General features: G+C 46.0%; 1 protein-coding gene and 1 non-coding gene across 2 annotated transcripts; both read right to left on the reverse strand.

Moving 5' to 3' along the window:
- Nucleotides 1-32,557: 32,557 nt before the first annotated feature.
- Nucleotides 32,558-38,352, reverse strand: UBC (ubiquitin C). The gene is made up of 2 exons (XM_040347363.1): nt 38,247-38,352; nt 32,558-34,711 (listed from the first exon to the last, which is right to left on the reverse strand). Exon 2 carries the CDS (start codon nt 34,706-34,708, stop codon nt 32,651-32,653), a length of 2,058 nt encoding a protein of 685 aa, XP_040203297.1. The 5' UTR covers nt 34,709-34,711; nt 38,247-38,352; the 3' UTR covers nt 32,558-32,650.
- Nucleotides 38,353-50,849: 12,497 nt separating this feature from the next.
- Nucleotides 50,850-50,921, reverse strand: TRNAD-GUC. The gene has a single exon. It is a non-coding gene; the product is annotated as a tRNA-Asp (tRNA).
- Between the last annotated feature and the right edge of the window lie 13,136 nt (nt 50,922-64,057).

The raw sequence follows: 64,057 nt of genomic DNA on the forward strand, positions 1-64,057 counted from the left end.
CAGGCCTTGCCTTTCTGGACACAGCCCGTGGTGTTAACCCTATAGTGCAGAAGCTACCTTACAGCCTTCAAGAAGCCTGGATTACACGAGGCTCCAACTACAAGCAAAGGCACAACGTTCCCTTCCCACCATTCTCTTATTTTGTGGACTTTATTCGCCATCAAGCAAAGGTTAAAAATGATCCTAGTTTTGACATCTCATCATCTGACTCTGCTCTCCCTAGGCCAAGTAAGCCTGCTCTAACCCGCAACTTCAAAGTCACACCTGTTGCAGTACGCAAAACAAGTGTATCTCCAGCTGAGAATCCAAGCAGAGAGTGCCCTCTTCACAAGAAGCCTCATTCATTGTCAAAGTGCAGAGGTTTTAGAGAAAAGACTCTCCAAGATCGCAGAACCTTCCTCAAAGAAAACAGAATTTGTTACAGGTGCTGCGCATCAACTTCTCACATCGGTAAAGACTGTAAGGTGAGCATCAACTGCTCCGAGTGTAACAGCACAGAACACAACACAGCTCTACATCCAGGGCCAGCGCCATGGACTCTTACCCCCTCACTCCAGGTGGAAGAGCACGGCGAGGAGCAACAAGACATAGTACCTCCTGTAGTTACACCCCAGTGCACCCAAGTATGTGGAGAAGGTTCGTCTAACAAATCCTGCTCCAAGATTTGTCTTGTTACAGTTTACCCCACAGGCCACAGAGAAAAAGCAGTGAAGCTATACGTGATCCTGGACGATCAAAGCAACAGATCACTCGCCAGCTCAACCTTCTTTGACACCTTCAAAATCAAGGAAGCAAACTCTCCATACTTACTCAAGACTTGTACAGGGGTAAGTGAAGAAACTGGGAGAAGAGCCATCGGTTACCAAATCGAATCCTTTGATGGTCAGACAACCCTGCCTCTGCCAACTCTAATCGAGTGCAATCAGTTCCCAACTGAAAGAGAGGAGATCCCTACACCAGAGGTGACACTTCATCACAGACATCTGAAGGGCATAGCACACCTCATCCCTGAACTGGATCCCCAGGCTGAGATAGCACTTCTCCTTGGGAGGGACATCATCAGAGTTCACAAGGTAAGAAAACAAATCAATGGTCCCCACAACTCCCCCTATGCTCAGAAGCTGGATCTCGGATGGGTCATCATAGGCAACGTATGCCTAGGGAGTGTTCACAAACCAACCAGCGTGAACTCTCTCTTTACAAAGACACTAGAGGGTGGGCGTCCATCCTTATTTCAGCCTTGCGCCAACAGATTCCTCGTAAGAGAGAAGCCTGCCAGTGTAATTCATTCCAACCCTTACACCGCTAATCTTCTTTGTGATGAAGACAGAGATCGTTTAGGATGCTCAGTTTTCCAAGGGACTAAAGAAGATCACAAACTTGCCCCATCAATTGAAGATCATATCTTCTTGGAAATAATGAGACAGGGATTCCACAAAAACAATGAAAACAGCTGGGTTGCACCCCTGCCTTTCAAAGCACAGAGACCCTGCCTTGCTAACAACAGAGAACAAGCTTTAAAGCGCTTTTCTTCCCTTAAACGCAATCTTCAAAGAAAGCCAGAAATGAAAGGGCATTTCTTCTCATTCATGAGTAAGATGTTTGAGGATGACCATGCTGAGATAGCCCCACCTTTAAAAGACAAAGAAGAGTGCTGGTACCTACCAATCTTCGGTGTCTACCACCCCAAGAAGCCAGGTAAAATCCGGGTAGTGTTTGACTCCAGCTCTCAGCACGAAGGGGTCTCACTAAATGATGTCCTCCTAAAGGGACCAGATCTCAACAACACACTTCTTGGTGTTCTCATCAGGTTCCGCAAGGAAGCAGTTGCCATAGTTGCAGACATACAGCAAATGTTTCACAGCTTCCAAGTCAAGGAAGAACACAGGAACTTCTTGAGATTCCTATGGTTCAAAGACAATGACCCTACTAAAGACATTACAGAATACCGCATGAAAGTGCACGTTTTTGGTAACCGTCCATCCCCTGCTGTTGCCATCTACGGACTTAAGCTATCTGCTCAAGAAGGTGAGAAAGACGTTACACAGTTTATTGAAAGAGACTTTTATGTAGATGATGGTCTGAAATCACTTTCTTCACCTGAAGCTGCAATAAGTCTACTCAAGAGGACTCAAAGCACACTTGCCTCTTCAAATCTTAGACTGCATAAGATAGCATCAAACAGCAAGGTCGTCATGGAGGCCTTCCCTTCTCAAGATTATGCCAGTGACTTCAAAGATCTGGACTTAGCTACAGACTCCCTTCCTATGCAACGCAGCCTAGGACTCAACTGGGACCTCAAGACTGACACCCTTACCTTTCAGGTCGACCAAGAGCCAAAACCCTTCACTCGGCGAGGTGTCCTATCCACCATCAACAGCCTGTATGATCCACTCGGGTTCGCAGCACCGGTGACCGTCCAAGGTAAGATTATGCTTAGAGAGCTTACTGCAGACACATGTGATTGGGATTCTCCACTACCTTCTGAGAAAGAGACATTATGGGTAACATGGAGAGACTCTTTAAAGACTTTATCTAACCTACACATACATAGACCATACTCCCACTTTCCTCCTGAAAGGGTTCAGTCTAGAAAGTTATGTGTATTCTGCGATGCTTCAGTCAAAGCAATAGGAGCAGTAACCTACCTCAAGTCAGTAGACATCGAGGGCCAAATTCATATTGGGTTCGTTATGGGCAAGGCCAAGCTAGCACCATGTCCTGAAACCACCATTCCAAGATTGGAACTGTGTGCTGCTGTATTAGCAGTAGAACTAGCAGAACTCATTACAACTGAGATGGATATAGAACTCGAGGATACAGAGTTTTACACAGACAGCAAGGTAGTGTTGGGCTACATTTACAACGAAAGTAGGAGATTCTATGTCTATGTGCACAACAGAGTCCTAAGGATCAGGAAGTCTACACAGCCCACCCAGTGGCGTTATGTCTCAACTGATCATAACCCAGCAGATCATGCCACAAGGTCTGTGTCAGCATCCCGTCTCAAAGACACTACATGGCTCACAGGACCACCCTTCCTGTACAAGTCAGTGCCTACCACTCCACAAAGGGAGACTTATGAACTGTTAGAACCTGAATCTGACTCAGACATCCGTCCTCAGGTTTCCACACTACATACAACAATTTCTAACCAACTGTTGAGATCCAAGCGCTTCGATAAGTTCTCCACTTGGAAATCCTTACAAAGAGCTACAGCTTGCCTGGTTCACATAGCCAGATCCTTTAAAGGCACCCCTACAAGACCAAGTTGTTGCAAAGGTTGGCATTATTGCCACGAGCCATATACAGTAGACGAGCTCACAGAAGCAAAAAATGTAATCATCCGCTGTATCCAACAAGAGACTTATGCACTAACACTAGAATGCCTTCAATATAACAAGAGCATTCCAAAGAACTGTCCTCTAAGGAAACTCAACCCCTTTATAGACAATGAAGGACTGTTAAGAGTTGGAGGGCGCATCTCAAATGCAGGACTTGATAGTGGTGAAAGCAATCCTGTCATAATACCAAATAACCATGTTGCTTCTTTACTTGTGGAACACTACCACACACAGACAAAACATCAAGGACGTTTGTTCACGGAAGGAGCTTTGCGTGTGGCTGGACTCTGGATAGTGGGAGCCAAGAGACTTGTGAGTAAAACCATTTTCAAATGTATCACCTGTCGTAAGCTTCGTGGTATTTTCCAAACCCAGAAAATGGCCAACCTTCCTGCAGACCGTCTCAGTACAGAACCCCCTTTCACAAACGTCGGTCTTGATGTGTTTGGGCCTTGGGCTGTCATCACACGTCAAACCAGAGGAGGCAGTGCCAACAGCAAACGCTGGGCTGTCATGTTTACTTGCATGTGCATCAGAGCTGTACACATAGAAGTAATTGAGTCCTTAGACACATCCAGCTTCATCAATGCCCTGAGACGTTTCATCTCTATTAGAGGCCCTGTCAAGCACATACGCTCTGATAGAGGAACCAACTTTGTTGGAGCTTGCAAAGAATTGAATATCACTTCAAACCTCGACACAGAACATGTTGAGAGATACCTTTCAGAACAGGGTTGTACATGGACATTTAACCCCCCACACTCTTCTCACATGGGAGGTGCCTGGGAGCGTATGATTGGTATAGCTCGAAGGATCCTAGATTCAATGTTTCTACAATTGGGAACTTCAAAACTCACACATGAGACTCTGACAACCTTCATGGCTGAAGTATCAGCTATAATGAATGCTAGACCCTTGACATCTATACCCAATGATCCTGAAGATCCTTTCTTGCTTACACCTTCCACTTTGCTCACTCAGAAAGTCGAGGTGATCACAGCTCCTTCTGTCAATCTCGACCCAAAGGACTTATACAGATGTCAATGGAAAAGAGTACAAGTGTTAGCCGACACCTTTTGGAACAAGTGGAAGAAACAATACTTGTCTAATCTACAGACCAGGAACAAATGGCAAGACAGCAAGCCCAACTTAGAGCCTGGTGCCATTGTGCTCATGAAAGACTCTCAATCAAGGAGAAACGAGTGGCCTTTGGGTCTGATAACCCAAGTGTTTCCCAGTGAAGATGGACACGTCAGGAAAGTTGAACTCAAAGTCATTAGGCAAGGCCAGCCTAAACTTTTCCTCAGACCTGTTTCCGAACTTGTTTTGTTACTCTCCTCCGGAGTGCCATGATGTGTGGTATCCGTGGGAAACCAGGCGAGGAGTGTCATGCCTTCATTCATAAGGCTCATCGTCTTCATAGTTTTGACTTTAGTTTGAATTAAATCAATGCTGCCATCTAGTGGACTTTCTGTTTAATTGCACCTGTTCTATGTTAATATAGTCAGCTAGAATAGTTCATTAATTTGGTCCATGCAAGCTTCCGTATTTCTATCCCATGAGGCTTTGCAGCACCTCCACAGCCTTCTTTTCCATTTTTCCTTCCAAGCAAGCACATGTCTGCTGAGTTCTTTCTCACGTCAGCCATATCGATGCATCTACGGTACGTGCAACTTTGTCTCTCTAGATAGATAGATAGGGAGGCTCTAATTGTATTATTGTTTATTAATTGTAATCTGTTTGTATCTATTACAGTTTTACTCTGTCTTGTGCTAATAAAAGTTCATAAGGATTCTGCGCCTACTGGAATGCATTAGTATGAGAAGAGTTATCAGTGTGCCCGAATACACATCAGTCACGTGTAGTGAGGGGCATAACACTTTTATTTGGATCATATTTAATTTTACTGTGTTTTGTTGAGCACTTTAATTTGGTGTGCATTCTCTATATCAATATTTTATGCCAGTGAATTTCATAATTGATTGGTTGTCACCACCCAAGCGGATCATTATCACCTGTTGGTATACTGACTATTTGGGTTATTGAGCGCCGTATTCTGTTGTTTTTATTTTGTCGTTATTACTTTGGTATCTTGAGTATTAATACTGGCAGCTCTGTATATATTAAACGTGTATATATATGTTTATTTAATTCACTTATTGTATTAGCGCAGTGTTTTCTTTCTTTTCCTCTTGTTGGAAAGAAAAACACTTTTTTCCACTTCTATATGTTATGTGAGAATTCAGTATTGGACCCCAGACGTCACTCCAATCAGAGAACAGGAGTATGGGGGTTCTCTACATCATCTCTCTCTCACATAAACCCCATTCTAGGGGTGGACGTATTACAACATGAGTCCAACGCCTAGCGTTTTAAAAGGTTACAATAAAGATCAACGAGCACAACTGCATTAAAGATTCCAATGCACATCTGTATGCAAGTGATTATCAGTATGGGACCCCAGACGTCACTCCAATCAGAGAACAGGAGTATGGGGGTTCTCTACATCATCTCTCTCTCACATAAACCCCATTCTAGGGGTGGACGTATTACAACATGAGTCCAACGCCTAGCGTTTTAAAAGGTTACAATAAAGATCAACGAGCACAACTGCATTAAAGATTCCAATGCACATCTGTATGCAAGTGATTATCAGTATGGGACCCCAGGCGTCACTCCAATCAGAGAACATGAGTTTGGGGGTTCTCTACATCATATCACTTTAATATAAAGGAATGCATTGGGCTACTAAGGGAGCAGGTATGAAATGCCTTCAAGCCTTAGCATGAAAAAGTTAGAGCGAACATGTTCAGCATTTTAGGGCAGAAGCCCGTATACAAGTAACAACGAATGTCAAGCACGTAGCATATGAAAATACTGTATGCAAGTAGCATTAACTTGTGAGAGGCAATTGCAGTTTAAATGCCTTTAAAGTGTATGTCCCTTTAAGATATTGCAGAGTTACCAGCTGAAGGCATACTAAGTAAACTTAAACGGCAGCATACTATTAAATACAGCAGTCCAATTACAGCACATTATAAAGGGTATAGTAATTTGAGTGATACTAGAGCAGTAGTAGTACTTATCCGGTTTGTAGGGATGAATGTCTGCAGTAGGTTAGCAGCAGCCCTGGGATTCCGTAGTGCAGGGTATTTAGTAGGAAGATCTATTACAATGTCCCAGCAATGGCAGTCTGTATTAGCTTCTTCTAGGCAAGAATCCAGGGTGGCATGGTTTGCAGGCTTAAGGGTTGATGGTAGCCATAGTGCTTTTGTAGCCAAGCCGGCTATGGCCGACAATAATACTGTAGAACAGTGTGCAGTCTGCACACTGTTCTCTTTATAGGCAGCTAACAGGTGTCTTTCAATCAGCGGTGATCCGCAGCGCACTTCCGCGTTCCACAGTGGAACGCAAGCGGCACCAGGCGATGACGTCATCGCACGGTCGCTGTATGCGTTCCAGCGTGGAACGCATTACGGCAAAAGGCAGATCGCCTGTTACAACTGCTCACTTCCACCATCACAGGAGTGAGCTCTTAAAGTGGATCTCCGCCAAAAAAAAAAAAATATTAAAAGCCAACAGCTACAAATACTGCAGCTGCTGACTTTTATTATTAGGACACGTACCTGTCCTGGAGTCCAGCGTCGTTGGCAGCAGTGAGGACTCCCAGAAGTGGGTGCAAATACCTGTCTTTGAATCAGAGAAAGAGCTCACTCCTGTGGTGGAGGAGGTGAGAAGTGATGACTAGGCCTGACTTGGCAACGTCCTGGGAGTATTCCAGTCAGGCTTCTGGAGGTATGTAAATGGCCTACACATATAGCAAGGGTATTATTCATCTTTAGTCAGAGCTGCAGTTTGTTTTAATCTACAAACATCCTTTAACTGCACAGGCAGTTTTTTTTGTAAAGGTGAACTATACTTTTAAGGCCCCTTTCACACTGGGGCGTTATTCGAGTGTTTTTCGAGCATTATTCGAGATAAGCCTCATCTGCAATGTGCTGGTAAAGCACCGCTAAGACCCTAACTATTTAGGGTGTTTTTGCAGTGCCTCAGTGTGAAAGGGTAAGGCGTTTTTACAGCGCTTTCAACTCATTTCAATGGAGATGGGCGTTTTTGGAGCGTTTTAATAGCGCTCTTTTTAACGCTAAAATGCTGTAAAAACGCTTCAGTGTGAAAGGGGTCTAAAGGATGAGCGTTCCTGGATGGATAGATACTGGAGTATGCCTAGGGACACACAAGCGGGCGTGCTGAGGTCACATGGCCCCACCTGCTGATGCGTTTCGTCACATGATTGTGCACTGGATGTTACTAGTGCACTATACTTGTGAGTAATTTTATCCTCTTTTAACAACTTAAGGACGGCTGCACGACTATATATGTCGACAGAATGGCACGGCTGGGTACATGGACGTGTATATATACATCCTCTTTAAGAGCCCAACCAGTTCCGAAGCTTCGTGACGGGACCTGCGGACCCGATCGCTGCCGGTGTCCCGTGATCGGGTCACAGGAGCTGAAGAACCGGGAGAGGTGAGTGTAAACAAACCTTCCCCGTTCTCTGTGGCAGTGTCAGTGATCGTCTGTTCCCTGATATAGGGAACAACGATCAGTGATGTCACACGTCCAGCCCCGCCCCCCTACAGTAAGAAACACACATGAGGTCACACTTAACCCCTATAGCGCCCCCTAGTGGTTAACCCCTTCACTGCCATTGTCATTTTTCACAGTAATCAGTGTATTTTTATAGCACTTTTCGCTGTGAAAATGACAATGGTCCCAAAAATGTGTCAAAAGTGTCCGATGTGTCCGCCATAATGTCACAGTCACGAAAAAAATCGCTGATCGCAAATTTTGTTTGGGAGCCACGTCGCACGACCGCGCAATTGTCAGTTAAAGCGACGCAGTACCGAATTACAAAAAGGGGCAAGGTCCTTAACCTCCATAATGGTCCGGGTCTTAACCGGATTAATAAAATAAGTTATCTGAGATACTGCACTATTATGGTCTTCCCATACTTTTTATGCATTTGTGTTGATGGGAGTCCCTCTATTTAAAAAGAGCATATACAGTACACCACATTAGTGGGGCTGAAGATATTTGTGAATTGACACCCACTATTAGAATAAGTGTTTTTTAGACCTTACCATTGTGTAGGTCTAAATGTAAGGTAAGGGGCTAGAGCAGGGGTAGGCAAACTTGGCCCTCCAGCGGTGGTTAAACTACAAATCCCATCATACCTCTGCCTCTAGGAGTCATGCCTGTGATTGTTAGGGTCTTTTAATGTCTCATGGGACTTGTAGTTTCAAAACAAAGGCTCTTATGCCGTCGTATCTTAGGCTGCATTCTGACGCTGGCCGCTAGGTGGCGTTCCCGTAGTTGTCAGCGTAGAGTATGCAAATTGCATACTCACGCCAATTCACAAACGTACGCGCACCCGGCAGTCGTGTTTTATGTTGTTTGCGTTCGTCGCTTTCGTAGTAAGGCTGCTCCTGCTATTAGGAGGCACAGCCAATGGTAAGTATAGACGTCGTTCCCGCGTCGCGATTTTCGAAATTTACGTTGTTTGCGTAAGTGGATCGTGAATGGCGCTGGACGCCATTTACATTCACGTCGAAGCAAATGACGTCCTTGCGACGTCATTTACCGCAATGTACGTCGGGAAATTTTCCCGACGTAGCATGCGCAGTACGTTCGGCACGGGAACGCGCCTAATTTAAATGATCCACGCCCCCTACCTTTTACGAAACGCCGCCGCAAATTACGGAGCAAATGCTTCGTGAACGAAGCGTAGCTCTAGTAATTTACGGAGGCGTAGCGTAAAAACGGTACGATGCGCCGCCGTAGCAGTGCACGCCCCTACCTGAATCTACCCCAGTGTGCATGAGGCCAAAAAGCAAAAAGTGGAAATTTGTGCATTGCAGATGTTTTTAGTTTGAAGAGTATGGATACATCCACCAAAACAACAGGGATGTGTGTACATTGTGCTATGAAAGTGTCATTTATAAAACATTTGATGCATGAATGTCGGAAGCATTTATGCAAGTATAATATTCCCCACTAAAAGAGCAGAGTGTAAACAAAAAAAAGTGCTAGAATAAATATATATTTTTTTTAAACAGCGTGTTTATTTATTGGTCATTTAAGGCTTGTACACACTATAAAAAAAATCAGGTGAACATTTTCGTCTGAGGAACTTTCGTACGATTTTGGTATAGTGTGTACACAACTTTCTACAGCCAATTCTAACCTTCTGAATGAAAATTTCCAAAGGGACAAGCACCAAAATGTTTCTCATACGGTAACAGAACAAACGATTTTTGTTTAATGTGTACCATTTTCTAACTAAAGACCGCGCATGATCAGAAACAATAAACAACAAAATAAAACGTTTTTGTCGTACAAGAATTTTTGTATGAATTTTTCTTCATCGGTTTTGATTTGCTGTGAAACAACTTCACATCTTTTTGTGAATATTCTTTTGTTTAATTTGCTTGTTTCATTCATTTCTGTATGCACTCATTACCATCGGTACTGTCCATGGCTACCAACACTAATGCTGCGTACACACGATCGGAGTATCCGATGGTCTAAAATCCAATGGATTTCTTAATCGGATCTCCATTCAAGCGGTCTTGCATACACACTGTCAGACTAAATTCCGATTGTCCAAAACGCGGTGACGTATAACACTACGTCGACCCGAGAAAAATAAAGTTCAATGCTTCCGAGCATGCGTCGACTTGCTTGATTCTGAGCATGTGTAGCGCTACCCCCGCAGGAGCCGCTGGTTGTTTTGGGATCGGTGTATTAAGTTACCTCTTACCGTTGTCTAGGGGTGAAGTTGATGAGTAGATTAGTAAGCGAATGTCCAGTTTTCAAAAAAAGGTTTTCTGAATGCTTTATTTTCGGCCCAACATGACCAACATCGACATGAGGTAGAGAGAAAAGGTTGATGAAGCAAGAGAACTTTGCAGTATCAGGCCTGGATATGAAAAAAAAAAAAACAATCCTGCTCTCAGTAGTAGTAGATACAGTTCGTCGCCACTCTAGCCAGAGTGGGTGAAGTGCCCCCGGACAGACTCCTGCCACGAGCCTGGCAGCCAAAGTGTCACTTTAGGTTGCTGGGAGGAACAGGTCTCTACCACAGACCTGGCTCTAGGGACCTCTGCCACAGGCCTAGTACTTGGATGAGCTGAATGGATTGAGCGAATCCTCCCAGTGGATTAAGTCAGGGTCACCGGTTGACAGTGGAAGTGTATCTGTCAATGTCCCGGTCACCAGATCCCCGATGGTTTGCTCAAGCCCTCTTGGACAACCTGCCTCCGGGTTCTCCTCAAGCCGATCCCCCACCGAACTGCATACAGCCTGGGATCTCCTCAGTAGACGGGGGACCCAGTAAGTCACTGGGGCCCCTTGGTAGCATCAGTCACTCCAGGCCAGGAGGGCCCAGAGTCTGGAACTCCACGTAGCGCGCGACCCCAGGCCAGGTAGGCCATAGTGGTGGGGCCCGCGATGTGCACACACCCTGAAGGTGGGTGCCGCACCTGGAACCCTCGAAGAAAAACAAATATGGTGTCTGCCACAGATATACTCTCCCCCAGCATGCTCCGCGAGGGAAAACTCCTCTAATTGGCTGCTGGGGAAAAGTGGCTCTGCCAGAACCCCTCTAGCACCAACTGTCGCCCAGGGATGGGATCGCATCCCTGGAGCGCAGACTAACCTACAGGACAGTTCAGGAATGACAACAGCCCAAAATTTAACAAATTATGAATGGGAGCAAAATAACTCTCCCATTCCCCCATTAACTTTAGCGTAGTGCCCATACTGAAAGTAAGGGGGCGCTACACATGCGTGGATTTTTCTCAGATGGAATTCCACACAGACGATCGGAATCTCCCATCGGATTTTTTTCCATCGGAAGAATTTAAAACATGTTCTATTTTTTTACTCCGATGGAGAAAAGTCAGATGGGGCCCACACACGATCGGAATTTCCGATGAAATAAGTCCGTCGGAAAATCCGATCGTGTGTACGTGGCATTAGCATGCTTTCCAGAAGTTAATGTGAGTGGGACTAAAGTCTTTTAGTATATGATTCTGTGCAATTTCCTTTTTTTTTAATCTTTGGGACAACTGAGGAACTGCAAGGTAAAAAATATATATTTTGCACGATCATAGGCTCAAGGATTAGATGTTTCCAAAACGATTACAACACTCGATTACCATCAGCAAGATGATTTTAAAGGCCATCTCTGGGCAAAATGCGTCATGATGAGAAAACGTGTACAGCAATATAATTCCGAACGCCAAAGCTGCATGTATGTTTCAGCTCAGTGACAACAAATACTGACTTCAGTTTCAGGAGGACAGCAACCTATGTATTACTGTCATGACAGCTTTTCTTAAATTTCAGAGTGGATTTACATATTGTTGTCTGGAAATGTAACAGTCACATCGGAAAGGTCAAAACAAGTGAAAACTTTCCATCCACCAAGGTTTTACTCACATTTATCATACTCATATCTTTGGTGGGGCCCATGACTTACAGTTTTCTGCTACAGCTGAAGGTCCACTGCATCACCCCATGCATGCTTTGTGTGTCACAGATAACATTGGTTTTGTCCTATTGCCTATCTTCATGGTCACAATTGTCCTTTACAAATAGTTGCTCTTACATCACGATAAAGCTATATTAGCTTTATACTATGTTTAATGTCATCATATAAATTGAGTTCCGTGTGTAAATATCAAATTGTTCCATTACCTAAGGCCCATTTCACACTGGGGCGCAGACAGCAGTGGCAGCAGTAAAGTGCCGCTATTTTTAGCGGCGCTTTACCGTAATTTTTGCGGGGGTATTCAGCCGATAGCGGGGTGCTTTTAACCCCCGCTAGCGTCCGAAAAAGGGTTAAAAACCCCCGCAAAGCACCACTTTGGCGGCGGTACGACCGTGCTGCCCATTCAGTTCAATGGTATACACACGGCTCCTTCACCGCTCCAAAGATGCTGCTTGCAGGACATTTTTTAACGTCCTGACAACGCACCGTTTGGAGTGAATAGAGCAGCTCTTTCAGGGCGCTTTGCAGGCGCTATTTTTAGCGTTATAGCGCATGCAAAGCGCCTCAGTGTGAAAAGGGTCTTAAGGGTAGGTATAAGATGGAAGTTGGAATACATAAATGACTGTTCTATGAAATTATCATGACCTAAACATGTACTGAGGGGTTGTCAAATTCAATTTCATCACAGGCTGCATCAGCATTATGTTTGCCTCCAAAGTCAGTGGGCCGGATTAAGATCCATTGGCGCATATTTATGCCGGCGTAGCGTATCTTATTTACACTACGCCGGGCCAGCGCTAAGAGGCATGTACTGTATTCAGAAAGATACTACTCACCAAGATGCGCCAGCGTAACGTAATTTCGACGGCTTAAGGCGGTGTAAGGCAGTGTAAGTGTAAGTGGGCGTCACCCCATGCAAATGATGGTCCGACCGTGTTGCACAGAGTTACGTTGGGCGTATCTTAAACGGCGCATGCGCTGTGACGTGGACGGATTGTCTGCACCCATCTGCGCATGCTCACAACTACGCCCGGCGTAACCCCTAAGACACGCTGACCCAACGCCTACGCCCAGTGCATAAATACGCCCATAGATGCGCCCGTCAAGTGCAAAAGTACCCAAGCATTTTTTAGTACTGCTAGGACTTTTGCATTTTGTTGGAGGCATGTCTGCACCAGTTCCTAAGAGAAGGAGGAAGCTCAATTTCTCCCCTGCTGAGAAGGCTCTGATTATTGAGGGCCTGGATAAATATGGCGCAAGCCTCTATGGGGCACAGACTGGCACTACCAGCAAGGTGGAGAAGGATTGGATTGTGCTGGAAATTACAACCCAGGTGAATGCCGTTCGTGTTGTGGCCTGGACCACCAGAGATATCAGCAAAAAAATGAACGATCTGCGGCGTCTTGTCAAAGAGAAGCTGGTCAAGATCCGCAGACATGCCAGTGGCACAGGAGGAGGACCAGCCACCAACCTAACCCTCACTGCCGATGAGATTATCGTTGCCAGGTGCCTGGATAGGGAGCTGGTGGAGGGCCTGGAGGGCTATGATTCTGTCGATCAGCCCTTGAGGACAGGTAAGTGTGTTTTATCTTCTCTCTGGTGTGTAGCATGTGTGGGGGTGGACGGGAACATGTGACAAGTGTGTGGGTCCACCAACATGTGAATGTTTTGTGTCATCCACAGATGTCCAGGTGGTAGCTGGGCCGTCGTCGGTTGCTGGGCGACCGACCCCATCCCTGGTTGAGAGTGACCCCACCTCACCCGCTGAGGAAGTGGAGGACGAGCAGGTCACTCTTGAGGATGGGTTTTTTCTAGTGGAGGAGACCCACATACCTGAACCATCCCCAACCTCCTCCCCCATCAGGGATAGCCCCTCAAGGGCCACCTCCCCCATCAGGGATAGCCCCTCAAGGGCCACCTCCCCCATCAGGGATAGCCCCTCAAGGGCCACCCCATCCAGCCTGGCCTAAGCCTCTTCTGCCCCAAGGAAGGCAACCCGGAAAAAAAGGGGTGTCCCGGAGGCCTTGGAGGCGAATTTGGCCAGGGACCAGGCCCGCCAAACCCACCATATGTCAGCATTAGTGGGGGACCTGCACAAGGTGGCAGAGAGCCTGGCCTCCTCGGCTCAGACCCAGGCTGCCTGTGCACTCTCTGTGCAGCAGGCCCTCACCCAGCAGGAGGGACATAATGTTGCATTCAATTCTAGCCTGCAGGACGTGAGTGCCAATTGCACTGGCATTCTTACATGCATGGGGGATCTGCAGGCCACCACATCAGGCCTAGTGACGGAGGTGAGGAGCCTGGCAGAGGCAGTCCAGGCCAATACGGCTGCTGTACATGAGGAGGGGAGGCAGGCACGGCGCCACCAGCGCAATAACACCACACCACCCGCGGATGCGGGCAGTGACAAACAACTACCTCCGCCGCAAAGCCCTGGCATTGGAGGGCAGCCTGGCAGCCAGGGAGAGACTGGGGGATGTCCCTCCACCAGATAACCCCCCCCCCCACCTGAGGCTCCCCCCCAGGCGACTGCGGACCAGGAGCCTAGGCACTAGGCGCAGCCCACGCCAGGGCAGATGATTTTTTTTTGGTTATCTTTTATGCTCAAGTGATGAGTTTTTTGGTTTATTTGTATACTCAGGTGATGAGTTTTTTTTTTTTTTTAACTCAGGTTATAAGTTTTATTTTTTTTGTAGTTCCTGCACACGGGGAGTAGTGCAGGCTACAGTGTGACTGGTGTGTGAATGTGGGGGTGACATTCCTGCCGGAAAAGGGGTGTCACCCTGGTTCGTTGGGGAGAAGTTATCCCCACGACCGTGTGAATGTGGTATGAATGGACAGCGACATAATTGGGGCCTTGGCGTGGCGTTGCTGCTCCCAAATCCTGCATGGTGGACTTGGGCTAATCCAATGTGAAGTGGATGTGGTGTGTGTGAGCTAGGGACCACAGTGGTGTGCATGCGTGCATTCTCCTTGTGCCCTGATGAATGTGTGTGTTTAACGTGCAAAGATGCGTTCCACGAGGCATCTCCTGACTGCTGTCCCGTCAGTAGACGGGGTAGCCTCGGGCGGGGGGGACTGTGTGGCTCGGGGGTCAGGTCATCACGTATGTCAATCTCCAGGCCCTTTCTCATGGCGAAGTTGTGCAGCATGCAACATGCACCAATGATCTGGCACACAAAGTTTGGGGAATACAACAGGGTCCCCCCGGACTTATCCAGGCATCGGAAACAGGACTTTAGGATGCCAAATGTGCATTCCACCACTGCACGGGTACGTATGTGTGCATCATTGTATTTTCTCTCTCCTCTGGTTTGGGGATTCCGGAATGGAGTCATGAGATGGGGTCCAAGTACATATGCAGAGTCACCTGGAAGGGAAAGGACAGGAGGATGTTAGTCATGCATGTGCCCCTCGTGATGTCTGCATCATGGGGTCGGACAGGCATGCCTGACACCCATGTCACTCACCAACCAGCCAGCTGTCCCTGTACACGTTCTGTTCGAATTCTGTTGGGATGGTGCTTTGACGGTATATGTAGCTGTCGTGGCTGGCCCCTGGGTGTTTGGCACGGACGTGCCATATGAGGCATTAGGCATCGGCTATCACTTGTACGTTGATGGAATGCCAATGCTTACGATTGCGGTATATGTGCTCTGTTGCTTGGGGGGGCCGTAGTGCCACATGGGTGCAATCAATGACCCCCACGGTGCGTGGGAATCCTGCAATTCTGAAGAAATCCGCCAATGCCTTCTGCCGCAGATGCTCATGGGTGGGTTTGATGAAGTGGTGGGACATGCGTGTGAGGATTGCGGGGACAACCTGGTGCACACATCTGCTCATGGTGGATTGTGACATCCCAGCCACTACTCCACTTGTACGCTGAAAAGATCCACTTGCAAGGAAATGCAGTGTTGCCAGTACCTTGACCAGTGGCTGCACTGCATGTACGCGATGTGTCTTGCTGGTGATGTCATCATGCAGGGTTGTGGCTAATTCAAGGATGGCATCAGGGCTGAATCTGAAGATGCGATACACCTCCAAATCACCCATGCCAAAGACGTCCATGCGCGTGCGGTATATCCTCTCCCATGCCCGTAGACGCAGTAGTGCTATGACCACGGCTGCCCCTGGCATGTTGGCATACAGATGTGTTGTCCTGCAAGTGTGGTTGCTCAGCTTGTCCGTAACGGTGCTGCTGTAGCTGCTCTCCAGCTGACCTGTGCAAGTCTGGTGCCAAGTTACCCCTGCTTTATGAGGGTTAACTTTACCCCGGACGTTGTACTTACGCGCACCACGCTTAGCCTGTGCCCCTCAAACGTACGTTTCTGAATCGCCGTATCTCACTCATTTGCATATTTGAATAGGAATTCAATGGGAGCGCCAGATGCCTCCAGCGTAAATATGCGCCTACGATACGCCGGCATAGGAAATTTACGTCGGTTGGAAGAAGCCTATTTTCAGGCGTATCTTGTTTTCTGAGTATGGCGCACAGATACGACGGCGCAAATTTACACTTACGCGGCGCATCTCGAGCGTGTTCAGCAGACCAACATTTAGGCCAAAGACTGCCAAAATTGAACAGAAAGTTCACGTCATCTGGATAAGAGATACAGTACCCACAAGCTTATCAACGCAGTATGTAAGATGAAAAATCAAAGGATCATTTAAGATTTTCATGTTACTTAGATAGGGAAGGAAGGCTTACCAGATGCGATGGATCCAAGTGAGCTTATGCCCAAAGGATCAGTAAAGCTTTGTATATGGGATGGATGGAAGGATATACCAGGACACACCAAACAGAGCGACCAGCAAATAACGGTGGAGTCTTCGCTTAGTAACAGGTGGAAGGGATAACCTCAGCTGGGAGATGGCTCATGGGAGTTGAAGAGCTTGCCCAAAGTATGTGGAGGAAAATAAAAGGCACATAGCGTAATACCGTAAAAACGGGAAAGTTTAATGCCGGATAAAAACACTTACAATTTAGTTGATAAAAAGGACATCAATGTGGAAAAGTGCATGGCAGCAGTAGAGTCCCGACTAGTTTCGCTACAACTAGCATCGACTTTCCCGTTTTTACGGTATTACGCTATGTGCCTTTTATTTTCCTCCACATACTTTGGGCAAGCTCTTCAACTCCCATGAGCCATCTCCCAGCTGAGGTTATCCCTTCCACCTGTTACTAAGCGAAGACTCCACCGTTATTTGCTGGTCGCTCTGTTTGGTGTGTCCTGGTATATCCTTCCATCCATCCCATATACAAAGCTTTACTGATCCTTTGGGCATAAGCTCACTTGGATCCATCGCATCTGGTAAGCCTTCCCTCCTGGTGGCGGGCGTTATCACTAACATTCCAGACCAATTAGAATCACCGTGGGTGCCTCATCACTGTCACTTGATTGACCATCTTGACTTTTGATTTCACGTTCACCTTATGGACTTCTATTTTTATAATCATTAAGACTTAGGTCTATGGTGTCTCATCACACTATTTATCACTATTTTATATGAATTATTCACATATCATGGACTCACATTTTTTGTTTATTTATATGTGTGCTTAACATAGACATCACTGTCTTTTCATCAGTCATTTCTTAGCGCTGCATTTTTTGGATTTTTTATAACGTCATGCCTGGCCTCTGCATTCAAAAAAACAGCGGCGCTTCGGCTGTAAAGCAGTGATCTTTTTATTTTTTTATTTCAGGCTTCCCAGCCTAGAGGTGAGATGTGGGGTCTTATTGACCCCATATCTCACTGTAAAGAGGCCCTGTCATGCTTATTCCTATAAGGGATGTTTACATTCCTTGTAATAGGAATAAAAGTGATACATTTTTTTTAAAGTGTCAAAGTAAAAAGTTTAAAGTAAAATTAACAGTAAAACATTTTTTTAAAGTGCCCCTGTCCCCGGTAGCTCGCACGCAGAAGCGAATGCATAAGTTGCATAAGTTAGTCCCGCCCACATATGAAAACACTGTTCAGACCACACACGTGAGGTATCGCCGTAAATGTTAGAGCGAGAGCAATAATTCTAGCCCTAGACCTCCTCTGTAACTTAACCACTTGACCACTGGGCACTTAAACCCCCTTCCTAACCAGATCAATTTTCAGCTTTCGGTGCTCTCACAATTTGAATGACAATTACTTAGTCACACAACATTGTGCCCATCTGAAATTTTTGTCCTTTATTTCCCACAAATAGAGCTTTCTTTTGGTGGTATTTGATCACCTCTGGGTTTTTTATTTTTTGCGCTATAAAAGAAAAAACACTGAAAATTCTGTTAAAAAAAAATCTAGTTTCTGTCATATTAGCAGGTATTGCGGGGTATTGGGGTTATCGCAGAGTATGGGGGGGGTTATCGCAGAGTATAGGGGGGGGTTATCGCAGAGTATAGGGGGGGGTTATCGCAGAGTATAGGGGGGGTTATCGCAGAGTATAGGGGGGGTTATTGCAGAGTATTGCTGGTATTGCAGAGTATTGCACAGGGAGGGATGGATGGCTAGATCTGTAACTGCATTTGTCACAGATCCAGCCACAGCAGCTGCTGCTGCCACCCGCTCTCCCCCCTCTCCTCTCACACTGTACCGATCGGTACAGAGAGGAGAGGAAGGAACCGGCGTCATCACATGACGCCGGTTTGTTTACAAGTGATCGCTCCGTCATTTGACGGAGCAATCACGTGGTAAACGACCGCTATCAGCGGCAATTTACCGCGATCTGTGATGCGCCGGGTCTTCTAGACCCGGCGCTCACAGATGATTCCGTGAGCGCGCCCCAGGGGGCGTGTGAGAGGAGGATTCTGGGAGGACGTCCTCCCAGAATAACTCCACCGCGCTGTAGACGTGTTTTGTCTATAGCGCGGTGGTAAAGAGGTTAAAACATGTAACCAGCAAAAAAATGAAAGCTTCGCCCATGAGGATTTTTAAATACCGAAGTTTGGCGCCATTCCACGAGCGTGTACAATTTTGAAGGGTGACATGAAGTTGCAATGACCGCCATTTTATTCCCTAGGGTGTCTGCTAAAAAAAAACATATATAGTGTTTGGGGGTTCTTAGTAATTTTCTAGCAAAACAAATATGATTTTTGCATGTAGGAGAGGAGTGCCAGAATAGGCCGCTAAGGAAGTGGTTAACTAATACTGTGCATATCTCTGATGACAGTGACAGGTTTTCTTTAACCGCTTTACAAACGCACGCCGTCAAATGACGGCGGGCGGTATACACTATTGTTCTGACAGGACGTCATATGACGTCCTGTCATTTAATAGGGAATGCGCACGATCGCATGCGTGCATCCCTGTACTGTCGGTAGCGGCGTGTCACCGAGACACCGCTCGTCACCGACAGGGGTGAACAGCGGCGCGGATGCGCTGTTTACCACGTGATCGGCCATGATGAAATCACGGCTGATCACGAATGGTAACACCCCATTATGTGCGCGATCCCATCGGTGGCAGAGTGTTCCCGGGAACACTGCTCGTCCCCGACAATGGTGCACAACCATTGGTCAGGGCTGTGTACCACGTGATCGGCTATGATCTATTCACAGCCTGATCACAAAATGTAAACAAACAGCCTGTAACTAACTGTTGCCAGCTCTTTTCTCCTCACACATCGTTTCCAGTGTGAGGAGAGAAGAGCTACAATCAGTGAGTTACAGATCTGTGTAGTGTCTGCACCAACACCACACCTGTCCCATCGCCCCCCAATTGTCATCTGTCACCCAACAGTCACCCATATAAAGTGCACCTGTCACATAAAGAGACTGCCAACCGTCACCCATCAGTGACCATGCCCTGTCACCCATCAGTGACCTGCCCTGTCACCCGTCACCCATCAGTGACCTGCCCTGTCACCCATCAGTAACCTGCCCTGTCACCCGTCACCCATCAGTGACCATGCCCTGTCACCCGTCACCCATCAGTGACCTGCCCTCTCACCCATCAGTGACCTGCCCTGTCACCTGTCACCCATCAGTGACCGTGCCCTGTCACCGTCACTCATCAGTGACCTGCCCTGTCACCCATCAGTGACCTGCCCTGTCCCCGTCACCCATCAGTGACCTGCCCTGTCAGCCATCAGTGACTGTGCCCTGTATTCCGTCACCTGTCACATAAGAGACTACCATCAGTGACCTGCCTTGTCACCCGTCACCCATCAGTGACCATCAGCAGTGCACCCATCACTCATCACCCGTCACCCATCAGTGACCGTGCCCTGTCACCCATCAGTGACCATCAGCGGTGCACCCCTCACCCATCAGTGACCATCAGCGGTGCACCTGTCACCCATCTGTGACCATCACCCGTCACCGTCTGTGGCCTGTCACCCATCAGTGACCATCGCCTGTCACCCATCTGTGACCATCACCCATCACCATCCGTGGCCTGTCACCCATCAGTGACCATCGCCTGTCACCCATCTGTGACCATCACCCGTCACCGTCCGTGGCCTGTCACCCATCAGTGACCATCTCCCGTCACACCAGCATCACCTATCAGTGAATGTCACCTGCCACCCATCACAAAACCCATCAGTGACCGTCACCTGCCACCCATCTGTCACCCATTGTATACAGCTACCCGCCACACAGCCATGTTCAAAAGATTATATACTAGTCAGGAGGTGTTCCAGATCTTCTCAATGACCGATGAGAGCACCGGGGAGTTCTTATCAGATTTTGATTCCAAATCAAATTCGGAATTTGAACCGATTGATTATAGCAATGATTCAGATGAAGAATGGGTCCCTCCTAAAAGGGCACAGCACTCTGAAAACCAGGCAGCCGCCAGCAACCAGGATTATATTCCTAGGCCCAGTACCAGCGCTGCCACCAGCAATAGGCCCCCGGGAACAAAGGCCCAGTACCAGCGCTGCCACCAGCAATAGGCCCCGGGAACAAAGGCCCAGTACCAGCCCTGCCGCCAGCGAAATTCCTCGCAAACAAATGCCCAGGCCCAGCACCAGTGCTGCCACATCACACCTGAGTACCAGCACAAGAAATTCAACCCCCCCCCCCCCCAACTACTGGAGTGTCATGTCCCCCAGGAGCCAGGGCCACTACATTCATACCAGATGTTCTTGCCAACCCAACATGGCTGCCTTCCTGCTTGGGATCACCAATTATTTCCCCTTTCGCAGCACAGCCAGGTGTGCAGGCCAACACACAAAATTTCTCAGAAATTAATTACCGTCATCTCTTTTTGCCCAACACTTTTCTACAGTTCATTATCGACCAGACAAATTTGTATGCCCAGCAGTATATTGCCAACAACCCCCAATCATCTTATGCCCGTCCATTTGAGTGGAAAGATCTAAATTTGGAGGAGTTCAAATTGTTTATTGGCCTCACCCTAAACATGGCGCGTAACAAAAAAAATCAAGGACATTCCTATTGGTCCACAAAACCCATCTACCACCAGCCCATTTATTCTGCCACAATGCCCAGGCCCTGATATGAGATGATAATGAGATTCTTTCATTTTAATGACAACACCCAGTGCCCTCCCCGTAATCATCCAGATTCCGATAAGCTGCACAAGATTCGCCCCCTGATGAATTTCCTTTCCCATCAAATTGCAGAACTCTATGTCCCTTGGAAATATATTTGTGTGGATGAGTCCCTGGTACCCTTTTCAGGCCGTCTAGGAATAAAGCAATACATTCCTAGCAAAAAGGCCAAATATGGAGTCAAATTTTACAAGCTGTGTGAGAGAGCCATGGGATATCTTTATGCTTTCGTATATATGAAGAAAGAGATTCACAGCTCCAGCCCCCTGAGTGCCCGGCCTACATGGGCACAGCTGGAAAAATTGTATGGGACCTGGCTTACCCACTCCTGAGAAAAGGATATCATCTTTACCTTGATAACTTTTACACCAGCCTGCCCCTTTTCCAACACTTATATATTGAAAAAACCCTGGCCTGTGGAACCTCCAGAAAAAATAGGAAGGGCTTCCCACAATCCATTGTGAACAAAAAGCTGTGAAGGGGGGAAAGAGCAACAGTGAGGAGCAACGAAGTGCTGGCCTTGAGGTGGAAGGATAGCAGAGACGTGCACATGATGTCCACCATTCACAACGACACTGCAGTTGTAGTTCAGAGAAGACGAGGTGCCATTGAAAAGCCGACATGTGTCCAAGATTACAATCTGTACATGGGGGGGGTGGATTTTAATGACCAAATGATTCAGCCCTATTTATCAATAAGGAGGTCGCGATTCTGGTACAAGAAGGTAGCAATTTATCTTATCCATTTGGCCATTTATAATTCCTACGTAGTCTACTCCAAATCCACTGAAAACCCTGCCCCTTTCCTACACTTCACAGAAGAAATAGTCACGACCCTCATCTATCCACAAAGACCCCCCTCAGAAACCCTTTGCTCTGATGTCGTTAGCCGACTTTATGGACGCCACTTCCCGTACAACATCCCACCATCCAAAAGAGGTCGAAGACAGCAAAAAAGATGTCGCATGTGCAGCAAAAGAGGATGTCGAAAAGATACCAACTTCCATTGTCCCCGGTGTCCCTCCCAACCTGGCCTTCGAGGCTAATGCTTCGAATTTTATCATTCATCCCTAAAATATTAGCCCATATTTTTAACCATTTCCCCCATCTTACCATTTTCATGCTACTGCCTTCCACGTGAACTGACCCTGGCCTGCTTTTTCACTATGCCTCTGCCTACTGTTTGGACTGCTTCCACGTAAACTGACCCTGGCCTGTTTTTTGACTATGCCTCTGCCTACCGTCAGGGCTGGACTGGGACAAAAATGTGGCTCTGGACTTCATCCAGACCGGCCCACTTTAATTCAATAAAATGCTGCCCCCACCCCCCTGAAAAATCATTCCCACCAAAAGGCCCCTACATCCATTATTGTATATCATGAGAGGGTGAGAGAGAGGGAGGGTTGAGGGAAAGGGGGTGAGAGGGGGTGGGTGAGTGTAAGAAAAAGAGAGTGAGTGTAAAAGAGAGGGGATGAGTGTAGGACCCCTTTTTACACTGAGGCGTTTTTTAGGCGCTTTTGGGCTAAAAATAGCGCCTGTAAAGCGACTGAAAAACGTTTCCGCTGCAGTACCAGTGTGAAAGTCTGAGTGCTTTCACAATGGGGCGCTGCCAGGGCATTAGAAAAAGTCCTCAAAGCAGCATTTCTGTTTTAAAAAATGGCCCACTGAGCCATCGGCCCGCCGGGAAACTCCCTGTAGTCCCTATGGCCAGTCCATCCCTGCCTACCGTTTGGACTGCTTCCACGTGAACTGACCCTGGCCTGTTTTATGCACTATGCTTTTGCCTGCCGCTTGGACTGATCTGTTGCCCTGCTATTGTAGTACACAGGGGTCTCACATATGTAAGGGGCTCCAGAATAGTTTTTCCGGATGGAGAAAACATTTTTTTTGTTTTCTCCGGGTTTCGTAATTTCCGGATATGGGTCTGGAGTCCGGAGGCTTCATAGAGATTTGGGTGGGTCGAAGCCTCTACCCCTGTGCACAGGTCTTACCCGATTGCGGCCCTCAGCCTGCTGCTGACTTACTGCCATCATGCCTGCCATCATCTTTGCCTGCCGCATGAACGGGCCACACCACTGCTACCTGGACTATGCAAATATGCTGCCTGGAGAATTACTATTGCTGTCGCTAAGCACATCCCTGACTGCTGCCTGGACCAGTGCTCTCTTCTGTGGGCACTACTAAAAGCACAGGTAATACTTTTTTTTACCCTTTTCTGCAAAATAATTTATTTTGGATTGTAATTCTTGGTATGTACATGCTATGTGTTAGAAATATGAAGAGCCTTCAAAAATGATAGGTTGCCAGGAAATTATATATGTAATGTATGCTCCTAGAACGCCTGGTGGTGCTACTTGGATGTTGGGCATCTGTATGTGGCCAAGCTGTGTAAAAGTCTCACACATGTGGTATCCCCATACTCAGGAGGAGTAGCAGAATGTATTTTGGGGTGTCCTTTTTGCTATGTACATGCTATGTGTTGGAAATATCTTATAAATGGACAACTTTGTGTAAAAAAAATGCATTTTCATTTTTTTTCCACATTTTTCAAAAACGTCTGGAAAAATAAAAACCGCTCAAAAGATTCATTATGGCTCATAGATTATACGTTGGGGTGTTTGCTTTCCAAAATGGGGTCATTTTGTGGGAAATTCCATTTTCCTGGTGCTCCAGGGCCTTCCAAAGGGTGATAGGTGGTTGAGAAATGAGATGTGCAATTTATGCTCGTAAATCGCATGATGGTGCTACTTTAATGTTGGGCCTCTGTATGTGGCCAGGCTGTGTAAAAGTCCCACACATGTGGTATCCCCATACTCAGGAGTAGCAGAATGTATTTTGGGGTGTCATTTTTGCTATGTATTGGAAATATCTTATAAATGGACAACTTTGTGTAAATAAATTGCGTTTAAATTTTTTTTCCACGTTTTCCAAAAACTTCTGCAAAAAAATAACCGCTCAAAAGACTCATTATGCCTCATAAATTATACATTGGGGTGTTTGCTTTCCAAAATGGGGTAATTTTGTGGGCAATTCTATTGTCCTGGTGCTCCAGGGCCTTCAAAATGTAATAGGTGGTTGAGAAATGAGATGTTCAATTTATGCTCGTAGATCGCCTGATGGTACTACTTCAATGTTGGGCCTTTGTATGTGGCCAGGCTGTGTAAAAGTCCCACAAATTTGGTATCCCTATACTCAGGAAGAGCAGCAGAATGTCTACTTTCTAAAAAGGGGTAATTTGGGGGGTATTAGTACTTTTCTGACTTGTTAGTGTCTCAAGAAATTAGATAGGCCGTCAGTACTTCAAGTGTGATGAGATTGATAAATTTTCGGGGATTGGCACCATAGTTTGTAGACTCTATAACTTTAACCACTTGCCGCCCGCCAATGACAGATTGACGGCGGCAAAGTGGTTGTAGAATCCTGACCGGACGTCATATGACGTCCTCAGGATTCTGAGCCGCTGCGCGCCCCCGGGGGCGCGCATTGCGGCGATCGCTGTTGCGGGGTGTCAGTCTGACACCCCGCAACACCGATCTCGGTAAAGAGTCTCTCACGGAGACTCTTTACCACGTGATCAGCCGTGTCGAATCACGGCTGATCACGATGTAAACAGGAAGAGCCGTTGACGGCTCTTCCTCACTCGCGTCTGACAGACGCGAGTAGAGGAGAGCCGAACGGCTGCTCTCCTGACAGGGGGGGTTCGCGCTGATTGTTTATCAGCGCAGCCCCCCCTCGGATCGCCACATGGACCACCAGGGAGTGCCCACCCTGGACCACCAGGGAAGGGCAGATAAAAAAAAAAACAGGCTCAAAAAAACAAAACAAAAAGGCTGTAAAAAAAAAAAAAAAGGGCAGATCAAAAAAAAAAAGCATAAAAAAAAATGATGCCAATCAGTGCCCACAAATGGGCACTGACTGGCAACATAGGTTAATCAGTGCCGCCCCAGTGTCCATCAGTGCCACCCTACAGTGTCCATCAGTGCCACCCCACAGTGCCCATCCATGCCCAGTGCCCACCTATCAGTGCCCATCTGTGCCACCCATAAGTAGCCATCAGTGCCACCCATAAGTGCCGCCCATGAGTGCCCATCTGTGCCGCCTGTGTGTGCCCATCAGTGCCGCCTGTGTGCCCATCAGTGCCGCCTATGTGTGCCCATCAGTGCCGCCTATGTGTGCCCATCAGTGCCGCCTATGTGTGCCCATCAGTGCCGCATACAAGCGCCGCCAATCAGTGCCACCTCATCTGTGCCCGTCAGTACTACCTCATTGATGTCCATCAGTGCCATCTCATCGGTGCCCATCAGTGCCGCCATATCAGTGCCCGTAATTGAAAGAGAAAACTTACTTATTTACAAAAAATTTAACAAAAAAATAAAAACATTTTTTTTCAAAATTTTCAGTCTTTTTTTAGTTGTTGCGCAAAAAAAAAAAATCGCAGAGGTGATCAAATACCACCAAAAGAAAGCTCTATTTGTGGGGAAAAAAGGACGCCAATTTTGTTTGGGTACAGTGTAGCATGACCGCGCAATTGCCATTCAAAGTGCGACAGTGCTGAAAGCTGAAAATTGGCTTGGGCGGGAAGGTGTATACGTGCCCTGTATGGAAGTGGTTAACAAATACCAAATAATATACACCAATTTGGGTTATTTTTACCAAAGATATGTAGCAGTATAAATTTTGGCCAAAATTTATGAAGAAAAATTACTAATTTGCAAAATTTTATGACAAAAACAAAGAAAAGGCAATTTTTCACGGAAATTTACGGTCTTTTTTTATGTATAGTGCAAAAAATAAAAAACCCACAAGTGATTAAATACCACCAAAAGAAAGCTCTATTTGTGTGAAAAAAAGGACGCAATTTTTTTTGGGTACAGTGTTGCATGACTGAGTAATTGTCATTCAAAGTGTGAGAGCACCGAAAGCTGAAAATTGGTCTGGGTAAGAAGGGGGTTTAAGTGCACTGTATTGAAGTGGTTAATATCTGTATTGCCAGGTAGATTGAGATTATATACTATTATAATTTTATAATCCCAATTACTTCAATAACTCTATTTGAACACAGGTATGCCACATTGACATGTTTTGAAGCAAGTGTGAACTAGCCCTTAATGTATGTTGAAGACGAAGCAAATGTAAATGAGCCCTTAGAGCAGGGGTGTCAAACTCAAATTCATAGGGGGCCGCATCAGCAGTATGGATGATTTGAAAGGACCGGTTGTATCTGTAGGGCTATGTATCTACTCTTTAATATTGCAGTGCTGTGAAGGACAGGTTCAGACCAGCACTGAGATCAATCACACTCCTGTAGCAGATGATGCAAGTCCAAAAAGGAGGGTCACACAACGCTGGTATCATCCACAAGAAACGGCATTGGAGACTGCTCAGACCAAACACTATCAGAAATCAAGAGTATGCTATGTACAGAGTGAAGAATCAGGAATGTGCTATGTACAGAGTGACAGGTTCAATAGTGCGTTACATACAGGGTACAGGAGTGCGTTACGCAGGGTGTAACATGTCATTCTCACCCCTCCTCCTAGGTTCTAACCTCTGCACCCACCACTCCCCCCTCACATCTGTACTATCTCCTACCTTACCCAGCTCTGGTACCTCCCTGTATAGCAAGTCCTCAAAAAAGCCTGCCCACAGGATGGTAAAAAAAAAACATTGCAGACCAAGCTCACAGGAACCTCTCAACGCTGACAGCAATCCTGGGCTGCCGACACATGCGTTTTAGCGCAGCAGCACTGCTGGAGGGACTGAGCAGAAGAGCAGGAAATGTCCTAGTCCTCTAGGAGATGGCCGGCCGTGCATGCGTTCACACAAAGCTGGCGCCACTCACTGGACTGAGGAGAGCAGGAAATGTTTATTCTAGTTTCCTAGGAGAGGGCCGGCCGCGTATGTGCTCACACAAAGCTGGTGCCGTGTGGGACTAAGTAGAAGGATGTTTTATCTTTTGGGCAGTGGGAAAAACAGACGGACAGCAGATGCTGCGCGGGCCACATGACAAGGCCTGGCGGGCTGGATTCGGCCAGCAGGGCCTTGTGTTTGCCACCTGTGCCTTAGAGTGTCAAGCCAAAAACTAATATTTTCATAGCATTCATGCATACGGTACAACAAGCCTGTCATATTTTACATGCAATTTTCACTAGCAGCTGTTCTAGCCACTAGCAATCCGTGTTTTCCTGGCAGGGACAGTTTCCCCCGCCTAGAGAACACAATAGATCCACAGGGGGATTCCCCCATCAACCCTAACTGGGTTGATGGGGGGAAATTTATTTTTTGCTGCAGGGGATACCTAAAACCTGACTTGTATATTAGGTAGACTTCTGAGAAAATCAGCGAGCCAATCACACAAGCAGGAAATTATGTTTCTGGGGAGCGGTCAGTACACATTCTGTGTAAAGAACAACTCCAGGTAGCCATATTGCTTTGCATTTATAGAAAATTACAGTGGCTGCAGATTAAAAAGGAAAGGTAATTTTCAATAACATTCAATTACAAATAGGACTTGTATACGCTATATTATTATTATTTTTTTTTTTCATTTCCAATTTTTTTCCCCATGAAAGTGGAGTTACCCTTTAAGTGAACAGCCTCTACTTTAAAACCTAATTTTTAAACTCTAACCCCACATTTATTGCCTTTTAGTTTGTCTGTGCCAGCTTGGCTCAAACAAAAGATTAACTTTGCCAACAAGTACGATTGTTGCGAGCACTATATGTAGCCTCAGTTCCATACAGTATACAGCATTGTGTGCCTGGGAGAGGGACCTTCCAGTCCCGGAACAAAATAGAATGGGGCTGAGCAGAGTTCAGCCATTCAGGGAAAGTTTTGGATTCTATGAATGAATACAAAGCTTCCTCTGATTGGCACAGACAGATGATGATCTCTGCCATCATTCGTAGACTACAAAGCTTCCCCTGAATGACTGAGCAGCACTCAGCCTAATTTGTTCAAGGAATAGAATGAGAGGTCTGTACCACTGCCAGCACACAGCGCTGTATTAGATACGTAGCTGAGGCTACATAGTTACTACAGCCCACCCAGCATACACCTGTTAGTGCAGTAAATAGTAAGTTTGGGTCAGCTTGGCTCAAATTATTTAAAGGGACTGAAGTTTAAACCTTCAGTGGCAGCTTGCTATGTAAGGCTAGAAAGAAAACTTCCACACTGACCCTTTGTTATAGAATCTTCAGTCATACCACCAAGTGATTTTGCAAGAGTCCATATGCCAGATTATAAAATAGGATTTGAATCTCGGCTCATACTGCCACGACTTCAGGAATGGCATAGTGGTATGGGTTCACCGTGCCCCTGTAGCTTGAGGCTGGGTTCACACCTATGCGAATTGGATGGCAGGAGACTGTGACCAGCTCTCTATGGAGGTGGTTCACATGTCTCCGGGGGCGGCTGCAGCGCACACTGCACGGAAACGTGCGTTTTTGCCTCTGTTTCAGGGCCAAATTCAGGCAAAGATTCTGCCCTGAAATGGAGAACAGGGACAGACAGCGTTGCGATCCACTGCCGGATTACGTGTGAACTGAGCCTTAAGGTGGGATGGGTCCCTTCCAGGCCACTTGTCCTTACTTAAAATGCATGTGCTCCCATTGTGGAGACCCAGAAGTCAGGGTTAGGAACTACAGAAAAACGGGTGCCTTGACAGGGACTAAACCGCTGTTAACGCATTTTGTTGGACAGGTTGGTTTGGTTTGTCGCTGGCTGGTAAGTTAGTTTGGGCTTGGAAATCTCCTTGTATTTGTTTGACATACATCGCCCCTCCAGCGCTCCTTGCTGAAATAGACCAGTTATAGATGGTGCAGTGACCATGTTTGTATTTTGGTTGACTTCAGAGAATGCCTGTATAATCTCTTTCATGTCGGATCCAAATCCTTCTGGCATGCATCAGTGAGGCACAATGACACCAGAGGATAATTTCTGCAATTGTGTAGCTGCCTTTTATATACAAGTGGTGCAGGGTCATCTAAGCAGACTGTCCATCAATACTTGCTTTAAGCACTTCACCTCCAGAAGGTTTTACCCCCCCCCCTTTCATGACAAAGGCACCTTTTTTGCTATTCAGCACTGTGCTACTTTAACTATTTTTTGTTTTCCACACAAGCCTTGTGTTGATGGTATTTGATCACCACTGGGGTTATTAAAGGTTTCATTAAATGGTAAGGGCGGGGGGGGGGGGGTGTAGGAGAAAAAAAACCATTAAGTTTGTATTAACCACTTGCCGACCATCCCACTTATATGTATTGCAGGGCGGCAGCTTTCCGGCGCAAAATAACGTACCTGTATGCGATTTCGCTCTTGCCGATCTGCAGCGTGCTCAGGAGGCAACCAGCTTCTGCTGTATTTGGAGTCAGTGGCGCAGATATCTGCTGATCATTCCCAAGAGGTAAAATGGCTGTCTGCCAATGTAGATCGCCCAGAGGCGATTCAGTTCGCATGTGTTGCGCTATATATGTTACTCACTCAGATCGCCATTCTTAGACAAAAAGACTGATATTGTTTCTGCTAAGTAGAAACATCTGCTTTCCCACAGTACAAGCACCACACATTTAACCCTTTGATTGCCAATGTTAAGGCCTTCCCTGCCAGTGTCATTAGTACAGTGACCACATGTATTTTCTTTTAGCATTGACCACTATCTGTTACTGGTCCACGGAAAACAAAAAAGTGTAATTTAGTGTCTGATGCAGTCCCACTATAAGTCGCTGCAATTACTAGTTTAAATTAAAATCCATCCCTCGCCAGGCAAGCAGAACCCTACTAGGATTATTACTTTATTATACTCGTAAGTCTGTAGTACTCCGATTGAAGGCTTCGTCCGCACCCTTAACAAATTTTTGGAAGAGGTTAGTGAACTCGGCTTTGCCACTATACAAGGCTCTGGACAGAATCCCTATCTACTAATGCAGACTCGGACGATTAGTAATGCTCTATTAACTACCTTTAACTGGTCAGCATCTGTGAACTTGTAGGCTTCCTTGGTCAATAGTTATGGGGGGGGGTGTGAATTTAATTTTGTAAATAATTACAATAAGCTATGTGGAAATAGAAGAATACTCTAGATAATCTGCACAGGTGGTTGAGCGTACAGTAGTTTATTTTAGTTTGTGACCGAGCCTGGGTATGCCCAATAGGCTCTATTGTTTTAATTGTAATTTAAAGGGTTAAAAAAAAAAATCCAAAATATTACCCCATACACTATGAAGTTTGCGCAAATCAATATACATTTATTTTTGGTTAAAAAAAAAAAAAACTCAATATGTTACAGCAGGAAAAAAAAAAAAAAAGTTTGAGGCATGGGGAGTTTTTTGTTTTAAATATTGTCAACAGTGCAGTACAACATATGACGAGCTGGTGTGTAAATATATTCAATCCAAAGTAATTAAGCCATAAAAGTCTATGCCAGCCTGGCATAGCAAACAATTATATATATATATATATATATATATATATATATATATATATATATATATATATATATATATATATATATATATATATATATATATAAAAAAAACACACACTTCTAAACACCGGTTTAGAGATATCTTCAAGCTAGTCACATGACCCACAGCTGCTATACAGCTCGGATGGCTTCTGCAGGAGGTGCCAAGATCTCCCCCGGATGTCAGCTGGGGAGGTCACATGGCCACTCAGCACCTTACAGTAGCCCTGGAAACTGGCCAGGGAGTCATGTGATAAGCACTCTAAACAGGTATTTAAAAGACGTTTTTGTAATAGTGTGGTATGCCAGGCTATAATAGAGGGGCTGGCAATACCCATTTAAGTTTTTGTACCAATTGCAGAGGAGACAGAGCAGACTGGCAGTGAGGAGAGATGAGAAGGGCTATGGAAGACAGACATACACTGACCAGTGCAGAGGGGGGACAACACGGGGAGGTGGCAAGCACTGTTTAATATTTAAGACCAGGATCTTTTTTTTGGATCAACACTTTACTAAACTAATCTGACAGGATGTAAAAGTTATCTACTCTGGGGGGTGATGAGGGATTTTCTCTTCCCACTGTCACTTATACAGCGATGACTGTATAAGCAAGTTTTAGCTGTCGTAAATGGGTTAACCATTTATGAACAGCTTGCAATCTGATTGGCTAAGCAAATCACTCTGTGCAGGTAACATGAGATTGCTTTGGGCCAGTCAGAGAGCAAGGTTTTCCTGATGGCTTCCCATTTATGACAGGTTTACACTGTTACGTGATCACCAAGATACCCAGTTGCTATAACAGTAATCTGCCATGCCCGGTGGACAGGGCGGTTATAAGAGCATGCTCCCAACCTAGAACAGGCTCAATCTCTCACATGACCAAGTCTGCCTGTGCCCCCCCCCCCCCCCCCTCACAGTAAATGTACTGTAGTGAAAGTCAAGTGGTTAGGTTTAATATTGGTGTTTCTGCAATACTAATCTTTTCCAGATATCCTCAAGCCAGTTACAAGCAGTGTCATCTCTTTACTCAGCAGTAGGAAGTCCTCATAAGAAGCCAGTCTTTAAAGCACCATGGTGAGGAATCCTGCAGCCAAAAGCTGTTTTTACAACACCTTGGGTACCCAAAACATCCTAGGAGTGTTTTAGAAATACTGAGATTTTACATTTCAAAAGCTGCTGCCCCATTTAGTATACTTCAACTCACAAATGCCAGGTGTACATCACCCACTACACCAGGGGTAGGCAACCTTGGCCCTCCAGATGTAGTGAAAATACAAATCCCATAATGCCGCTGTCTCTAGGAGTCATGCCTGCAATTGTCAGGGTCTTGTTGTTTCAAAACAGCTATGGATTGCCTACCCCTGCTCTACACATTTCTGTGGGTTCAAAATTTCAACATGGCAATGCAGATGGACTTCAGGGGCAATTTGACAGACAACTGTGCAGGTGTATAAACAGCCTCACTACTGTCAAATGCTCAATCAGACTATTGTGGCATTTGTGCAGAGCACACAAATGCCACTCATGCTCAGTCCTTTGTGCCTGCACTTTATAACCACTTCTACAATTCTCCAAGGCTTAGAAAAATAAACCTATCCAAATCAGTTTAGTCCCACCCATCACTCTTTACTCAACCAGAATGCATATACTGTTGGCAGCATGAAAAACAAGGCAAATACAACATTTGTGGAATGCAATTACTTTATTGAAACAAAAGTGCAACAGAAGCATGAACTTAATTAAATGAAAGGAAAAGCAGTACTGCGGCTTGTCATCTTAAAAACCACCCCTCAGGCGCAAGACAAGGTGCAGAGTAGATTCCTTCTGAATGTTATAATCAGACAAAGTACGGCCATCTTCCAGCTGTTTTCCTGCAAAGATGAGCCTTTGCTGATCTGGAGGAATGCCTTCCTTATCTTGAATTTTGGCCTTTACATTTTCGATAGTGTCGCTTGGCTCCACTTCAAGAGTAATGGTTTTACCAGTTAAGGTCTTCACAAAGATTTGCATTCCACCCCTCAGACGAAGGACAAGATGGAGTGTGGATTCTTTCTGGATGTTGTAGTCTGAGAGGGTGCGGCCATCTTCCAGCTGTTTGCCTGCAAAAATCAATCTTTGCTGGTCTGGGGGAATCCCTTCTTTGTCTTGAATTTTAGCTTTCACATTCTCAATTGTGTCACTTGGCTCAACTTCTAGAGTAATTGTTTTACCAGTCAAAGTTTTGACAAATATCTGCATACCACCTCTTAAGCGGAGAACCAGGTGGAGAGTGGATTCTTTTTGGATATTGTAGTCTGAGAGTGTGCGGCCATCTTCTAGTTGCTTGCCAGCAAAAATCAACCTCTGCTGATCTGGAGGGATACCTTCCTTGTCCTGGATTTTGGCTTTCACATTCTCAATTGTATCACTGGGCTCCACCTCCAAAGTAATTGTCTTTCCTGTTAAGGTCTTCACAAAGATTTGCATTCCGCCTCTTAGACGGAGAACAAGATGGAGGGTGGATTCTTTCTGGATGTTGTAGTCTGAGAGGGTGCGGCCATCTTCCAGCTGTTTGCCTGCAAAAATCAATCTTTGCTGGTCTGGGGGAATCCCTTCTTTGTCTTGAATTTTTGCCTTCACATTCTCAATTGTGTCACTTGGCTCAACCTCCAGCGTAATAGTTTTGCCAGTTAGGGTCTTGACAAAGATTTGCATCCCACCTCTCAGTCGGAGGACAAGGTGGAGAGTGGATTCCTTTTGGATGTTGTAGTCTGAGAGTGTGCGACCATCCTCAAGTTGTTTCCCAGCAAAAATCAGCCTCTGCTGATCTGGAGGAATACCTTCTTTATCTTGAATTTTGGCTTTCACATTCTCAATGGTGTCGCTTGGCTCAACCTCCAGCGTAATAGTTTTGCCAGTAAGGGTTTTAACAAATATCTGCATACCACCCCTCAGACGCAACACCAAGTGCAGAGTGGATTCCTTCTGGATATTGTAGTCTGAAAGGGTCCGACCATCTTCTAGCTGTTTGCCAGCAAAAATCAACCTCTGCTGATCTGGAGGGATACCTTCCTTGTCCTGGATTTTGGCTTTCACATTCTCAATTGTATCACTGGGCTCCACCTCCAAAGTAATTGTCTTTCCTGTTAAGGTCTTCACGAAGATTTGCATTCCGCCTCTTAGACGGAGAACAAGATGGAGGGTGGATTCTTTCTGGATGTTGTAATCTGAAAGGGTGCGCCCATCTTCTAGCTGTTTGCCTGCAAAAATCAATCTTTGCTGGTCTGGGGGAATCCCTTCTTTGTCTTGAATTTTAGCCTTCACATTCTCAATTGTGTCACTTGGTTCAACTTCTAGAGTAATTGTTTTGCCAGTCAAAGTTTTGACAAATATCTGCATACCACCTCTTAAGCGAAGAACCAGGTGGAGAGTGGATTCTTTTTGGATGTTGTAGTCTGAGAGTGTGCGGCCATCTTCTAGTTGCTTGCCAGCAAATATTAGCCTCTGTTGATCAGGTGGGATACCTTCCTTATCTTGAATTTTGGCCTTCACATTCTCAATGGTATCACTTGGTTCTACCTCCAGAGTTATGGTTTTACCAGTCAAGGTCTTAACAAATATTTGCATCCCACCTCGAAGACGAAGAACAAGGTGCAAAGTTGACTCTTTCTGAATATTATAGTCAGAAAGTGTACGGCCATCTTCTAACTGCTTTCCAGCAAAGATCAATCTCTGCTGGTCAGGTGGGATTCCTTCTTTGTCTTGAATTTTAGCCTTGACATTTTCAATGGTGTCACTTGGTTCAACCTCAAGGGTGATGGTCTTCCCCGTAAGGGTTTTCACAAATATCTGCATGGTCTACAGAGGAAAAGAAAAAAAAAAAAGTCAAACAAAGGGTTGAACACATGTCCATTGAAAACAAAGGGCTGGCAACATTCTAGTATACTGGCAGCCCATTCAAGTGAACAATTTTCCTTAAAGTGATTGCAAGATCTTGTTTTTCATCCTATTACAATAACAAACATGTTATACGTACCTGCTCTGTGTAATAGTTTTGCACAGAGCAGCCCAAATCCTTCTTGGATTCCCGTCCGGTCCTTGGCCCCCTCCCTCCTGTTGAGTGCCCCCCACAGCAAGCAGCTTGCTATGGGGCACCTGAGCTGCAGCTCTGTGTACCCATTCAGACAGAGCTGCCATTTGGCCCCACCCCCTTCCCTGATTGCTTAACTGAGTTTGAGTGACAGCAGCAGGAGCCAATGGTGTCACTGCTGTGTCTCAGCCAATCCCAGGCAGTCAAGGCACACTTGGATATCACTGGATAGAGGGGGCTTAAGGTGGGCTGCTGCACAGCCTTTTTAAGAGAGAAAGAAAAAAAAGGAACACACACACACTTTACAATCCCTTTAGCATACATTAATAGAGTCAATGCACTGAAGTCAGACCCAAATGGGCCCCAAGTTCTTTTTTTCCCCAATGTGTGCGTGCGTTATTACAAGGGATGTTTACATTCCTTGCAATACACAGGTATCAAACTGGTGGCCCTCCAGCTGTTGAACTAAAGTCCCATGAGGCATTGCAAGGCTGACAGTTAAAGTGGAAGTAAACCCTCCAATTGTTTTTAGCCAAGGAAGCATGCCATCTTGGCCTCTGTTTAATCTGCAACTGCTATGATGCTGCACATGTGATCAGTTATGAAACCAGCCATTGGATTGTTTGACAGTTTTGAGAGCGCAAGCAAATCTGACAGCTAGCATTCCCGGGAATGTTAACTGTTTTTTTAAACTATCAAAATCGATAAGTTTACTTCCACTTTAAGCATGACTCCCACAGGCAAAGGCAAGGGCACAGGCATGATGGGACTTTTAGTTCTACAACAGCTGGAGGGCTTCCAGTAGTTTGACCCTCCTGTTGCAACAGGAATAAAAGTGATACAAATTAAAGAGAACAATTTAAAGTGCCTCAGAGCTTTCACAGCCAAGTGCCCGCACTTGCGATGCCACAGAGGAAGAGCGAGTCTTCGGGCGGCCGCATCGCTGGAGAGGGGAAAAGGTTTATCAAGTCAGCAGCTACACTTTGTACCTGCAGACTTAATAGAAACACTGCTTTTAGTTTAGATGAGGGCTTGCGCTAGAATTATTGATCTTGCCCTCGTTTTAGCCTGAGAACTGGAAATTCACATCAGAGGTGGCTCCGGTCCTCCAAGGGCATAAATATGAGCTAGAGACATCTTGCCAAGCAAACAGATGTCGCAGATACCTGCCGGGTTTTACCAACGGCTCCATTAAGCCCAGAATCAGCAGGGGCACCTCCCCCACCAGCGTTCCTGCAGCAAATGCATCCATGGGACCACTTTAGTCCGATGCAAAACAGCACATAGAAAAAATAAAACCCAAACAAGGATTATGGCAGCTAGCTGTCGCCATAACCGCAGTCTTTATCAAAGTAAGGATGTATTTACTATGGGACAGTCACAGCAAGTGGTTAGTCAAAAATCTAACTGAAAGTAGGTTTAACTTTACCTTTGTTCAAATCTTATATTATCTACTCTGGAAAAAAAAAAAAATAGATGTCCATACCTACCTATTTTGAAGCCGCTTCAGCCACATGATCGGGTCCCAGTGCTGGCTTTAGTACAGAGGAGTGACAGCTGACAACCGATGCGCGCCCCCCCCCATATAGTAAGCAAATGGGTGAACTACCACACAGACATTTACAGCTGTTAGCAATCTCCTCTACACTGAAGCTGCCACCAGAGAGATTACGTGACCAGAGCAGCCTCAGCATATAGGCAAGTGTTAGCACCTATTCTTAGACAGGGTAGATAGTATAGGCTTAGCTAGAGGGATAGGGGTTAGCTTTAATCAACACTGGGCAGCATATGGGGCACAGGGGGATGCAAACTTTCATAGCAGAAGAACAAATGTCAGTAATCAGCACATGGACACTGGACGGAGATCACTCAGAGCCCAGCAGCTGCCAGGGAGAGAGCCAAGCAGGATACAATTAACCCATCAATGGCTGGGCACTTTTACTGTAATGCCCTACTTGCAAGTAGTAGTTACAGTAAAAGTGCCCAGCCATTGAAGGGTTAATTTTATCCTGCTCAGCTCTGGGGCCAAATCTAAAGTTGCTAGGCTCTGATGGCAGTGATTTCTCCCCCCTCCATTAGCACAGCAGTGTCTTTCCTGGGGTTGCAACAATCTGATTGGCTGTGGGACACACCCCTCCCTTCTCATGCCAGGGTATAAGTCTCCCAAGTAGTCCGTCAGTCACAGGAGAGGAGAGGTTACTAATCCAAATGTATTTTGCATGCGTTTTCTATACTGTAGAAAATCAGACGGTTGTAGATGACTGGCTGCTCTTTTCCTAAACAGACTGGGGGCAGATGGCTTCTATTTGCTTGGTAAATTGCTTTTCAATTTTGATGTTTCAGGTTCACATGCATTTTAAAGAGGAAGTGCAGTCTCACATAATTTGTACCCCCCCCCCCAATCTTTACCATTATGAAGCTTCCCTCCAACATTCTGTACTTCCAAATATACTGCAGAAAAAACCCTCAACCAAGTCGGGCTGCATCCATTTTAACTGGGCAGCTGAAGCTGCTGCCTGTTCACTTCCTGGATTTACACAGGCACACCTCCAGCTCTCATTGGCCCTCTTATGACTCACACCCCCCCCCCCCCACACACAAAACGAATGTCATACACCTAGGCTTTTTAGCCGACAACAAACAGGAAGTGGGCTGTATAAAGGAATTTAATGGAAAGTTGGAGGTGGGGGGGGGGGGGGAAGTGGTCTAAAGAGGCCCACCTTAAATGTTAACTGACCTTCCCATTGAAATGTTTACAGCCATGTAAATGTAGCCTAGAGGATAGATCACTTTAGTATCATAACTGCAGCATTGGCTAAAATTACTGCACACAGAGGCTTTATCAGAATCTGCCAGAAAACACAAAAAAAAAAAAATTGTCTCAAAAGCCTCTGCTGCAATGTTACATGTAAGAAAAAAAAACAAACCCCACACCACGACTTCAATCCTAAGGAGGAAATAGAATTCTGCTAATCGGCCATGACCGCACCAGGCCCCTCCCATAATTATCCTCCATCTACCGTTAGTAATGGCGGGCTCCGTCTCCCCGCGCTACGCACACGTATATACCCGGTCGTCCCTCTCCCCACCATTAACTCACACAAACACGGAAAACATAAAAATTGAAGACAATAACGTTTAGTACCTATTGTGAGCCCACAGCGAAGTGAAAGGGCAAAGTGGCGCCTAATACCCCAGCACGATATATATCGCCGTACAGCCCCCACTGTGATGCCTACAGTCCCACTATATCCAAACAAAGCCACAAATAACGCACTCCCCGCTGTATGCCCGGTAACTTACTGTATTAGGTCCTGCTTCCCGAAATCACCAGAAAAATAATGCGTCACTAGAGCAGCCGCTCAGCTTTTATAGTCCCGCCTATGTATCCTGCCGCTAAACCGGCCCCAGGGACTATTTGACATTGGAGGGTAAAGGAAAAGCCCCCTATGTTACCCTAGTGTGTAGTACGGTCGGGCCGAGCTATAATAATTAATATAGATACGCCTTTAATACAAGTCATATATATATATATATATATATATATATATATATATATATATATATTTTTTTTTTTGTGGCAAAAGGCCGGGGTCCGGCGCACGGATACACTAAGCTGTATGTGTATAACCGTCTCTGGATTGGCTGCCACTCATGTACAGTAGAGGGAGGGAAGGTGCTGGAAAAACAGGGCGCTCTGTTGGCGCCGTGAATGTTCCTTTGTGTCCGCTGTGAATATATGTACATAAAGGGGACCAATACACAGCCCTGTATATGGAGACATTGTTTCCTCTATTGTAGCTCTATGTGTTATACTGGAGGAGAAATATAAAGGGGGGCGTACAGGGCCCTCAGAACAACCTCTCCTTTGTTGCTTAGTCATGGGGCTGTGTCTGCAGTCTGTGTGCACAACATTCATATTAATGGCGCCTACCCACATCACTGTCCCCACAGCACACTATCACCTCAGTGCATGTGTTATCATAGAAAATCACTGATCCTCATAGTCCTTCATACTACACCAATGTACAATATCAACACGGAAAGAAATGGAGGAAGACATCTTTATTACAAATGTGCCACAAAAAGACCCTAGACCACATTCACACATAGGGATGAGCTCAGGCGTGTTCGCACAGTCCACGTGCAGAGCCCGCGAGAAAGTCTGCACGGCACTACGCTAACCAGTCTGCAGCCGAGCATCAGAAAAATGTCTCCCTGCCTGTGATTAGCGCAGCGCCGTGCAGACTTCCTGGCAGGCTCTGCACATGGACTGTGCGAACATGTCGGAGCTCATCCCTATTCACACATGAGAAATACAAAAAACACAGTCACTTCCAGCGCTAATAGGTCTTCCAAGGTGTGATGTAACAGATGGGGTAACAGATGGGGTAATCCAAAAGGAACTACAAGAAAAACAGAAATGGAAGGCGCGCACACCTAGGATAAAGTTTAGTTATACTAATGTGAAAACAACATAGTCCATATCAAAAACGTTATATGAGAGAAAAAAAATAAAATACAAAAAAAATAAAAATAAAAAAAACTCATATAACGTTTTTGATATGGACTGAATTTTTTCACATTAGTATAACTAAACTTTATTCTTTTTTTTCCCCGCCCCTTTTAGGGTGTGGCTTTTTTGCCACACAGTTTTTAATCCCACCATTTTCTATAAAAGCGCTTGCCCATGGTGTGCGAGACTAGCCCTAGCTCTGAGGAAGGGGGTGCTCCACCGAAACACGTTAGCTGTACCCCATGTTCTGTGCATGTCCATGCACTGTGTTTATGGCCTTTTGTCAGTAATGGTTCCGGCCGGCCGGGGGGAACAAGTTGTGGTCGGAGGTAGAGGGGAAGCTGTCGCCACTAAGGGATCATCCACCTTGTTACCGGAGACCACTGTGAGTAAGCTGAGGCCAGTACCAGAACATACTTCTCGCCAACCGGGGATGGTGAAGAAGTTGGAAAACTTCAGCAGGTGCCAAGTCAGGGACCCAGCGGGACAGCAGAGGTGACGCTTGTGGAGCATCAGTGAGTGCCAAGCCAGTGACGTTACCGTGTCTGCAGGGGTGACACTTGAAGAGTATCTGTGAGTGTCAAGCCAGGGATCCAGCAGGGAAGCTGGGGTGACGCTTGAGGAAGATACTGAGTGCTAAGAGTGGAAGCAGTGTTGCCAACCGTACGTAAATTAACGGACAGCTCGTAAATGTAACCCCTTTTCGGGCTGTCCGTTAAAGTCCGTTATGGGCATCGGGTGGCCATAAAAAAAATGGCCGCGAGCCGACCATGCAACTGCGCATGCGCCGTTCCGAAGCTGGCCAAGCTCGGGAAAGCTCGTATGCGTTCGGCCGGGCGGCGCATGCGCAGTAGCGCCGCTCGGTGTCATTTTTGAATAGATCGGGACACTATGGCGGTCGCCGCTATTCAGTGGCTCATGCAGTGCACCCGCCACCCGCATGTGTGAGGAGGTCAGGAGGAGGAGGAGAATACAACTGGAGGGACATCACTGGGAGCCTGGAGCAAGAAGCTGTGGCACTGGCACACAGGTGAGGGACAGAGAGTCAGAGACTGACACCATCATATCTCCACAAGTCTTTTAGAATTCCCCATCAAGCTCTATCCATCCCACAGCAAAACCCTTGTCAAAGTGCTTTAGAATGTTTTTCAATCCACTGTGCATTAAGAGGCATTTCCAATATTTGTTATAAAAATGTTTTTGCTTATAATTTACCATAATCTTCGCCATCAGTATGCTGTGTCCTCCTACTGTGCCCCTTTCACCTCTCCACAGGTCAGATCTGCCCTGACCTGTGGAGAGGTGAAAGGGGCACAGCAGGAGGACACAGCATACTGATGATGTGGAGAAGTAATATGATGGTGGACAGAGGTGGAGGCTACTGTGAGGGCATGAGGAGGACACTATTCTATTTGCAGCCTCTGTCCCTCTCCTGTGTCATGTCCGCAGCCTCTGTCCCTCTCCTGTGTCATGTCCGCAGCCTCTGTCCCTCTCCTGTGTCATGTCCGCAGCCTCTGTCCCTCTCCTGTGTCATGTCCGCAGCCTCTGTCCCTCTCCTGTGTCATGTCCGCAGCCTCTGTCCCTCTCCTGTGTCCTGTCCGCAGCCTCTGTCCCTCTCCTGTGTAATGTCCGCAGCCTCTCTCCCTCTCCTGTGTCATGTCCGCAGCCTCTGTCCCTCTCCTGTGTCATGTCCGCAGCCTCTGTCCCTCTCCTGTGTAATGTCCGCAGCCTCTCTCCCTCTCCTGTGTCATGTCCGCAGCCTCTGTCCCTCTCCTGTGTCATGTCCGCAGCCTCTGTCCCTCTCCTGTGTCATGTCCGCAGCCTCTGACCCTCTCCTGTGTCATGTTCGCAGTCTCTGTCCCTCTCCTGTGTCATGTCCGCAGCCTCTGTCCCTCTCCTGTGTCATGTCCGCAGCCTCTGTCCCTCTCCTGTGTCATGTCCGCAGCCTCTGTCCCTCTCCTGTGTCATGTTCGCAGTCTCTGTCCCTCTCCTGTGTCATGTCTGCAGCCTCTGTCCCTCTCCTGTGTCATGTCCGCAGCCTCTGTCCCTCTCCTGTGTCATGTTCGCAGTCTCTGTCCCTCTCCTGTGTCATGTCTGCAGCCTCTGTCCCTCTCCTGTGTCATGTCCGCAGCCTCTGTCCCTCTCCTGTGTCATGTCCGCAGCCTCTGTCCCTCTCCTGTGTCATGTCCGCAGCCTCTGTCCCTCTCCTGTGTCATGTCCGCAGCCTCTGTCCCTCTCCTGTGTCATGTCCGCAGCCTCTCTCCCTCTCCTGTGTCATGTCCGCAGCCTCTGTCCCTCTCCTGTGTCATGTCCGCAGCCTCTGTCCCTCTCCTGTGTCATGTCCGCAGCCTCTCTCCCTCTCCTGTGTCATGTCCGCAGCCTCTGTCCCCCTCCTGTGTCATGTCCGCAGCCTCTGTCCCTCTCCTGTGTCATGTCCGCAGCCTCTGTCCCTCTCCTGTGTCATGTCAGACGTGTGGACTGTGGAGAGGAGATCAGAACAGCCAAGCTGGAGCCGTCTGACTGAGCCCCACACGGTGCACCTGAGAGGAGGTCAGTGACAGTGCCACTAGGCCAGTCTGAGGTAGGCTGACCACATTTCCAAACTACACTTCAGGGACACCCCCTTCCCAAAAATCAGCGTGTGCTGTAACGAATCACAGCACAGTGATTGGACACAAGAGGCGGGATTTATGATTTCTCCAATCACAAGCAGGGGGCGGGATTGTGCTTCTCCAGGCATTCCCGGCCAGGACAAGTACTGTCAGTGGGTAAAGTGGTGATGTGGCGGCCTTTTTTGGGTTCATCAGACTGTCCCGGGAGGGGGAGGGGGGATGGCTGTGTCAGTTTCATTCCGGGACACTGTATTGTCCTGGAATGAATGTGCCTGGGGCAATCCGGGACACGTGGTCACCCTAGTCTGAGGGGGGGTCACTGATCTAAGGAGGGGAGTGAATACAATAATGTAAGGGGGCACTGAAGGTTCCCCCCTATTTTAGTAACCCTCCCTTTCCTTAGTGTATTCACTCTGTGGAAGGTGGTCTCTATTCAACAGAGCCCCTCCCCCCACATCAGAGTTCCCCTTACATCATGATCTGCAGTGTTCCCTTTTACATAAGAGTTCCCTTGCACTGTAAGGGGGGCATCCTGCAGACTCTGATGTAAGAGGGAACTCTGTGCTGGCTGGGTTAGGTAACCCAACCTTCATGTAAATTGAGAAATATGTTTTTTTACTTTTGTTTAACCACTTGAGACCCGCGCTATAGACAAAAGACGTCAACAGCGCGGCTCTCAAGTGCCAAGTGGACGTCTTTGGACGTCATTTAAAGTGCATTAGTGCATTACGGCGCGTAAACACTGTCCCGGCGCATCGCTGAAGAGCCGATGCGTGTACCTGGCGGCCGCGATGTCCGCCGGGTACACGCGATCGTCGGTAACACAGCAGGGACGTGGAGCTCTGTGTGTAAACGCAGAGCTCCACGTGCTGTCAGAGGAGAGGAGACCGATCTGTGTCCCTTGTACATAGGGACACAGCATCGGTTACCTCCCCCAGTCACCCCCCTCCCCCCACACAGTTAGAACACACCCAGGATACACATTTAACCCCTTCCTCACCCCCTAGTCTTAACCCCTTCCCTGCCAGTCACATTTATACAGTAATTAGTGCATTTTTATAGCACTGATCGCTGTATAAATGTGAATGGTCCCAAATTTGTGTCAAAAGTGTCCGATACGTCCGCCGCAATATCGCAGTCCCAATAAAAATCGCAGATCGCCGCCATTACTAGTAAAAAAAAAAATAATAAAAAAAAAATCATAATTCTGTTCCCCATTTTGTAGGCGCTATAACTTTTGCGCAAACCAGTCGCTTATTGCGATTTTTTTTATTTTTTACAAAAATACGTCGAAAAATACGTATCGGCCTTAACTGAGAAAAAATATATATATTTTTTTAAAAAATTGGAATATTTATTATAGCAACAAGTAAAAAATATATATATTTTTTTTAAATTGTCGATCTTTTTTTGTTTATAGTGCAAAAAAAAAAACCGCGTTCAAATACCACCAAAATAAAGCTCTATTTATGGGGAAAAAAGGACGTCAATTTTGTTTGGGAGCCACGTCACACGACCGCGCAAATGTCAGTTAAAGCGACGCAGTGCCGGAAGCTGAAATTTCGCCTGGGCACGAAGGGGGTTTATGTGCCCAGTAAGCAAGTGGTTAACTTAAACACATTGATAATAGCATTAGATATGTGTGTATAGTTTAAATATTGATATTTGCACTGTTTAGCCCTAAAAACAGTAATTAGGTACTTTTTTGCAGTGCCAGTAAAAAATTGGTGCCGTTTGTAAATTTTTGTCATTCTGCCAGTAAATTTCACTTCGGGGGGTTGGCAACACTGAGTGGAAGAGCTCGGGGATCCAGTGGCTATTGGATCTGAAGTCTAGTGAGAGAGACTGGGAGCTTATTGAGTGGAGAACCACAGTGAGCGACTGTGGGGTTAGCAGTAGAGGTTTTGGTGTTTTTTAATTAATCAGCATCGCCCGATTGTGCTGGAAAAAAGAGCCGATTTAAAACTTCAGCACGACTTGCAAATAACTTAATAGACTGCCTGAAGTTTCCCATGGAGTGACTTCTTTCCTCTCTGGGCAGCCTGCCAAGTTTGTGAAAAGATACAATGTTAATACTTCAAAGGGCTGAACTCTGTGTGTAGGAGTATTCAGTTTAACCATTTAAAGTTTTAATCTTTTTTGACACTTGTTGCTTAGTAAAAATCCTGTATTTTCTGCTAGAAAATCACTTAGGCTGCATACAGCGTCATCCGACGTTTTTGTACTTCAACGTTTTTTATTTTAGCCAATAGGAAAAATTATCATCTTTTCATCACTTGTTGCCATGTTGGTAGATTTTTTTTATCTTCTGCCTGGGTGAAATGTTCTATTGATTAAAGCGACAAAACGCCCGTAGCAAACGCTTGTTGTCGCGCTATTCGCTTGAATCGAGCGTTTCCATTACTTTCTATTGGAAATAGAAACGCTCAAAAACGCCCAAACTGCCCGATTCGCGCGAAAAGGGTCCGGAACTTGTTTGAGCTTCAGGCGTTTGGCGTCAGGCGTTTTGGAGTGGAGATGTGAACCATCTCCATAGGGAATAATGTATTTTTCCCCCTCTAGCGTTTTTGAGCGTCGCGCTTCAGGCGACAAAACGCTCAGGTGTGAATGCAGCCTTAGAACCCCCAAATATTATATATATTTTTTTAGCAGAGACCCTAGGAAATAAAATAGCGATTGTTGCAATATTTTATGTCACACAGTATTTGCGCAGCGGTCTTTGAAACGCAATTTAAAAAAAAAACACTTTAATGAATAAAAAAAATAAAAAATAAACAGTAAAGTTAGCCCATATTTTTTTTTTTTTTGTCCAAAAGTTTTGATTACCTGTTTTTGTGTATTTAAGATACGGGAGAGCTTGTTCTGGCAAAACTAGCATTTGTAATGGAGATAGCCCATTCGTCACACTGTAACAGACTGAAAAGCATGAAGACTGAAAAGCGCGAATCGTCTCTCACCAAACTTTTACTAACACAAAATCAGCAAAAGCAGCCCAAAGGGTGGCGCCATCTGAATGGAACTCCCCCTTTATAGTGCCGTCGTACTTGTTGTACGTCACCGCGCTTTGCTCGAGCATTTTTTTTTTCACGATCGTGTGTATACAAGGTAGGCTTGACAAGAATCACGTAGAGAAAAACGTCGTTTTTTCTAGGATATTAAAAACGGTCGTGTGTACGCGGCATTAGGCAGCCATTAGATCGTTTTTTTCTGTGTGTGAGAAGTGCCATGCTTCTGGAAGAAGGATGTGCTGAACTTCTCCAATCTCTGCTACATCTCCCTACTCATCACCTGCCCACCAGTACACAGGCACAGCCTCCTCTCCTGTATTACCACATCCTATGTCTGTGAGCTGCTGGGGCACTACAAGTACCAGCATGCCAGAAGGGGCAGCAGCAGTGTGTTCTATCAGGGTGATTTTTGGGTAAAAAGTGCTGGTGTGTGTGTGTATATGTAACACTAACCCCCGAAGGAGCTGCTGAATATTTTGGACGGCATGTTACCTCTGTCTTCTCGCTGTCCAGGGTGATAAAAGAGAGTCTGAAGAATTCCAATGTCCACACGACACACTTCTTTTTCTAGGATTTATTTGCAGAACTTAGTAGAAAAGAAGTTGGAGGGGTGGATTGGTAGGTAAATAGGTTCAGATGCATAATCTCAAAAAGGAAACACTCCTGCCTCCAGCAAACAGTTCTCGTCGCCACTCTAGCCAGAGTGGGTATTGCTCACCCGGATAGGTCCCTCTCACTGGCCTAGCAGCTGGAATGGCGCACAGAATAAAGTACAGTCTCTGCCACAGACCTTCCGTTATAAGGAGACACTTTTGGTCCAGAATCCTCTGCCACAGGATTCAGCACCCGGATCTCTCCAAATTAACTTTTTTAGAACTTAGATCTGACAGGTGATCACCATCAAGCCTCTCGGTGTATGGTGTATCCTTTGATGAAGTTTCCAGGCCTTCTCCCAAGATACCAGCCTCTTGCATGGTCCTCCCCTGGCTTCCTTCATCAAGTGGCTTCCTTTCGCAGGACAGACAGCACAGGATCACCTTGAAAGTGCAGACCCAGTCTGACTAATGGGCCTACTAAGCAAAGCCGCAACCCCGGACCAACGTGGTCTCGGAGACAGGATTTAGGAACACGCACCCCAGGCAAGGAGTACCACGAGACGCGTGGGACGACAGACCCCCCGCCAATTGCGTCTGTCCCTTAAGTACCCCTCCCCAGCATGCACAGCGGAATGATCACTCCCATTGATTCGCTGCCAAGGGGGACACCCAATACACCCTGACTTTGCTGCTGCCACCCTTGGCCTGGGATGGTAATAACACCCCCAGGCGAACAATGGTGGTTACTCCTAGCACAGCCATGACTAGAACAGAGGCTAAATTGCCCATAATTACACTTGTCTGAGCCAAATTACGACTCAGACCCCCTCTAAATTTAGAGCAGCGCCTGTTTAACAGGAGCAGGGCGCTACATACATATATATATATGTGGCGGTGGGACCCTGTGCTACCTTAAAGATTGCTGGTTTACGCTAGATTTTGGAGAGAAAGGTACGCTAATTGCACAGCTGTGTGTTTTGGCTATTTAGTTCTGACCTGACTATGGCTCAGGGCCCCACCCAACAGACAGGAAGTCTGTCCCGGGAGTCACGTGGACTCCCATCCCTCTGAGAGGAGTCAGAGACTGCATGGACGCAGCCAGAGCATGCATGTCTGCAGGAGGCAGATGTCATTGGTGATTGAGCAGCAAGGCGCTGATCAGGAGAAATCTAGGTGTGAGCGTAACTCTAGTCTAGAAAACTCTGTTTGTTCTGAGGATAAGACTTAAGGCCTAGGCTAAAGGCCTGAAACAGCCGGATGGCAAGAATCACCCCAATCCTACAATATATATATACACTGGTATACACACTGTGCATGTGTGTGTATACCAGGGGCGGTCCATGCACTAAGGGAACTGCCCCCTCTATCACGCCACCCCCACTATGTAGAATGTATAGATTCATGCATTGCATTAATCTATCCATGGCCACTGCGGCCACCCCCTATTCAGGTGTCCAGCCTCTTTCAGGATGCCGGGTGCCTAAATTGCAGCGGGGGGGGGGGGGTTGTTTGAAGCACCTGATTAGAGCCATAGGCTCTAATAGACTTCAAAATAGGGTGGGCTCAGAGCGCAGAGCACTCAGAGCCCATCTAGATGTGTTAGAAAAGCAAATTAATGTTTGCTTTTCTAACACTGAACCGCTTCTCTGCCAATCAGGAAGTGCGGGTCTGATACCCATCATGTGATTGGCTGAAAGGATATGCGCTCATATTCGACGCCTAGCTGCCTGTCCCACATCTCACTGCCGTCACCCACCACCAAGATGGGGTAAGTGTCGGTCAGACGACGTGAAGGGGGGGCACACTGCATTTGATGGGGCACAGTGGCTGCATTTGATGGGGCACCGTTGGCTGCATTTGATGCGGCACAGTTGGTGATGTTGATGTTTTTTTTCCCCCCAGTATTTTTCAGATTTCTTTGCCATTTTGTTTGCGCACCAGCTGCCACCAGTGTTATACTGTGTGTGTATACTGTATGATCAATGTGTGCCCACTGCTGCTCAACAGAAGTGGCTCTAACAATCCCATGACTGTGAAAAATCCACTTGTTGCCATTCGGGGCCATCTGAATGGTGCACTGCTGAGCTTGGCCTTGGATCAGGCAGCAGGGCAGATCTGGGTACACACCTGTGCGGTGACATCATGGCACATATCAAGCACGGCTTTTATTAACATGCCCCACTTCCCGATCTGAGGCCAACCATAGCAGTTCACTATTTCGCTGGCTCTACGAATCACTTCAGTTCAGAAGCGGCAACATGTGGATTTTTTTTAAAAGCCTTTTCCCACCAGCTGCCTACCACAACAAGCACCACGTTGCAAAGGTGTGTAAGGAGACATTGATGGAAGGTGACACTGGGGGCTCTGCCATATGGTGGGACTCTGGGGGCTCTGCCGGAAAGGTATTACTCTGGGGGCTCTGCCCGGAAATGTGGGACTCTGGGGGCTCTGCCGGAAGGGTGGCACTCTGGGGGGCTCTGCTGCAGGGTGGCACTCTGGGGGGCTCTGCTGCAGGGTGGCACTCTGGAGGCTCTGCCACAGGGTGGCACACTGGGGGGTTCTGTCGCAGGGTGGCACACTGGGGGGGCTCTGCTGTAGGGTGGCACTCTGTGGACTGTATATAGGGGGAATGTTGGGACTTTGATGTAAGGGAGGACTCTGATGTGAGCGTGGCACTCATCCTGACTGCTATACTCTATTTGTTGTTTTGTTTGTTACTTACTCCTGACCCACATACTCTGTACATTATACTGTTCATAGACCTGACCACAGTGTTCATTGTCTCAACAGATGCTGGTTTTTGACTAAAGGGGTTGTAAAGGTAAAATTTTTTTCCTAAATAGCTTCCTTTACCTTGTTGCAGTCCTCCTTCACTTACCTCAGGGATCCTCAAACTATGGCCCTCCAGGTGTTGCGGAACTACAAATCCCATGAGGCATTGTAAACCTCTGACATTCACAGACATGACTGAGCATGATGGGAATTGTAGTTCCTGAACACCTGGAGGGCCATAGTTTGAGGACCCATGACTTACCTCATCCTTCAAATTTTCTTTTAAATGTCCTTATTTCTTCTGAGAAATCCTCACTTCCTGTTCTTCTGTCTGTAACTCCACACACAGTAATGCAAGGCTTTCTCCCTGGTGTGGTGTGTCGTGCTTGCCCCCTCCCTTGGACTACAGGAGAGTCAGGACTCCCACTAACACACAGCTCCTTTCTCTATCTGCAACTTAGTGTGTGTCCTGACTCTCCTGTAGTCCAAGGGAGGGGGCGAGCATGACACTCCACACCAGGGAGAAAGCCTTGCATTACTGTGTGTAGTTACAAACAGAAGAACAGGAAGTGAGGATTTCTCAGAGGAAATAAGGACATTTAAAAGCAAAATGGAAGGATGAGGTAAGTGAAGGAGGACTGCACTAAGGTAAAGGAAGCTATTTAGGAAAAAAGAATTGTACCTTTACAACCCCTTTAAGTTCTTCTGTAATGTTGTCTCAGTAAGCCTAAAATATATTTTTTTGTGCATAAAAAAACCATATATAATGGCAACGTTTTTTTTAAAAACAAATGATCCCTTGTCTGAGATTATCAGCTGCAAAACAGTAATTAGAATTTTATGGGTACAAGGTCTGTGGTATGTTTGCATTGTTTACAGCAGATGCAGATTCTGTTCAATCCTCTTTTAAGACTCTAAGGCCTCGTACACACCAGTGGATCTGTCTGCTGCGTCCGCTGCCGGATTTCTGTCTGATGGTTGTACACACCATCAGACAGAAATCCGCGCGGACACGATACGCGGTGACGTGGCCGCGACGATGACGCGGCGACGTGCGCGTCCCTGGAAGGTCAATGCTTCCACGCATGCGTCGAATCACTTTGACGCATGCGAGGGCTTTTGGCCGATCGGACATGTTCGGTGAGTCTGTACAGACGACCGAACATGTCTGACGGACAGGCTTCCAGCGGACATGTTTCTTATCATGCTAAGAAATATTTGTCCGCTGGAAACTGTCCGATCCGCCGGACAATTGTCCGGTCGGCCGTACACACGACCGAACATGTCTGCTGAAACTGGTCCGTCGGACCAGTTTCAGCGGACATGTTCGGTCGTGTGTACGGGGCCTCATGCCCATTGTTCGCCATGGTGCACTATGTATGCCGCAGGTCATCATCTCCCTGCTAGGGGTCCCAGTGCAGTATTTTGCCCAGGATGCTGTTAAGGTGGCAATGCCCATGAGAGGCTTCTGGTGAATTTAATGGGTCACCAGCTCTAAGTCTCCTGCCGCTCAACATGTCACGGATCTTGGTGCCTCTCCCCTCCGCATGGGTTTGCCCACATTCATATTGCATCAAAAAAAGATGGCGGCCATCTCTAAGCCTGGGGGTCCCATAATCTTCTATTGCCCGCGGGCCCCATGAGTTGTCAGTCCGCCCCTGGCTGCACCAGATTTTGCACTCTCCAGTTTTAGCAAATAAACCTGACAAGTAGGGAGCCAGCTGTGATTCCTCAGGAAGTCACAAGTGTCTTCCAAATCTATGATGATGACCCGCAGTGGTGAGAAGACAGTGCTAGACTCCAGGGACTGGTAAGTAACTGGTTAATAATAGTCAATAGCTACAGATTTTTGTAGTTGCTGACGTTTATTTTTTTTTCACAATAGGGTGAAGTTCTATTTTAACCACTAGATGGCAGTCACCTGATGGTAGCACAATATAGTGGGGTACATATGTCAGGCACAAAGGCATTTTCTACTTCTGTTCGTCCTGAGTTAGTTTATATTTATTTCTAGTTCCGATTTATCAATCCCATGTAAATAAAGTGAGAATTATGTTACCACTGCCAAAGACCATATGATTGTAAGAATGGCCATAGATGGGCAGATCTGTCACAAATAATAAAGGCTGATTACATCCTTCGGATTGCCATTACTGATAACATGTAACAATCTCTTATTAGTTTTCCAGGATCCTGAAAGTCCTGTGCTCCCAACTTCCCATTATTGCAGAGGAATTGGTATATTGTCAGATCACTGGAGATAGATTGGAGAATACTAAACCAATGTATAGATGTGCTTATCAAGGACCCTGATAATAAAAATAATAATAATAAAAAAAGAACCAACTCTAACAATGTAAAGATACTGCTACAAAAAATATTGGAAAAAATAAAAAGCTAGTCTCCCCGTCGGGGAATTGAACCCCGGTCTCCCGCGTGACAGGCGGGGATACTTACCACTATACTAACGAGGATTGACTTAGTATTGGCTGCTTTTAGTCGTTCTTTTATTATATACCAGTCACATTTATACAGTAATTAGTGCATATTTATAGCACTGATCGCAGTATAAATGTGAATGGTGCCAAAAATGTGTCAAAAGTGTCCGATGTGTCCGCCATAATATCGCAGTCACAATAAAAATCGCAGATCGCCGCCATTACTATTTAAAAAAAAAAAAAAAAAAATAATAATTCTGTCCCCTATTTTGTAGGCGCTATAACTTTTGCGCAAACCAGTCACTTATTGCGATTTTTTTTTTTTTTTTACCAAAAATATGTAGAATCGGCCTAGACTGAGAATTTTTTTAAAAAAAATTGGGCTATTTATTATAGCAACAAGTAAAAAATATATATTTTTTTTCAAAATCATCGCTCTTTTTCTGTTTATAGCGCAAAAAATAAAAACCGCAGAGGTGATCAAATACCACCAAAAGAAAGCTCTATTTGTGGGAAAAAAGGACGTCAATTTTGTTTGGGAGCCACGTCGCATGACCGCGCAATTGTCAGTTAAAGCGACGCAGTGCCAGAAGCTGAAATTTCACCTGGGCAGGAGGGGGGTATATGTGCCCAGTAAGCAAGTGGTTAAGGAATTAATCAGCCAAATCAATAGATGGATCTACTTTATTAACACCTATAGGATGCTAACAAATACCGCTGGAAACTAACAAACGGAATTGCTTTACTAACAGAACTAACTATACTGCTAGTAGGACTGCATGAGCATTTAGCAATATATCCTTATTCATTTAATTTAGATAATGGGACTGTCGATTAATTACAGCGTATGCATACGGTCTTTACTTCCACTTGAAGTCATTTAGATGCCCCTAAATCAAATTAATTTAACCAAGCTCCTTCTCTTCTTTCACCTTCCTTCCACACACTAGGTCCAGACCCTTGTTAAAGCTTCCCATTTGCCGTGTCAGGGGAGGTACTATTAACTACTTGCCGACCAGCCGCCGCAATTCTACGGCGGCAGGTCGGCTCCCCTGCGCGAGAGCCCATAGCTCTACGTCGGCTCTCGAAGCGGCCACTAGGGGCGCGTGCGCGCCCCCCGCTCGTTCCTGACTCCCGTGCGCGTGCCCAGCAGGCACGATCGCCGCCGGGCACCCGCGATTGCTCCTTACAGAGCGAGGACCGGGAGCTGTGTGTGTAAACACACAGCTCCCGGTCCTGTCAGGGGAGAAATGCCTGGCCGTCTGTTCATACAATGTATGAACAGCGATCAGTCATTTCCCCTAGTGAGGCCACCTCCCCTACAGTTAGCAATATTGATACAAAAAAATCACTGGCGCTCAATGGGAAATAACTAATATCCCATGAAATACTTAAAACCCTCGTATGGGCTGAGAACAGTCCGTGCTGCAGAGATCCGGATACCCTGAAGTACCACAAATACACAAATACACCAAAAAGGAAAACTCTGCGCTCCTGAAAGTTCACAAATTATAAATCCACTTAATGTTTGTGAAGAAAAAAACATACATTAACACTTTAATTTTCGGAAGATCCAGTCCTTTATATGGTTAAAAAAGGGAAAGTTTCCACAATGTACACAATATAATAAAAAAAGTATAAAAAAAACTTTCCAAATGTCTGCATCAGACCAGCACCCTCTTCAGACTTCAAATGGTTAAAGCTTGCGGTTTTAGTTTGTGGGCTGTCTAGCAAGACATCATTAGTGCAAATGGTGAGCACAGTACATTACCCAGCCAGATGTACACATCGATCGAATGTCCTTCTCCTGGCTGATGTAACAATGTCCGGGATCCTAAGCTCTCTCCTATGCGGGTATGGAAGCTTCACAGACCCGATAAATGTGACTGCTGGAGACACAGGGTGGATCAGCCTATCAGAAAGGACGCTCTCCCTGGGTGAACATGCAAGCGTCCCACGTCTGAGACACTGTTTCAGTAAACCAGCTGTACTGCAGGGAGAAGTTTAGGCGCCCTCCAGTGGGCAAATTGCAGTATGCGCTTGTTGAAAAATCAACAGCGTTGCATGGCGATTAAAATAATCGGATATAAAAGTTCTTATGCATGAATAGGATCTTCCATCATAAAAGGGGGATATTAAGAGGGGTCCTAGACGACGCGTTTCGCCCTTACAAGAGCTTTGTCACAGTCCTGTGACAAAGCTCTTGTAAGGGCGAAACGCGTCGTCTAGGACCCCTCTTAATATCCCCCTTTTATGATGGAAGATCCTATTCATGCATAAGAACTTTTATATCCGATTATTTTAATCGCCATGCAACGCTGTTGATTTTTCAACAAGCGCATACTGCAATTTGCCCACTGGAGGGCGCCTAAACTTCTCCCTGCAGTACAGCTGGTTTACTGAAACAGTGTCTCAGACGTGGGACGCTTGCATGTTCACCCAGGGAGAGCGTCCTTTCTGATAGGCTGATCCACCCTGTGTCTCCAGCAGTCACATTTATCGGGTCTGTGAAGCTTCCATACCCGCATAGGAGAGAGCTTAGGATCCCGGACATTGTTACATCAGCCAGGAGAAGGACATTCGATCGATGTGTACATCTGGCTGGGTAATGTACTGTGCTCACCATTTGCACTAATGATGTCTTGCTAGACAGCCCACAAACTAAAACCGCAAGCTTTAACCATTTGAAGTCTGAAGAGGGTGCTGGTCTGATGCAGACATTTGGAAAGTTTTTTTTATACTTTTTTTATTATATTGTGTACATTGTGGAAACTTTCCCTTTTTTAACCATATAAAGGACTGGATCTTCCGAAAATTAAAGTGTTAATGTATGTTTTTTTCTTCACAAACATTAAGTGGATTTATAATTTGTGAACTTTCAGGAGCGCAGAGTTTTCCTTTTTGGTGTATTTCCCCTACAGTTAGAACACACCCAGGGAACATACTTAACCCCTTCCCCGCCCCCTAGTGTTAACCCCTTCCCTGCCAGGGGCATTTTTATAGTAATCCAATGCATTTTTATAGCACTGATCGCTATAAAAATGCCAATGGTCCCAAAAATGTGTCAAAAGTGTCCGCCATAATGTTGCAGTACCGGAAAAAAACGCTGATCGCCGCCATTACTAGTAAAAAAAAAAATATTAATAAAAATGCCATAAAACTACCTCCTATTTTGTAAACGCTATAACTTTTCTGCAAACCAATCAATAAACATTTATTGCGATTTTTTTTTTTACGAAAAATATGTAGAAGAATACGTATCGGCCTAAACTGAGGAAAAAAAATGTTTTTTTATATATTTTTGGGGGATATTTATTATAGCAAAAGGTAAAAAATATAATTTTTTTTCGAAATTGTCGCAAAAACTAAAAACCGCAGAGGTGATCAAATACCACCAAAAGAAAGCTCTATTTGTGGGAAAAAAAGGACGCCAATTTTGTTTAGGAGCCACGTCGCACGACGCAGTGCCGAATCGCAAAAAGTGCTCTGGTCTTTGACCAGCAATATGGTCCGGGGGTTAAGTGGTTAAGTACCAACACACTGAGGGCCAGATCCACATACAAATGGACAGGTGCAGAGTATCAGAGATACGCTACGCCGCCGTATCTTACCTGGCTTAAAGTCGAATCCAGGAAGAATTTGCGCCGTAAGTTACGGCGGCGTAGTGTATTTCTGGCGGCGGAATTCAAATCGGCGGGTAGGGGGCGTGATTCATTTAAATGAAGCGCGTCCCCGCGCCGATTGAACTGCGCATGCTCCGTTTCGAAATTTCCCGGCGTGCTTTGGGCGAAATGACGTCGCAACGACGTCATTTTTTTAACTTAGACGTGACTTACGTCCATCCCTATTCACGGACGACTTACGCAAAAAAAAATTCAAATTTCGACGCGGGAACGACGGCCATACTTTAACATGGCAAGTCTATCTATATGCCGCAAAATAGCAGCTTTAACTACACGCAGGAAAAAGCAGACTAGAGACGACGCAAGAGAATGCGACAGCCGCGCGTACGTTCATGGATCGTCGGAAAAAGCTCATTTGCATACCCGACGCAGAAAACGACGCAAACTCCACCCAGCGGACGCCGAAGTATTGCATCTGCGATCCGAAGGCGTACGAAGCCGTATGCCTGTCGGATCGAACCCAGATGCCATCGTATCTTGGTTTGAGGATTTAAACTAAAGATACAACGTGGGAAATTTGAAAGTACGCCGGCGTATCAGTAGATACGCCGGCGTACTTGCTCTGTGGATCTGCCCCTGAATTTCTCCCCCCTACCAATCACCCAAAATTAATTTATCCAATTGGATGGCGAGCATACAACTTGCGGCTGGATCTATAACGTCCGGACTAGTGCTGTGTCTATGTTATTTATGTTTATGGCAATCTAATTTCATATGATTCGACTTGTCAATAGGTTTTGCACAACTGCACTTTTAAAATGTTATCTTTTGGAATAAAATAATTTTGTACTAATTCCAATTAGATCATTATTTGTTGCTATTGGTAACCACTTTCAATTAGCCTTTTCTTAGGCCATCCCCTTCCCCTTCCCTTTTATCTTACTGATATGTTTATTGGTTATGGCAACAAAACCCAACAGGGTATATGATCAATTATAGGTAGTACTATTGATGACCTATAGAGTAGTGGTTTAACTTGCGCACCCTTTCCCCAATCCCCCATATCTTTTGCAGTTCAGAAACATGTCTGGCAAAATGTGATAGCCAAAAGGGCTACTTTGCATGAAAGATCCTCTAGGGCAGCCCTTTTTAACCAGGGTGCCTTGAGGTTTCTTCAGGAGTACCTTTGCAAAATGCCTAAAAATTGCGTAAAAATTTATACAAGCCAGCAGGTAGATCAAGCCTGACTTTTTGTTACACGACGCCACAGTTTTTATCAGGCACCATTTCAACCTTCCAGCATCCTAACAACCAGTCATGTCATCAGCGTTTATAAGAAGGGTGTTGATCGCCTGCACAGCTTCCTTGTTTGACCCTCCTCTGTGTCAGCACTGGGGTCACGTTAGCAGAGTTATGGAGAGAAGCTGAGGAGAAACACAGGAATACTGGTCGGCACTAGTGTGGAAGAGTGTAATTGCTTGGAAAGCATAAATCACTTCTAATGTTGGGTGTCCTAAGTGTGTCGATGCTGCCGCATTATGTAAAACTGTTATGTCTCGTACACACGCTCGGGATTTCCGACGGAAAAAAGTCAGTCGGGAAAAATAAGAGCTGGTTCTCTTTTTTTTGCTGGTGGATTTTGGCAGTTTTCCCGTTAGAAAAACTGCGAGTCTACCTCTTCCAGACGTTGCCTGTCCCAGTCCCATATGCGGATCTACGTAAGCTCCAAGCGGACTTGGTACGCTTTGTCTGGAATTATGGGCGGCACAGGATACCACGAATGGTCCTGACAGCATCTCGCACCGACGGGGGATTGGGGTTCCCCGACTTGCTTAAATATTACCAGGCAGCCCAATTGCGCGCCGTTACCTCTTGGTTCCCCCAGCGCTCCTATAACAAATGGACAGAAATTGAGAAAATTTGGCTGGCCCCCACGCACTCGAATAGCCTGTTGTGGAACGCGAGCACGGAGGTGGACCCGGGCCGACTTTTAGGACCCATGCTCCACCTCAGGACGCTTTGGCGTAGACTGTCCCCGGCGTATGGTTTGAGCTCGGAGCGGTCCCTTCTGACATCTTTCCTGTTCAACCCCAGGATGCCTGATGATCTGACCCACCAGATGTCGTCACCTTGGGCGACGCGTGACCTCTTACCCTATTACCCGAAAACTGCTTTCATTCTCTGATTTGCTAAAGAAATTCAACTTGCCTCGCCAGGTGTTCTATGGTTATTTGCATATAAGACACTATGCACAATCATTTGCCCCAAAGCTCCAATTTTCGGCGCCAACGCCTTTTGAAAAGCTGGTACTGGAGGGATATGCTCGCCGCGGGTTGATATCAGATATATATAGGCTGTTAAACTCTTGCTCCTTCCCCTCCATGGGTAAGCATGCATACATGCTTCGTTGGGAAAAGGCGCTTGGGGAGGAGATCCCGGAGGCGACATGGCAGACGATCTGGTCTCAGGCAGCTAAAAGCTCTCTCTGTACACTGTACAAGGGGAACGCCTATAAAGTACTGTATTTTTGGTATATGACACCGGATGTTCTCCATGCTATATATCCATCCAGCTCAGATAGGTGTTGGCGTTGCCAGGGAGCCAAGGGTACTTTGTACCACATATACTGGACCTGCCCCAAGATAGTACTGTTTTGGACGGAAACTCAGCAGTTGCTGTCTCGCCTCCTGGGAGTACCGGTCCCCAAAACTATTTTTACTAGGGGTGTCACCCCTGCTGATCCCCAAATCCTCCAAAAAATTGATGAGGCATGTATTAACGGCCGCGAGGTGCCTGGTCGCTCTCTATTGGAAGCGCCTGTCCCCCCCTCTCAAACTGACCTGTACTCCAGGATTAAAGATGTTGAGCTGATGGAGACAATGACAGCTAGGCTGCAGGATAGATTGGAGAAGCATGACGAGATTTGAGAGGAATGGCATCGCCATGAGGATCCGCCCTGAGCCACGGGTCGAGCCTCCCCTTACCCCTTCCCCGCCTCCTCTCTCCCTACCTCCCTGGGTCTGCAGTCCCCCTTCCTGTTCTTTCTTCATTTCCCCTCTGATCCCTTCCCTTTATTTGTTTTTTGTCTCTATTATTCAAGAGTTTTTTTTTTGTGTGCTATGATTCGACTTCCGGCCTAATGTGCTGGTGGTTTAGCCGCTAACGTGGGGAGCCGCCAAGCTCCCCCCTGATATCTGCCTTGTAATGTGCTGCAATATCATATGCACTGTTTTTGCTAATGTTCTGAAGTTTTTTTTTTTTTGTATTGTCTCCTCTGTGACTCGGGGGTTACCCTGTGTCTAATAAAATTGTTATTTGAAAAAAAAAAAGAAAAACTGCGAGGGAGCATACACACAGCTGGGATTACCGGCCAAAAGCTCTCATCACAGTTTTCTCGTCGGAAGGCGTAAGAATCGTTTTTTACATTTTAGAATGTGGTGCCTTGAGGCTGACCATAATTTTAAAGAGTGCCTTGACTAAAAAAAAAGGTTGAAAAAACACTACTCTAGGGGGGAGATCCTTGATAGGTTCAAAGGGTGGCTTTGCTGAGCAGAGTGAACGAAGCTGAGATTCCCCAAGAAGCACAGTGTCGTGCAAAGATGACTTAATACAAGATACATCTTGACAAAAACATTTTTGATTGTAGGAAGGCCAGAATGTAGCGGTGCATAGTAATTTTTGAAATTCAAGTGCGAATGTTTTTTTGCACCATTAAAAAAATGAACTCCAGTTGTTATAATACAGTATCTCACAAAAGTGAGTACACCCCTCACATTTTCTTAAATATTTTATTATATCTTTTCATGTGACAACGCTGAAGAAATTACACAATGTAAAGTAGTGAGTGTACAGCTTTCATAACAGTATAAATTTGCTGTCCCCTCAAAATAACTCAAAACACAGCCATTAACCACTTGCTGACCACTGCACGCCGATATACGTTTGCAGAATGGCAGCGGTAGGCAAATGAATGTATCGATACGTCCCCTTTAAGAATGCACACGCGAGCGCACGCCGCACTGCCTGGGACTGTGGGACCCACGGACTTGATGTCTGCTGGTGTCCTGCGATCGGGTCACAGAGAGGCAGAACAGGGGGATGCCTGTGTAAACAAGGCATTTCCCTGTTCTGCCTAGTGACAGGACACTGATAATCTGCTCCCTGTAATCGGGAGCACCGATCAGTGTCGTGTCACTGGTAGCCCAGCCCCCACACAGTTAGAACACATCCCTAGGTCACACTTAACACCTTCCTTGCCCCCTAGTGGTTAACCCGTTCCCTGCCAGTCACATCTATACAGTAATTTTATAGCACTGATCGCTGTATAAATGTGAATGGCCCCAAAATAGTATCAAAAGTGTCCAATGTGTATGCCAAAATGTCGCAGTCACGATAAAAATCGCCGATCGCCGCCATTACTAGTAAAAAAAAAAAAATATTAATAATTTTTACGCAAACCGATCAATAAATTATTTTTTTAACCAAAAATATGTAGAATACGTATCGGCCTAAACTGAGGATTTTTTTTTATATATACTTTTTGGGGATATTTATTATAGTAAAAATTGTCACTATATTATTGTTTATAGCACAAAAAAAAAAAACCACAGAGGTGATCAAATACCACCAAAAGAAAGCTCTATTTGTGGGGAAAAAAGGAGGTCAATTTTGTTTGGGAGCCACATCGCACGCCTGCGCAATTGTCAGTTAAAGTGACGCAGTGCCGAATCGCAAAAAATGGCCCGATCATTGGGCAGCCAAATCCTCCGGGGCTGAAGTGGTTAATGTCTTAACCGCTGGCAACAAAAGTGAGTACACCCTTAAGAGAAAACGTCCAAAGTTTCCCCAAAGTGTCAATATTTTGTGTGGCCAGCATTATTTTCCAGTACTGCCCCCTCTTGGGCATGGAGTTCACCAGAGCTTTACAGGTTGCCACTGGAGTCCTCTTCCACTCCTCCATGACGACATCACGGAGCTGGTGGATGTTAGAGACCTTGCGCTCCTCCACCTTCCTTTTGAGGATGCCCCACAGATGCTCTATAGGGTTTAGATCTGGAGACATGCTTGCCAGTTCATCACCTTTACCCTCAGTTTCTTTAGCAAGGCATTGGTCGTCTTGGAGGTGTGTTTGGGGTCATTATCATATCGGAACACTGCCCTGTGGCCCAGTCTTTAAAGGGAGTGGCTCATGCTCTGCTTCAATATGTCACAGTACATGTTGGCAATCATGGTTCCCTCAATTAACTGTAGCTCCCCAGTGCCAGCAACACTCATGCAGCCCCAGACCATGACACTCCCACCACCATGCTTGACAGTAGGCAAGACACACTTGTCCTTGTACTCCTCACCTGGTTGCTGTCACACATGCTTGACACCATCTGAACCAAATACATTTATCTTGGTCTCATAGGACCACATGACATGGTTCCATAAATCCATGTCCTTATTCTGCTTCCTTCTGGGACCACAGCCATGCAGACCAATTTGATGCAGCGTATGGTCTGAGCACTGACAGGCTGACCCCCCACCCCTTCAGCAATGATGGCAGTACTTATACATCTTTTTCCCAAAGATAACCTCTGGATATGATGCTGAGCACGTGCACTCTACTTCTTTGGTCGACCATGGCAAGGCCTGTTCTGAGTGGAACCTGTCCTGTCCTTAAACCGCTATATGGTCTTGGCCACCGTGCTGCAGCTCAGTTTCAGGGTCTTGCCAATCTTCTCATAGGCCATCTTTATGTAGCACAACAATTATTTTTTTCAGATCTTCAGTGTTCTTTGCCATGAGGTGCCATGATGAACTTCCAGTGACCAGCATGAGAGAGCGAGAGTGATAATACCAAATTTAACACACCTGCTCCCCATTCACACCTGAGACCTTGTAACTCTAATGAGTCACAGGACAACGTAGAGGGGAAATGGCTAATTGGGCCCAATTTGGAAATTTTCACTTAGGGGTGTACTCACTTTGGTTGCCAGAGGTTTAGTATTTTAATGGCTGTGTGTTATTTTGGGGGGACAGCAAATTTACACTGTTATATAAGATGTACACTCACTACTTTACAGTGTAGCAAAGTGTATTTTCTTTAGTGTTGTCACTGGCAATGCAAAGTAAAAGGTGAATCTGTAGCTAGACATCTTTGCTTCCTCTTGTCAAACAGAGGCAATCACTGAACTTGCAGGTTCCATGCAAAAAAAATAAAATTTGGCGGGAACATGTTATATTTTAACATCAGAATAGGATGAATACCACCACTGGGCTTTTGTACCGTAAACAAGTTAGAGCAAAATCCTTTGAATGTCGTGTGGCGCCTGACTTGTGGCAGTACTGGCACAATGACTCCCTGGGCCAAGAGGTGGTTCAGGGCATGTTGCAAATCTAACTGTCCTTAGGCAGTTTTTGGTTGATTTAAAAGAAGAAAGTGGTGAGGTGGTAGAGTTTTGTACCCTTTTGAAATCACAAATTGAGCCTGCAGGTCTGGGCATCTTTGACCCATAGAGAGGCAAACTGTAATAGATGTCTGCCCCTCTTAGGAGTGATGGCAGACCTTCATTGTGAAGAGGGCTTTGGCGAAAACGTGGTGGCCTTGGTGGGACAAGCCTTGCATTGAAAAGATGGGATGAAATTGGCTTTTGAAATTGAAGCCTGGTTAAAATGGACAGGTGCGCGGCCTTGTGAGGAGATGGCGGCTCCTGGAGAAGCACTTTGGTTCAGGGTTATATGGCCTAGTCCCCTAGTACAGACAACACTACTGAGATCAACACCAACAGTGCAGAGTTCTTGCCAATTACATTTGCTAATGCTGACATTCCTCGTGACTCAGAACCAAAACCGGAAGGATTTCATTACCTACAGCTATCAAATGAATATATCCACTTCAATATGCCCATAAGTGGCTCTGGGAAAGGACATGAGGCATGTGTTTTGAAACCTAGAAAGGAGGAATTTTTAATTGTAAATTTCATATCTTAACCACTTCCCACCCGCCCAACAAGTTTTTACAGGCACAATGTGGCTCTTAATTGCCAGGAGGCCGTCTATATACGGCCTCCAGCCACTGGGAGGCGCGCGAGCGCCCGTCCTCCGCGTCGCTCAGGTGCCGATGCGCGTGCCTGGCGGCCGCGATGTCCGCCAGGCACCCGTGATCGGCAGTCACAGAGACAGGGACATGGATCTCTGTGTGTAAACACAGAGATCCACGTCCTGTCAAGGAGAGGAGACCCTTGTATATAGGGATAACAATCGGTCACCTCCCCCAGTCAGTCCCCTCCCCCCACAGTAAGAATCACCTAGCAGGGCACACATTAACCCCTTCCTCGCCCCCTAGTGTTAACACCTTCCCTGCCAGTCACATTTATACAGTAATCAGTGCATATTTATAGCACTGTTCGCTGTAAAAATGTGAATGGTCCAAAAAATGTGTCAAAAGTGTCCGCCGTAGTATCGCAGTGCTGACAAAAATCACAGATCGCCACCATTACTAGTAAAAAAATAAATAATAATAATAAAAAAAAAGTCATAATTCTATCCCCTATTTTGTAGGCGATATTACGTTTGCGCAGACCAATCACTATACGTTTATTGCGATTTTAATTTTTTACCAAAAATATGTAGAAGAAAACGTATTGGCCTAAACTGAGAAAAAAATATATATTCACGGATGTGGCTTTTCTTGCTTTTAGCAAGGTAGGAATCACAGACTAGAGACCGCTGGATCTTTTAGAACCTAAGTTTCAACAGCCATGCCGTTAAAGACAGACTATGAAGCACGGTGGAATAGAGGGGGCCTTGGGAGAGCAGCTCTGGTCTGTTGGAAAGAGGCCAGGGGTCTTCTGCAAGAAGTCAGAGTACATCTGTATATCCAGTTCTTCTAGGCTAATTTGGTGCAAGAAGAACGGTCTTCCTTTCCCACTCTATTTTCTGGAGTAGGCGAGTTATAATGCTCAGGGGATGGAAAGCGCATACACTAGCTTGAATTGAGACCAGGGGATAACAATAGCATCTGAGACCAAATTTGGCATATCAGACTGAACACATCTGAATGAGACCATTCCCCTTTGTCCAAGCTGAGCTCATCAACTTGCCAACTGTCCATTCCTTGGATGTGAACTGCAGTTAGTTTATAAGATAATTTGCTTTGCTTCCTTCAAGGCAACCAGGCAGATGCTCCCTTGTATATGCCACTGTGGTGGCATTGTGTGACTGCACCAAAATTGGGTGTCTTGAGAAGAGTAGTTGAAAGCTGGAGGCACCACCCCATAGCTCTAAGTTTCAAGATGTTGATGGGGAGTTTGGTCTCCTCCCTTGGACCATCCAGGATTAGGAAACTCCTCAACAGCCTGACTCGGCTTCTGTTGTAAGAAATTTCCGGTTGTATGGGAGGAGTTGTTGAATGAAATTGGGCAAAAAAGTACCGCTTTGAAGAATGCAACCTAGGCCTAGAACATCTCACTGCGGGATTTCTTTGCACCTCAGATATTGAGTATCAGCTCCTAGAAAGAAAGAACTTGATTTTCTGAAAGAAAAACTTTTACCTGAGACATATCTAGAATTAGACCTAGATACTCTAGGGCCTGAAGCAGATGAATTGTCTTTTGGACATTTACTAAGAGTTGTAAGGGGGATGCATCCTTCAGGAGAAGGTCATCCAGATAGCCTGTTGCCTGGATGCCTTGAGTTCTGAGAAGGACAAGCAGGGAGGCCAAAATCTTTATAAACACCCTGGGAGCTGAGGACAGACTGAAAGGCAGTGCGACAAACTGGTTATCTTCCACTACGAAGCATAGAAAATTGCTGATGAGGTTGGTAAAAAGGTTAAACGGATGCCCACATATGTCATGTGTCCCTCTTGTTTTAAAAGGAAAATGCTGACTTTGCGGATTCCATATTAAATTTTGAATTGTGATGGAATTTGTCGAGGGATTTTAAGTCCAAGATGGGAAGGATGCCTTCACTGTGTTATGGTACTGTGAACAGGCTTGCTTAGAATTCCTTGAACCTGTCCTGAGGAAGCACTGGTACAACTACCTGGGACTTGAGATGGTTCAGGGCCTTTTGCAATCTAACTGTCCTTGGAATGTTTTTGGTTTATTTGACAGAAGAAAATGGCGAGGGGGTATCGTTTTGAACTATATGTTGTAACCTTTGAAGACCACTGATTGAAACCACCGGCCTGGGATGTCTGTGGTCCAGAGAGGATGCAAACTGCCAAAAGAAGTCTCCTCACTCTTAAGAGTGAGGATGCTCCTTCATTGTGAAGAGGGCTTTGGAGAGGACTTAGTGGACCTTTGGGGGCCAAAGTTTTGTGTCAATATGAAGAGCTGAACCTAGATTTTGAAGTTGAATCCTGAAAGAATGTGGAAGTGCTCTGTCTTCAGGGGAACTAGGGGCACCAGAAGAGGCAGGTTTGTTACCTTTCTCTGAAGAAACAAAATCTTTCCACATGTGATGTGTTTAACCACTTGCCGACCGGCTCACGCCAATATGCGGCGACAAAGTGGTTTGTTCCCGCAAATCACCACATGGGTACGGCTCTAAGGGCCATAG

This window comes from Rana temporaria, chromosome 1 (genome assembly GCF_905171775.1).
Source record: "Rana temporaria chromosome 1, aRanTem1.1, whole genome shotgun sequence".
Taxonomy (NCBI): Eukaryota; Metazoa; Chordata; class Amphibia; order Anura; family Ranidae; genus Rana; species Rana temporaria.

Coding starts and splice junctions, on each gene's coding strand:
- UBC (XM_040347363.1), bottom strand. CDS start 34,708: ATGCAGATATTTGTGAAAACCCTTACGGGGAAGACCATCACCCTTGAG.